The sequence below is a fragment of the Delphinapterus leucas genome, chromosome 16 (assembly GCF_059928025.1).
Source record: "Delphinapterus leucas isolate spDelLeu-1000000601 "Yukka" chromosome 16, BTC_Dleu_Yukka2, whole genome shotgun sequence".
NCBI lineage: Eukaryota > Metazoa > Chordata > Mammalia > Artiodactyla > Monodontidae > Delphinapterus > Delphinapterus leucas.
Genome location: NC_143144.1, coordinates 66,927,896 through 66,999,984, shown reverse-complemented (window position 1 = coordinate 66,999,984; position 72,089 = coordinate 66,927,896).

Here is a 72,089-nt window from a genome sequence, read left to right as displayed (position 1 = left end):
CTTTCCAGACAAGGGAAAGTAAGTTCAGAAAGATTGGGACTCACTAGGGACATTAGTATACAGGTCCGCTTGTTCTCAGCTTTGTGCTCCTTCAACTTTTACTATTTTGTCTGACATCAATGATATTTGTCATAATACAATAGTAATGATATTGATTGACATACTAAAGATGTCTTCAAAGTGTGTTATGTGCAATATTTTAAAAAATTTGTGCAAATATGCCTTCTCTTTATGGTTATACATAAATGAGAGGTCATGCGTTTCATATCATGACAGATATTTTTCTTCCCTTTTCCCCCAGGCATCCTCTCCCATCCCATGAAATACATTTCAGTGCCATGTGTTCTTACTTTAAATAAGATACAGGAGGGAGTATTTAATCAAAACAATTCTAAGTGGCTACAAACATAACCTCAACCTCATTTCACCCATATTGTTAGAAGAGTTAATTGGACCTGCAGAGCCACCAGCTAAATACATTGGTTTATGCAAACAATGAATCTAATTTCCTCCAAAATCATCCTTCTGCAGGAGCAGTTGAAGGAGAGAAGATTCTGGTTGGAAATTCAAAAGACCAATTTGGTGTCAATTATCTGCTCTTGCTAGATAAACTTGAAAAAAAGTCATTGCTCTACTTAAGTGAACAAATATAATAAATATGTACACACACATAATTCTTTTCAAATTGGAAGAACAAAAACAACAAAAGAAATAATAAATTTTACATTGCATTTGAGCTCAACCAATATTAACATGGATGGACTCCCTCCCCCTCTGCCTTTTCCCCCTGTTCCTTCATAAATATAGTCTTTAAGAGTTTAGAGAATTAATCCAGAAGTGAAAAGATTTATTTTCTTTTTTCCTTTCTTTTTCTCCTTTGTAATTTTTGCCATATGGGAATACATGTCTCTCAGGAATAAAACAAAAACAAAGTCAAATCATACTTATTTAGACTTCACTGATTTAGAATTTGTACAGTTCAGACTAGTTACCTGATCTACCTTTGGCAAGTCGGCAAACATTTTAAGACTCGTTTTTGTTTTTTTTTTTTTAACCCCATGAAGGGGTAAAAAGTCATGTAAATGTTGAGTGAGAATGTGCTGCTAAACTGCTAAGTATTGCACAAATGTGAGAAAAAATGTGGGAAATTAAATTTCAGAAACAATAATTTAGACAAGTATGAAAGGGGAAATTTGCCTTACTCCTTAATAAAAGGCTGTTTTCAGCCAGTCTGGGAGCATTGTTTACAACCTAACAGTAAATATGCTAATATAAAATTTTCATAATGAGTTCACTAAATAAGGTGCTCTCTGTGGAGTATTTTCCTTTAATATTTAGTTCATCAGATTCCAGTTATTGTGCCTTTCAAATATGCCTCATAATTTTTACTTCCCATAATGTCTAAATGATGGCATTTAGTTATGCAAATTCGTGAGCCCTGCTTGTCACTTTCGTCGCCTTAGTTAACAAGTTTCAGATTTTTGAATCTGGGAAGAATTATAAACTTCCATTGCCTTATAGACAGAATGTTCCTTTCTGTATATCTTCTGAACTTCCTTTTTATTTGGGGTTTAAGCAGAGAAAAACAAAGGTGGGGTAATTTTGTCCTCACCCCTAGCTCATTATTGGTATAGCGTTTTATAGGGTATCGAGTACTACCACATATTTTACAAATACTTGAGATCTTTCCTTTGCATATCATTTGGTGGCTTGAGAGTTTTTCTTGGTGTATTATCTAGTACATGTCTCAGGAAAGAAACTCACCCTGCCTCTCGTCTGATATGCCTGCAGTGGCGCTATCGGTGTGCTTTGTGTAAGTAATGCTAAATCCCATCTTCCCAAGGTCTGTACCCAATACTGAGTGCAGGGAAAAAATTGTTAATTTTTTTTGCTTAAGTACTTGTAGGATGACATTTTTTTGACTCTACATTTTCAGGAGGCACATTCAACTCAATATAAATGATATAGGGCCTTCCCTTTCTTATGTAATTTTAATAGGTGTTACTGTTGTATATGACTATCAGTTTGCTTTCCTTTGGGAAAAGGCATTTCTTTCCTTCTGAAAGGCTTTCTTTCCCCATACCCACAGCTGGCCACTTCATATATATGCCTTCAAAATAGTTATCTGTTTTTCATATGATCCTGCCCTCTGACCACATTTGATTTGTCCAGGAGTAGCAACATGGCTTTCTGACCCAGGCTGGACCAATAAGTCTCCTGCCCAGGAATTTGGACACGGAAACAGGAAGAATGTCAGACTTTGTAATTATTCAGGGTATCTTGGGATGCTTACCAAGATAACATACCTTTGAATCAAGTGTTTTGATTCTCAGGAAATGGTTTTTGATCACTTCTATTCATGATAGCTTCTGTAATAACCCACATACGTGCGAACTCTTGTGAGGCATGGGGGTAAATGGGAAGGGGTAAAAATTGTTTACAGGGATAAAATAATACTGGGCAAGAAGGGAAAGTGGCTGGTTTACACTTTTCCTTGTGATTTGAACAGGAATTTCTAAAAGAGCATTTAATAAGTAGAGTACAAAAAGAGAAAACTAAACCAATGTTATTTATGAATATTGATGCAAAAGTACTAAATAAAATATTAGCAAACAGAATCTTATAGCACAGTAAGAAAATAACAAACCATGATCAGCAGAGATTTATTCAATGAATGCATGATTTGCTCAATATTAGAATTAGTATTAATAAAATACCCCTTATAAGTAGATCTAAGGAAAAAAAACCATGTGATTGTCTCCCTGAAAAAAACCTCCAATAGTACACAATACCCTTTTCTGATTAAAAAACTTTAATGGATACTTTCTTAATGTGATAAAAAGTATATATATTTAGTACAAAAGCCAGCATCTTACTTAAGATCTAATAGATACTAGAGGAATTTCCACTAAGATAGGAACATGGCAAAGGTGTCTGTTATCTCTATTCATTGTTTTAGAAGTATTAACTAATTTAATTAAACATGAAAATTCAATTAGAAGCTTAAGAAATGGCCAAGAAAGAGGAAGAAAAATTAAAGAAGAGCTAAATAAATGGAGGAGCATACCATTTTCGTGAACTAAAAGATGATATTGTTGATGTCAATTCTTCCCAAATTAACCTAATGAGTCAATGCAATCCCAATTAAAATCCCAGCAGTTGTTTGCTATAAGTCAGAACTATTTCTAAAGTTATATGGAAACAAACAGGACTTTGAATAGCTAAATAATTTTTACAAATAAGAAAACTAGAAAACCTAAACCACTTAATTTCTAGTCTTATTTTAAAGCTATAGTAATCAAGAGAGTGTGTTATTGGCTTAGGTATAAACATATATAGATCCATGGAATTGAATTGGAAGTCTGGAAGTAGACCCTCCCATGTATGGCAATTTTGTTTTTTACAAAGTTGTCCAGGTAATTTATTTTGTCTTTATTTTATTGTGGTAAGATCGCTTAACATGAAATCTACCCTCTTAAATGTTAAGTGTATAATATATTACTGTTGACTATATGTACAGTGTTGTACAGCAGATCTCTAAAGCTTATTCATCTTACTCAACTGAAACTTTATGTTTAATGGTTAATAACTCTCATGCCCACCTCCCCCTAGGCCCTGGTAAACACCTTTTCATTCTCCTGGTAACTGTGATTCCAGTTTCCTGGTAACCACCATTCCAGTCTTCAGGTGATTATTTTCGGCAAATTGTGCTGAAAATGTCAGTGTACAAGTGACCTCTTAGCCCCCTCATCCGTTGTGGGGATAACTCTCAAAAAATAATTTTTACTTTGCCTCCAGTGCTTTTCCATGGAGTTAACCACCAGTTACACATGGTGGGAACTTGCTTGAAGAGTCACCCTTTATCAGCCTCCTTCCTTTCCCTACCTCATTTTCCTGCCTCTCTCTTCGTGTTTTCTGCGGTCACCCCCAAACAACTATGTTCACTAGTTCATTCTCTTTTCAGGGTCTGTTTCTGGGGGAGCCTGTAGCTTCTAAGATGGAAGAGCATGTACAGGGCCTGGAAGAAGCGAGGAGCTGCCTCTCACTGGGAAGGTAAGTTCTCCAAGTGGTGAGGGTTAAAACTGCTTTTGGATTATTTTCCATTATAGGTTATTACAAGATATCGAATATTGTTCCTTGTATTATACAGTAAATCCTTGTTGCTTATCTATTTTATATATAGTAGTGTATATCTATTAATCCCATACTCCTAATTTATCCCTCCTGCCCTTCTCCCTTTCCCCTTTGGTAACCATTAAAGTTTGATTGCAAATCAGCTATACTTCAATTTAAAAAAAACCTTCTTTTGGAAATGCCTTAGGAAGACACCCCGGTGGAGGCCAACGTGCCTTCTCTAATTCATCACAGCCAGATTTTCTTCTTGGGTTGGAATTGATGGCTTTATTTGTTTATTTGTTTTAGAATCCACTAACATGGCTTAATTTTAGGAACTGTGTTGTCTGAAAAAATTAAATCTTTGAACACTGATCCAGAGTTACATCTTCGGTGCTCCTACTGCGAGGACGGGAATAGCACTGCCAGGTGCCTTCTCTTGCTCCCTCCAGGACACATGACCACTGAGCAGAATAGCAGGGAACAGTCCTTTCACTGTTTGAATAGTTATCTGGTCTCTTCTCTTTCTCTCTCTCCCCTGCCTCTGCCCCTTTCTCACCATACCCAAATTTCTCAAAAGAGTGCGGTTTGAGAATGAGGATCAGATTAATTCATACTCTGTGTATAAGGGTTAACAATCACACTGATTGCACTTGTATTTAGACATTATGACTTATTTGCCACCTAATCAAGCTACTTAAACTCTAAACTTCAGTTTACTCATATGTCAAAAGGGAATCATGTTAAGTGAACATCTCATATGTTTATTATAAGAATTAAGTAACAAATGTCAACTAATTAGCAAGTGCCCTAGCATTTATTTAACACCTGATAAAGGCTAACCACTAATATTTTCTCATGATTGGTGCCCTAGCACCCTTTCCCTGGACTTTTCTCCAGTATTTTCTCTTCTTTCTTACATCACCATAGATATTTAATTTGATTACTCACTTTGGCTACCAACACCTGAAAGTTGGCAGTCTGTGTAATGAATAATTTTCTTCCATTTAGCTTGGATTGTTGGCAGAGTATTTCATTAACTTTTGCTCCAGTGTCTACAGTCTGGGATTTCAAGTAAATCATTTGTAGTCTGTGCTGGGATTTATTTTCTGGGTGGACATACTTCTTTCTAAACTGGAAACTTGTGGTAAAAATTAGGTGTGTGCTAGGAGAAAGGAAAGTCTTAAAGATGGCCTGGAGGACCTTTACCTTGCCAAGAGCCTCCCTCTCTCTCAATGCATTTTGACTCAATTAAGGAGATTTACTTTTCTCTTGTCCCTAAAAAGAAATACATCTCCAGAAAGAGTGAAGGTGACATAATACAGTAGATGGGGCTTCCCTGGTGGCACAGTGGTTAAGAATCTGCCTGCCAATGTGGGGGACACGGGTTCGAGCCCTGGTCTGTGAAGATCCCACATGCCATGTGGGATCTCCCAACTAAGCCCGTGAGCCACAACTACTGAGCCTGTGCTCTAGAACCCGTGAGCCACAACTACTGAGCCCACGTGCTGCAACTACTGAAGCCTGCGTGCCTGGAGCCCATGCTCCGCAACAAGAGAAGCCACCGCAATGAGAAGCCCGTGCACCACGACGAAGGGTAGCCCCCGCTCGCTGCAACTAAAAGAAAGCCCTGCACAGCAACGAGGCCCCAATGCAGCCAAAAATAAAATAAATAAATAAAAATTAAAAAAAAATACAAAACAATACAGTAGATGGTAAATGTACTGACTAAGCTTGAAAGGTGTTCCAGCCACCAATGTGACAGGATACTTTGAGAACAAAGAGAAGCCCCTGCTTTCTTTGGGTGTGTAGATTATCTGAAGCATGAAAATGCTACTTGACAAAGATACAGAATAGTCAAGCTTCCTCTCCAGATTTACTTTTAAAACATATTCTAGTTGCTGGACAATTTGACTTATTCAGCAAAGTTTGATTCAAGAGCAAATTATCCTGTTCAGTGTTAGTCTGGTGCTTGCAAAATGTTGCAGCTAAAGATGAAATTCTGTCTATAGGAAGGAATGGCATTCAGTAAATTAATGAGTTGAGGGAGATAAAAATGTATTAATGAATTAGAATCTGCTTTGACTTATGTTGTGAAAGGTAATTAATTCATCATTGTTTTGGATTACTTACAGAAACATAACCTAAGTGGACTCCTATTGTGAAGTGATAAAATGTATGGAGTTAAAGGACAAATGGGGAAAATCAACATTTTTAATTTAATATTCTACACTTAAGATTTAATTAATACAGACTATGCACTGATATCAATGGCTGGTGTTGACCGATTGTACTGTGACTAATGCATTTACTTGTAGTTTTCTCTGCTCCAGACTTGAGAGAGTCACGGGATTCTTGCTGTGACACATATTTGTGATGCATTTGTCACCATTCCTTGTGTTTGAGGATGAAGCTGTTGAGGATGTGTGTAGGTGTGTGACTATGCTGGTGGATGTCATGCATTTTTTCCATATCATTGTCATCCTTTTCTGTGGTCAAAGATTTTAGGGTCTCTGGTTAAAGCTGACATTGATGCTTAGATTCATGATTGGCATATAATTGTTTAGACTTGGTAGCTTCAAACATCTTGGCCAACTCATTGCTGTGCACTCCCACACCTGTCTTCCCTCATGCTTCTATATTGGCATGTTGCATCGAGGTATTTTTAAGGTATTCTTTCTTATTTGGCTCCTGTCCACAACACAGCTGTTTGGATTTAAATGAAATGAGAGAAAAAAGCGCGGCTCATACCATGGTGACTTATGTCATCCAAAAAGTGTTTCCCCTTCACTGCTTGGAAGAAGGCTAAAATCAAACTGTAGCCCACCTCTTGAGAGTGTGTGTTATAAGGATGACAATTCTTTATGGAATAAAGATGAGTATTAAGAATAAATAAATAGATAAGTTCCATGGTCCCATGAATTATATCTTCATGTCCTTTATGCCTTTTGGTCATTGCATAGCTCTTTTTTCTTTTTTTATTTTTTGGCCATGCTGTGCAGCATGCGGAGTCTTAGTTCTCTGACCAGGGATCGAACCTGTGTCCCCTGCAGTGGAAGCACAGAGTCTTAACCACTGGACTGGCAGGGAAGTCCCTGCATGGCTCATTGGCAACACACCATTTGCCACATTACCCCTGACACACCACAGGTCAATAAGACACATGTGGATCTTGCAAATGGGACTCGTCTACTTTGGAGAAATCCTCTATCTTAAGGTTGAAATTTTAATCACATACCATCACATACCTACCAAAGTGCTATGGATGCCCAGTAGGCTTTTTGGGAAATCTATAATGTGGTTAACAGCACACAGATGTGGCCAAGCACTGGGGAATCTGGCTCCCATTTTCTCTCCTTCCCCAAATTTGAATTATGATCCTTGTTACCTCATTCTTTTTGGCCTTAAGAGAAACTGGTCTCTCATGAGGATGTGCTTGTTTCCTAACAAAATCTCTCTGTTCTGGCATGTCTTCTGGCCTCCCTCCTAACACCTTAGCCCAGGAGGGCTCAGTGCAGACTCAAGACCAGGATACATTTGATTAAGGCAATTAAATGTTAATATTGGGTATGATGCTGATCATGGACATGTATCAGATTGGGACACAGATTCCCTGTGAGGCAAACTTGACATTTGTGACACCCATGTATCTTAGTCTGTTTAGGCTGCCGTAACAAAATACCAGAGACAGGGTGGCTTAAACAACAGAAATTTATTTCTTACAATTATGGAAGCTGGGAAGTCCAAGATAAAGGTGCCATCAGGGTAGGTTTCATCCTGGGGCCTGTTCTCTTGGCTTGTAGGTGTCCAAGAGAACATTTGTGCTTATATGACCTCTTCTTGTGAACAGTGAGGAGAGTGAACAAGCTCTTGAGTCTCTTCTTATAAGGCCACCAATCTCATCATGAGGGCCCCACCTTTATGACTTCATCTAAAGCTAATTACCTCCCAAAGGCTCCATCTCCAAGTATGATCACATTTTGGGTCAGGGCTTCAACATGTGAAATTTGGAAGGACATTAACATTCAGTTCACAGCACCATGGTTTGTTTGGGAAGACTTCATGGCCAACTTCAGGGACCTACAATCTAGATTCTGCCCTGGGACTCTGTGGCTTAGATAGGGCAGAGATAGATGGGGAGTGGGAGTGGGACTTGGGTTATTAAAGAAGTGACTCATGTAACATAAAAACAGTCATCCAAAACTTAGTACACTCTTCTGTGAAACCCTGTTAGTCTGAAATACGGAATTCTAGAGAAAATCAGATTCCAATTAGAGAAGGTTAATAACTCATTCTGCCTCCAAAGAACAGAGTTCTTACAAATAACTCTTTGAAAACTTCACGACCTGATAGTTGAGAGGGAGGCTAGTGAAAAGTTTAATTGCTTCATTTGCCACTCATTCCTCCCCTTCCCTTCCCTCCACTCTGTCCCCATACATCTCTTCCTCCTAATTTGTCTTTCAGTGACCCTTCCCCATCTCACTTTACCTGGAAGTCTCCTCATATTCCTCATTCTTGATTTGAATAACATGCCTTGCTTTCTAGGAAGCAATGGCTGGTTTGTGGTCTAAAAGGAAACTACTTGACGTTTCCAATTGCTGCTGCACCTTCAAGTGAAGCTTTGGCAGACTGAACATGTCCCACTAAACTCCTCTCTCAAAATTGCTTCTTCTTCCATATTTGTCATTTCAGTGGATGACATCACTTTCTCCATGGTCATTTATGCTAGAGATTTTCTTTCCAATCTCACTCTCTTTATCAGCTCCTGCATCTAAGTGCTCGTGAGGTAATATCAATTTTAGATTCTAATGACTCTCTCTTCCCTTGTCAGACAGCCCCCTCCTCCATTCACTGTTTAAGTCTCCCTCCCTCTATTTTTCTTGTCAGAAATAATACAATAGTGTGCTAGCTGGTCTCTCTGCTCTAGCTTTGCCAATTTCCAATCCATCTTCCACAATTTTAGTGATTTTCCTAAAATGCACATGTAATTGTGCCTCTCCTTTAAAAAGTCCCTTTAGTAGTTCTTTGACTTTCACAGGGTAAAACTCAAACTCCGTAAGTTGGCATTCAGTGGTCTCTTAATGATCCAGCCAGATCAAGACTTTCCAAGCAGAAAGTCTTCTTTCTGGCTTCAGATTGTATGCCTTCACTTGTATAATCTTTGCTTTCACTGGCTTGAGCCACTTAAATTTTCCCAAAGTATCATGTTTCACCAAGCTCTGTGCCTTTGCATGTGTTGTTCACTTGACTTGGAATACTTTTTTCTCTTTTCTTTATCCAGCAAACTCATATTCAGGCTTTAATATTTAAACTCATATTCAGGTCAAGCATCACCTCCTTTTGGAAATGTTTCTCCCTGACTACTCCCTTCCTTTTCTTCCTCCTCTTTCCATTCAAGGTGAATTAACTACACCTCCTTTATGTGTTACTTATTACTTTTATAATCTGGAATTTTTTAAACAGAATTTTAATTTAATTTTTAATTGAAGTATAGTACAATATTATATTAGTCTCAGATGTACAGCATAGTGATTCAGTGTTTTTACAGATTATACTCCATTAAGTTATTACAAGATAATTGGAATTTTCTTGATATTACCACAGAACTCTGAGATCATCCTTTTTTGACCTAGTTTTCCTTGGGTACTAGCTTAGTGCCTGGTACATAGTTGGTGGTAAAATATGTTTATTGAGTGGACGAATAAATGAATTAATGAAGAAAAATAAAGAAAAGTATCTTTTAATAAACTGTTACTGAATTGTCAAAGATTTTTTGTTTTCATTTCTTATATTTACATGTTTATTCAGCAAAGGATTTCTCCATGAACTTGATGAACTTTATCACTTAAAGATTTAGAAGAGTCTGGAATTACTTTTTACTCTGAGGCACATAGGACATTAAAAACTAAGCACTTGCTTATAGATAAAGAAGAACAGAATCGGAGGGTCTAACACTGGTTTTAGTATTTTTCCATTGGAAATCATAGTCTCACGTATCACTGTTCAATAAGAAAAATGTGTCCTGTTTCTAGACATAAGAGGATGGAAGGATGACTGTGCAGATAAGAATCATCCACGTCTGAAATTCACTCTCCTCCGCTGAGACTCTTTTCCCCCTCACTGTGAAAACAAGTTTATTATTGTTTCTATTTATATAATCAGCACATGCTCTTTGGAATAATTTCAATAATGCACAGAAGAGTAAGAAAGATCCTAAAAACTCACTTAAAATCCTTCCATCCTGAGATGATCCCAATAGTCATTTGTTGACATTTTTACACCCACTTTAGGTACATATCCATACACATACATTGTTTGACATATATGAGATTATTTCAGGCATGTTATTTTTCTTTGGGGATATATTTTTAAAATGCATTCTTTTATAATCTTAGTTCCCTGCTTCTCTTCTGCATGTCCTTTCATCTGCATCAACCCTTCTTTCCAATCCAGATAAGCCATGGTAACTGCCTTTTGATCTAGGTCCTGTTGTAGGACAGGTAGACTGGAATGAATGAATAAATAAAGTCATATTGTTTCAAAAAATCTCCTAGAAATTTATCCTAGTTTCTTGAGATAGATCTAATTCCTTCTTTTATTATTCTTTAGTGATTTGTTGTGTTTTTGTTTGTTTGTTTAGATTTTGGTGGTGATTTTGGTTGACCACTTGGACCAACTCTGCCATGAATATCGTTGAAGATCTGACCATTACATTCCCAATAACTGTTGCTTCAATTTCCATTAGATGGATTTCAAGCAGAGGTATCGATGGGTGAAACAGTACATGGTTTTTTTATTTTAAAAGATAGAACAAAGTTGATCTGTTTTACTTTTCACATTTCTATGTATAACGAAAGATAACATTTTGGGGGCACCTCACCTCAACATTCTCACAAGTAGTAGCTGTTTCCATTCTTTAACTTTTTGCCAGTTTGGTGGATCTAAAATGGTACCTCATAAATTTAAAATTTTGCATTTCTCTGATTATTAGGGGTGCTGGGCATATTTTCACATGTAATTGGCAAACTTGTTCTTTTATAAATTGCCTACTCATAGCTTTTGCCTTTTTCCCCTCTTTTCCTTTTCAAGAACTTGTTATTTTGAAATAATTTTAGACTTATGTAAGATATCTTGATGATTTCACTGGTTATGTTAACTTTTATCACTTGGTTAAGACAGTGTCTGCAGATTTCTTTACTGCAAAGTTACTATTTTTCCCTTTGAAATTAATAAATATTTTGGAGAGAAATACTTTGAGATTACCCAAATATCCTATTTCTTCTTAAACATTTGCTCACTAATTTTAGTATTAATTGGTGGATCTTGCCTATAGTAATTATTACTGTGGTGCTCTAGTGGTGAGTTTCTATTTCCCTCATTCCTTCTACATTTACTAATTAGAGTCCTTCTGTAAGGAGTTGTCACCTATTTATTTATTCCACAATTATTTATATCAGTATATACTCATGGAAATTTGTTTTCTTCTTTGGATTATAATCTTATAGTAACATTCTCTTTTTGCACAAATTATTACAGACTTGGCCATTGGGAGCTGTCGGATCTTACTCTGCCTGAAAAACTTCTTTAAATAATTATTAAAGAGTAGGTCTGCTGGCAGTAAATTCCCAAAGTCTTTGCTTGTCTGAGAAAATATTTTTATTTATTTTTTGAAACGCATTTTTAACATTCAGTTCTCTCATCCCCCTACTCTCTCTTTTTCCCATGGCAACTACTAATCTGTTCTTTATTTCTACAATATTGTTATTTCAAGGATATTCTATACCATGTAGACAGTAAGTAATCTTTTGAGATTGCTTTATCACCCAGTAAATTTCCCTGGAAATTCATCCAGGTTGTCGTGTATGCCAAGAGTTTGTTCCTTTTTATTGCCAAGTAGTATTCTATGGTATGAATGCATCACAGATTGTTTAACCATTCACCTCGTGAAGGACATCTGTGTTGTTTCAACATTTTGGCTCTTATGAATAAAGCTTCTGTGAGCATTTGTATATAGGTTCTCGTGTGAACATAAGTTTTTCATTTCTCTGAATAAATGACCAGGAATTACAATTGCTAAGCTGAGTGGTGTGAAAAACTGCCAAACTTTTCCAGAGTGGCTGTACCATTTTACATTTCCACCAGCAATGTTTGAGTGGAAATGTACTTCTTTACCAGAACTTGATGGAGTTACTATTTTTTACATGAGCTATTCTATTAGATGTGTAGTAATATATCATTGTGGTTTGAATTTTCATTTCCCTAATGGCTCATGATGTAAAACATCTTTCCATGTGCTTATTTTCCTCTGTGTATCTTCTGCAGTAAAATGTGTCTTCATGTTTTTTGCTTGTTTTTTTAATTGGAATTTTTGTTTTATTACTGTTGAACTTTGAGAGATTTTAATATATGCTACATACTAGTACTTGTTGAATATGTGATTTGAAAATATTTTCTCCCAATCTGTAGCTTGTCTTTCATTTTCTTAACGGGATCTTTTACCTTGCAAAAATTTTTAATTGTGATGAATTCCAATTTGTCAATCTTTCCTTTTGTGGACTGTGCTTTTGGTGTCAACTCTGTAATTTTATTTTTTTTCTTTGAAGTCCCCTCTATCCCTTTTGACTTCTTTTGGATTATCTGGATATTTTTAAGAATTCCATCCTAATTAGCTATTGGTTTTAACTCTGCTTTTTGTATTTTTAGTGGTTCTCTAAGGATAATACTACTGCCATGTCCTTTATTTTAACAGTCTATTTAGAATTAACATTTTAATACTGCCTATAAAATATAAAAATGTTACCACTTCCTCTTAACATATTCCTTGCCATACTTCAATTAATAGTTGTCAAAGGTATTATATCTACATAGAATATAAACCCATAAGAAAATATTATAATTTTGTTTTAAACAGTCATATGCATTTTAAAGAAATTAAGAGTAAAAATAATCCAATAGTAACATAGATGTTTATCACCTTAAATATTCTCCATTCCTTCCTGAAGATCTGAGTGTCACTCTATTATCATTTTCTTCAGCTTGAAGAAATTTCTTTAGCATTTCTTGTAGTATTGATCTACTGGTGACAGATTTTCTAAGTTTTATTTATGCAAAACAGTCTTTATTTTGCCTTCATTCTTTGAAGGCATATAGAGTTTTAAGTTAACATTTTATTTTTTTTCCTCATTCAGTACATTAAAGATGCACTTGCAGTGTCTTCTGGTTTCCATGATTTCTCATTTGCTCTTTTCCTTATATCGTGTCTTTTGTTTCTGACTGTCTTCAAGAATTTCTCAGTATTTTTGATTATGAACAGTTTGAATATAGTTTTCCTAGGTGTGGTTTTCATCATATTTATCCTATTTGAAATTTGCTGAGCTTGTTGAATCTGTAAATTTATGTATCTTATCAAATGTGGAGAGTTCTAAAGCATTATTTCTTTAACTATTCTTTATACCCATTTTTACTTCCTCTCCTTCAGCAATTTCAGTGACAAGTATGTTAAGAACTTTTTATATTGTCTAACACTTCTCTGAGTGTCTTAATTTTTAAAATATTTTTTTCCTTCAGGTTGTATATTTTCTATTAAAGTATTTTTAAGTTCACTGACATTTTCCTAAGCCCTTCAAGTTATTTTTTTCAGATATTGTACTTTTCAATTCTAATATTACATTTATTCTTTTTAAATATTTTCTATTTTTATGCTGAGACAGCTTGGGTTTTCATTCATATGAGAATATTTTGCTTTACCTCATTGATTGTGGTTATTATAGTTGTTTTAAAAGTTCTTGCTGTTTATTCCAACTACTGGAATATTTTGGGATTAGACTCAATTATCTTTTCCCATGAGAATGGGTGACATTTGCCTTTCTTTTTGTGTTGGGTAATTTCAGTTTGAATCTTGAATACTGTAAGTATTATGTTTTAGAGATTCTGAATTCTGTTAATTTTATGTGAAGACTGTTGATGTTTTTATTTATGCAGGCAATGAGCTTAATTAGACTCAAACTGAAAACTCTTTTGGGTAGCATGAGTAGTGAGTAACAGCCTAGATTCTAGTTCAGGCTGATTTTAGTGGACACTGCACATGAGTAATTTAATAGGCAGCCAAACATTTTGGCAGAGTTCATAAATGGTATTTGGCTTTTGCATTCTCTGGTGTTTTCCTTTCTGAGATTCACTCCATCTTTCTGGTGACCTTGGTTGCTTCAGGCAGCTTACTCTGTTTCCTCTGGCTAGAAAGATCGCAGACCTTCCTGAAGAGGTTTAGTCCCTCTACATCATGCCACAACTACAAATATTCTCATAGCAAAGTCCCATAATTGGGAAATTCATTCAATACCTGCCATTTCTTCTAAGTTTTGATGCCTCTGCAAAATCTGTCTAACTTTATTCAGTTTCCAGAGCACTCAGGTAATTGCCTGTTATATTTCCCCCAGAGTTTAGAGCTATTATCATAGGAGGGTCAGTTTGCTAGTCTTAACTTATCCATACCATTAGTGTGTTTAAATTAGGGTTACATTAATTTTGTTTAAGGAATGTGTTGATTTGCCACTTTGAGATGGTAGTAACCCAGGTTGATTTCATTGTTCCAAGTTTCTGGGCTCAAGGAAAGCGAGTTATTCCTTCATGTTTATATCTTTAAAAATTTCCAGGTTGTTCAAAGGTTACCTGGAATGAAGATATGACTAATAGCTCAGACTTTGGATTCAAGCACACTGGGTTTAAATCATTGCTCTACTAATTTCTTAACTATTGACCTTGGGGAAGTTGTTTCATTGCTGCCAACCTCAGTTTTTATCACCTATAAAATGGGGATAAATTCAGTGTCCACCTCATAGAGTTGTTGAGTGAATTATAAGGCATTAAAATTATATACGGCAGTTATATACTTAAGGAACACTTGCTTCAGTTTTAATCATTGTATCCTTTACCACCCCAAATCACCTCCTATTTCATAATTTGATGCAACATGCTGTTGACTGAGAGTCCAGAGGAATAAGATACATGATAATTGGTAGTGCATGGAAGAGAAAAGGTATAGCTTGTAGTTGTGGGGATGAGTGGGAGCAGGCCCAAGTCGTACCTCTAGCACTGGGTTCCAGGCAACATGAAGATATTGGATTCAGGAATCCCAGGAGGAACAAAGATGGTGATAGAAGGAGTCAGGGTTGACAGTGAAAGGAAAATATATCCCAGTTCAGTTCTGCTAAGGTCTGAAACTAGAAAGAAGGTGGCTGATGTGACTGCGTAAATGCAACAGCTGTTTTAACTGAGACAGTGGACTTCTTTCTTTGGCTATGGGGTAGCTGGGATGTGGTCCTAAGGGAAGAGGGAAAGAGAATACACAGAAATTTGAGTTTCAGTTCTCATCACCCTGAAGATGCACAAGCCTGACACAGAGATGCTGCCATTTCCCTAAGGTGATCTGTTCAGGAAATTCCAAAGCCAAAATGTTTTTGGAGATGCCAAGAGGATTATTGACATCTGTGACAAAGCACTCTTTCCAGCAGCACTGTCTCACGATACACCAGACAGGAAGTAGTGAAAGCCTCATCAAATTCACATTCCTTTTTACTGGACACTGTCATCTGGGCCACCATTTTTGATCCTTTAGCATTGCTGTAGATCCCATGAGATTGTACAAGATGCTCTTCTCTGTAAATTTGCTGTTGAAATTAAGATCTCTCCTAAAGAATTTGTGTCTCCTCCCTCCCTCCTTGCAGAGTTTACAGTGCTTCATATACAAGAGGAATGGACTTGCCCTTAATAACCTAGCATTTATTAAGCATTTTATGGGCACCATGTGTACTATGTGTAGTACTTCACATGCCTTATCACATTTAATTCTCATAATCCCTCTCTCAAATCAGTCTGAGAATGTATTACACAAAACCCAGCTTTTATAAATAATTTCCAAAATCCCAGGTCCCCAAATTCAGCTATTCTCTACACCCATTTTGTTCCATTTTCCCAAGACAGCCTCTTAGTTCTTCTCAAATTAAAAAGGAAATTTTTTTCCTGACAGCTTTAGCACATGAACGACACAGTGAAAATTGATTATGACCCAAGTACCCCAGTGAGTAAGGAAAAAGAGGAGGCAGGAGGTTTCAAGACACTCACCCCAATTTTCATATCATAATTTTTCTCTGTGTTATATTTATTAATATGCCTCTCAAAACTGAGGGGTATATGAGAGGGAAGGAAGGAAGACAGAATAATAAGGTAGCTTGTAGACTATGCCATTCAAGGTGAAAGAAAAGAGTGTGAAGTTAGCAAGAGCTGGAACTTGGTTGGCTACTTTCATAAAGCCTTGTTAGTTCCACTTCTGAGGGTTACTCACAAGAAAAGAATCATGCCAGGAATGTTTTTCCCTCAGTGTGTGTGTGTATATGTGTGTGTGTGTGTGTTTTATAAATGCTTAACAACTGTACGTATACAAAATCCATTTAGCACAATGCTACCTTGGGTTTTCAAATTTGTAACACTGAAAAGCAGCAATTAGACCTCCTGTGACTCATAAAATATACAATAAGGGGTTTTGAGTAAGATGGAAAAATAGGAAAATTTAGTGCTTTTTGCAGGGAAAATATTGCTGACATATTTAATAATAATGAAGTATAATACCTAGTTGGGGCAAAACTAAAATCCATTGTGCAGTGAAAGAATAGATCCATTAATTTGTTTAGGTTTCTTTGTTCATTTTGTATTTCTTATTGAATCAGTTCAAGGTTATGACCAGTGTTACTAATGTCTAAATGATTGAGGGGAGTCATGGTACAGAGAACTGACTTTCCCAACCAGATTTTGGAAGGTTAGGTGTTAATGCAAAAAGTGACTTTTCCCTCTTTGCTGTAAGAATTTAGTTTAATGTTCACAAGTTCAATAGCAAAATGACTTCCTTTTATAGAATCTATGTTCTTGTAGGTATGCATGAATGTAAAGGTATAGTTCTGTTTCTGGCCTTAATGTTTTAGGGTAATATATTTTGTCACATTTCGGGCCTATTCTCAGGAAAGATGTCACAACACAGATCCCCTAATATTGAACACTTAACGGTGTCCTCACACATTATTGGTAGGGTTGCTGGTAAAATACAGGATCCCAGTTAAATTTGAATTTCAGATTAGCTACATATAATTTTTTAGTGTAATTACGTTCCTTGCAATAGGTGAGTCATACTAACACTAAAAAATTATTTGCTGCTTATTTGAAATTCAAATTTAACTGGGCATCATATCTTCTCATTAGCTAAACCTGGCTATCCTAATTGTTGGTTATTCTTGTGCAGAGAGAGATGGTGAGACAGGGCTGGGGTTTCTATTGAAGTCACGCTCCACAGGGCAAGCTTTAGACTTGAACAGATACACCATTACTTGAACTTAAATTGACCTCACAATGATGCAATTTTAATGGTGTTTTAAAAAGCCCTTAAAGGAAAATTTTAAAATTGTGCTACATGTATGGACAGGTAGTGGAGCTGGGAGGGAATGATGATGACGGTGTATTCAGTGCTTGTGGGGTCTAGAAAAATTTCTTTTAATTATTATTACTTATGTTAGGCAGAGGGGAAGGAAGATAAAAGCACATTATTTTAAATTTCATTTCCTGGATTGAAAAAATGGTATTAGAAGATATTCCCTCAGCATCCACCCAGCATTGCATGTTTCCGTAGAAGAGCTGCTTTGGTTTAAGGTACAACCTATGGGGTATTTTAATCTGCTTAGAAGTTGCTGTTCACCATTTGTCCTTAGAGAATCTGCTTGTTCACTCTAAATCCCATCCACAAGTTGATGGGCTGAAGTGCAATATTTGTTGTTTACACTTATTCTCAATTTAAAAATTTTATTGGCTTTTGGGAGCACACAGAAAGAACAGTTTATAGAAAATTTTAATTATGCAATACTAAAATATCTACAGAGATGGGTACATGGAACATGTTAAAACAGGACCTCTAAAAGACAGAATAAACAGAGCACACCCCAAAGCACCCTCACACAACTCTCACAAGCTTCACAGAGGGGAATGGGGAGTAGAATAATAATAACAGCTCATGATAATACACCCTTATTTAATTTTCATGCTTTTGAAAGAATGCCAGGAGGGAATTATGTTATTCCAACTTGATATTTGGGAAACCTGATGTGTAGAGTGGTCAAGTTAATTTCCCCAAAATGTTAGTAACTTAGGCACTGAGCTGAAAGCTGTGGTTCTTCAGCTCTTTTGGGAGGTAGACTCTTTAAAAATAATTTCATAGCTATAGCTCTTCTTCCTGTAGCAGTGGGCATTGAGCAAGTTGGCAAATTTTTGCAGTTCATTTCAGTGGATTCTCAGATCCCTGAAGTCCTTGGAGTCTGTATTAAGGATATGTCCTCACCTGATAGTCATTTTCCAAACTCTTCACTCTGTCAAGCTTGTGGGGGTGGTGATTTCAGAACCTACGTATGTGCTATTAAAAGTAAAATGTTGAGAGGGAATTAAATTCATTTATTTTGTATAGGTGTTTGAAGGGCATTTGTAAAATGGCTTATGAACAACATCCCAACAATGACTGACATGGTTAAGCTCTTGATCTACAATGTCCAGAGTGTAAGTCTGGAATAAAACTGGAAACCACGTTGCTGATGTCTTGGTCCTCGTCTCCTTAATGCAGGGTGCTGGGTCCAGCAGTAGTTTTTGACAAAACCTTTACCAGTCTACAGTGAATTAAAAAAAATAAGATCAAGTGAATTCTTTATAAAGATAACTGTACACTGACATTATGTCCTTGTACTGGTTTTCTCTTCTTTTTGGAAATAAATGGATATTTCTTTTTTAATGATATGGTCATGTTGCATAGCATGGCAGTGTCAGGAATCCAAACTCTGGTGCCAGATTCACAGCCTGGTTCTATCACTTACTAAATGATTACAATGGACATTAGCCTCTTTTAACTTGAGGTTCCTTATCTGTAAAATAGGAATAATAATGGGACCCAGGTTAAAGGCTATTGTGCTTATAAAATAAGTTAATATATTTAAGACACTTAGAAAAGTTTCTAAACATATTAAATACTCAGGAAAAGCTAGCTAATAATTACAGTGCTTGATTATATATGTATATGTTTATAATCATAAAAAGATATGTAAGTATTCTTTAATGGCAAAATTGTTTGAAAACCTGGGTGGATCCCCCCAATTCTCTCTTTTTTTTTTTAACATCTTTATTACACTATAATTGCTTTACAATGGTATGTCAGTTTCTGCTTTATAACAAAGTGAATCAGTTATACGTATACATATGTCCCCATATCTCTTCCCTCTTGCATCTCCCTCCCTCCCACCGTCCCTATCCCACCCCTCTAGGTGGTCAAAAAGCACCTAGCTGATCTCCCTGTGCTATTCGGCTGCTTCCCACTAGCTATCTACCTTACATTTGGTAGTGTATATATGTCCATGCCTCTCTCTCTGTCACAGCTTACCCTTCCGCCTCCCATATCCTCAAGTCCATTCTCTAGTAGGTCTGCATCTTTATATCAGTCTTGCGCCTAGGTTCTTCATGACCTTTTTTTTAGATTGCATATATATGTGTTAGCATATGGTATTTGTTTTTCTCTTTCTGACTTACTTCAATCTGTATGACAGTCTTTAGGTCCATCCACCTCACTACAAACAACTCAGTTTCCTTCCTTTTTATGGCTGAGTAATATTCCATTGTATATATGTGCCACATCTTCTTTATCCATTCATTTGTTGATGGACACTTAGGTTGTTTCCATTTCCTGGCTATTGTAAATAGAGCTGCAATGAACATTTTGGTACATGACTCTTTTTGAATTATGGTTTTCTCAGGGTATATGCCCAGTAGTGGGATTGCTGGCTTGTATGGTGGTTCTACTTTTAGTTTTTTAAGGAACCTCCATACTGTTCTCCATAGTGGTTGTATCAATTTACATTCCCACCAACAGTGCAAGAGGGTTCCCTTTTCTCCACACCCTCTCCAGCATTTATTGTTTGTAGATTTTTTGATGATGGCCTTTCTGACTGGTGTGAGGTGATACCTCATTGTAGTTTTGATTTGCATTTCTCTAATGATTAATGATGTTGCGCATTCTTTCATGTGTTTGTTGGCAATCTGTATATCTTCTTTGGATAAATGTCTATTTAGGTCTTCTGTCCATTTTTGGATTGGGTTGTTTGTTTATTTCATATTGAGCTGCATGAATTGCTTGTATGTTTTGGAGATTAATCCTTCGTCAGTTGATTCATTTGCAAATATTTTCTCCCATTCTGAGGGTTATCTTTTCGTCTTCTTTATGGTTTCCTTTGCTATGCAAAAGATTTTAAGTTTCATTAGGTCCCATTTGTACATTTTTGTTTTTATTTCCATTACTCTAGGAGGTGGGTCAAAAAGGATCTTGCTGTGATTTATGTCATAGTATGTTCTGCCTATGTTTTCCTCTAAGAGTTTGATGGTGCCTGGCCTTACATTTGGGTCTTTAATCCATTTTGAGTTTATTTTTGTGCATGGTGTTAGGGAGAGTTCTAATTTCATTCTTTTATATGTAGCTGTACAGTTTTCCCAGCACCACTTATTGAAGAGGCTGTCTTTTCTCCCCTGTATATTCTTGCCTCCATTATCAAAGATAAGGTGACCATATGTGCGTGGGTTTATCTCTGGGCTTTCTATCCTGTTCCATTGATCTATCTTTCTGTTTTTGTGCCACTACCATACTGTCTTGATTACTGTAGCTTTCTAGTATAGTCTGAAGTCAGGGAGCCGAATTCCTCCAGCTCTGTTTTTCTTTCTCAATATGGCTTTGGCTATTCAAGGGTCTTTGGTGTTTTCATATAAATAGTGAAATTTTTTGTTCTAGTTCTGTGAAAAATGCCATTGGTAGTTTGATAGGGATTGCATTGAATCTGTAGATTGCTTTGGGTAGTAGAGTCATTTTCACAATGTTGATTCTTCCAATCTAAGAACACAGTATATCTCTCCATATATTTGTATCATCTTTAGTTTCTTTCTTCAGTGTCTTATAATTTTCTGCATACAGGTGTTTTTTTCTCCTTAGGTAGGTTTATTCCTAGATATTTTATTCTTTTTGTTGCAATGGTAAATGGGAGTGATTTCTTAATTTCACTTTCATATTTTTCATCATTAGTTTATAGGAATGCAAGAGATTTCTGTGCATTACTTTTGTATCCTGCTACTTTACCAAATTCATTGATTAGCTCTAGTAGTTTTCTGGTAGCACCTTTAGGATTCTCTATGTATAGTATCATGTTATCTGCAAACAGTGACAGTTTTACTTCTTCTCTTCCAATTTGGATTCCTTTTATTTCTTTTTCTTCTCTGATTGCTGTGGCTAAAACTTCCAAAACTATGTTGAATAATAGTGGTGAGAGTGGGCAATCTTGTCTTGTTCCTGATCTTAGTGGAAATGGTTTCATTTTTTCACCAACGAGGACGATGTTGGCTGTGGATTTGTCATATATGGCCTTTATTATGTTGAGGAAAGTTCCCTCTATGCCTACTTTCTGGAGGGTTTTTATCATAAATGGGTGTTGAATTTTGTTGAAAGCTTTCTCTGCATCTATTGAGATGATCATATGGTTTTTCTCCTTCAATTTGTTAATATGGTGTATCACGTTGATTGATCTGCATATATTGAAAAATCCTTGCATTCCTTGGATAAACCCCACTTAATCATAATGTATCCTCCTTATAATGTGCTGTTTGATTCTGTTTGCTAGTATTTTGTTGAAGATTTTTGTATCTATGTTCATCAGTAATGTTGGCCTGCAGTTTTCTTTCTTTGTGACATCTTTGTCTGGTTTTGGTACGAGTGATGGTGGCCTTGTAGAATGAGTTTGGGAGTGTTCCTCCCTCTGCTATATTTTGGAAGAGTTTGAGAAGGATAGGTTAGCTCTTCTGTAAATATTTGATAGAATTTACCTGTGAAGCCATCTGGTCCTGGGCTCTTGTTTGTTGGAAGATTTTTAATCACAGTTTCAATTTCAGTGCTTGTGATTGGTCTCTTCATATTTTCTATTTTTTCCTGGTTCAGTCTCGGAAGGTTGTGCATTTCTAAGAATTTGTCCATTTCTTCCAGGTTGTGCACTTTATTGGCATATAGTTGCTTGTAGTAATCTCTCATGATCCTTTGTATTTCTGCAGTGTCAGTTGTTACTTCTCCTTTTTCATTTCTAATTCTGTTGATTTGAGTCTTCTCCCTTTTTTTCTTGATAAGTCTGGCTAGTGATTTATCAATTTTGTTTAACTTCTCAAAGAACCAGCATTTAGTTTTATTGATCTTTGCTATCATTTCCTTCATTTCTTTTTCATTTATTTCTGATCTGATCTTTATGATTTCTTTCCTTCTGCTAACTCTGGGGTTTTGTTTTTCTTCATTCTCTAATTGCTTTAGGCGTAAGGTTAGGTTGTCTATTTGAGATGTTTCTTGTTTCTTGAGGTAGGATTGTATAGCTATAAACTTCCCTCTTAGAACTGCTTTTGCTGCATCCCATAGGTTTTGGGTCATTGTGTTTTCATTGTCATTTGTTTCTAGGTATTTTTGGATTTCCTCTTTGATTTCTTCAGTGATCTCTTGGTTATTAAGTAGTGTGTTGTTTAGCCTCCATGTGTTTGTATTTCTTAAAGATTTTTTCCTGTAATTGATATCTAGTCTCATAGCATTGTGGTTGGGAAAGATACTTGATACGATTTCAGTTTTCTTAAATTTACCAAGGCTTGATTTGTGACCCAAGATATGGTATATCCTGGAGAATGTTCCATGAGCACTTGAGAAGAATTTGTATTGTGTTGTTTTCGGATGGAATGTCCTATAAATATCAATTAAGTTCATCTTGTTTTATGTATCATTTAAAGCTTTTGTTTCCTTATTTTCATTTTGGGTGATCTGTCCCTTGGTGAAAGTGGGGTGTTAAAGTCCCCTACTATGATTGTGTTACTGTCTATTTCCCCTTTTATGGCTGTTAGTATTTGCCTTATGTATTGAGGTGCTCCTATGTTGGGCGCATACATATTTACAGTTGTTATATCTTCTTGGATTGATCCCTTGATCATTATGTAGTGTCCTTCTCTGTCTCTTGTAATAGTCTTTGTTTTAATGTCTATTTTGTCTGATGTGAGAATTGCTACTCCAGCTTCTTTTGGTTTCCATTTGCATGGAATATCTTTTTCCACCCTCTCGCTTTCAGTCTGTGTGTGTCCCTAGGTCTGTAGTGGGTCTCTTGTAGACAGCATATATACGGGTCTTGTTTTTGTATCCATACAGCAATCTATGTCTTTTTGTTGGAGCATTTAATCCATTTACATTTAAGGTAATTATTGATATGTATGTTCCTATTACCATTTTCTTAATTGTTTTTGGTTTATTATTGTCAGTCTTTTCCTTCTCTTGTGTTTCCTGCCTAGAGAAATTCCTTTAGCATTTGTTGTAAAGCTGGTTTGGTGGTGCTGAATTCTCTTAGCTTTTGCTTGTTTGTAAAGCTTTTAATTTGTCCCTCAAATCTGAATGAGATCCTTGCAGGGTAGAGTAATCTTGGTTGTAGGTTTTTCTCTTTCATCACTTTAAACATGTCTTGTCACTCCCTTCTGGCTTGCAGAGTTTCTGCCGAAAGTTTAGCTGTTAACCTTATGGGGTTTCCCTTATGTGTTACTTGTTTCTTTTCCCTTGCTGCTTTTAATATTTGTTCTTTGTATTTAATATTTGATAGTTTGATTAATATGTGTCAGCATGTTTCTCCTTGGATTTATCCTGTTGGGACTCTGCAGTTCCTGGACTTGATTGACTATTTCCTTTCCCATATTAGGGAGGTTTTCAACTATAATCTCTTCACATATTTTCTCAGTCCCTTTCTTTTTCTCTTCTTCTTCTGGGACCCCTATAATTTGAATGTTGGTGTGTTTAAGGTTGTCCCAGAGGTCTCTGAGACTGTCCTCAATTCTTTTCATTCCTTTTTCTTTATTCTGCTCTGCAGTAGTTATTTCCACTATTTTATCTTCCAGGTCATTTATCCGTTCTTCTGCCTCAGTTACTCTGCTATTAACTCCTTCTAGATTATTTTTAATTTCACTTATTGTGTTGTTCATCTTTGTTTGTTTGCTCTTTAGTTTTTCTAGGTCCTTGTTAAACGTTTTTTGTATTTTCTCCATTCTTTTTCCAAGATTTTGGATGATCTTTACTATCATTCTGAATTCTTTTTCAGGTAGACTGCCTATTTCCTCTGCATTTGTTAGGTCTGGTGGGTTTTTGCCTTGTTCCTTCATCTGCTGTGTGTTTCTCTGTCTTCTCATTTTGCTTAACTTACTGTGTTTGTGGTCTCCTTTTTGCAGGCTGCATGTTTGTAGTTTCCGTTGTTTTTGGTGTCTGTCCCCAGTGGCTAAGGTTGGTTCAGTGGGTTGTGCAGGCTTCCTGGTGGAGGGGACTAGTGCCTGTGTTCTGGTGGATGAGGCTGAATCTTGTCTTTCTGTCAGGCAGGTCCACATCTGGTGGTGTGTTTTGGGGTGTCTGTGGCCTTATTATGATTTTAGTCAGCCTCTGTACTAATGGATGGGGCTGTGTTCCTGTTTTGCTAGTTGTTTGGCATAAGGTGTTCTGCACTGTAGCTTGCTGGCCATTGAGTGGAGCTGGGTCTTGGCGTTGAGATGGAGATATCTGGGAGATTTTCGCCATTTGATATTATGTGGAGCTGGGAGGCCTCTTGTGGACCAGTGTCCTGAACTTGCCTGTCTCACCTCAGTGGCACAGCCCTGGCGCCTGGCTGGAGCACCAAGAGCCTGTCCTCCACATGGCTCAGAATAAAAGGGAGAAAAAAAAGAAAGAAAGAAGATAAAATAAAATAATTATTAAGAAAAACATTTTTTAAGTGATAAAGAAAAACATTTTTTAAGTGATAAAAAAACTGGACAAATGGTAAAAGCAAAGCTATATAGACAAAATCACATACAGAAGCATACACATATACACTCACAAAAAGAGGAAAAGGGGGAAAAATATATATCATTGCTCCCAAAGTCCACCTCCTCAATTTGGGATGATTCGTTGTCTATTCAGGTATTCCACAGATGCAGGGTACATCACGTTGATTGTGGAGATTTAATCCACTACTCCTGAGGCTGCTGGGAGAAATTTCCCTTTCTCTTCTTTGTTTGCACAGCTCCCGGGGTTCAGCTTTGGATTTGGACCCGCCTCTGCATGTAGGTAGCCTGAGAGCGTCTGTTCTTCGCTCAGACAGGACGGGGTTAAAGGAGCAGCTGATTCGGAGGCTCTGGCTCACTCAGGCCGGCGGGAGGGAGGGGCACGGAGTGCAGGGCAAGCGTGCGACGGCAGAGGCCGACTTGACGTTGCACCAGCCTGAGGCACGCAGTGCGTTCTCCCGGGGAAGTTGTCCCTGGATCCCGGGACCCTGGCAGTGGCGGGCTGCACAGGCTCCTGGGAAGGGAGATGTGGATAGTGACCTGTGCTTGCACACAGGCTTCTTGGTGGCGGCAGCAGCAGCCTTAGCATCCCATGCCCTTCTCTGGGGTCCGCGCTGATAGCCGCGGCTTGTGCCTGTCTCTGGAGCTCCTTTAAGTGGCGCTCTTAATCCCCTCTCCTCATGCACCAGGAAACAAAGAGGCAAGAAAAAGTCTCTTGCCTCTTCGGCAGCTCCAGGCTTTCTCCCGGACTCCCTCCCGGCTAGCCGTGGCGCACTAACCCCTTCAGGCCGTGTTCACGCCGCCAACCCCCAGTCCTCTCCCTGCAATCCAACCGAAGCCCGAGCCTCAGCTCGCAGCCCCGCCCGCCCCCGCGGGTGAGCAGACAAGCCTCTCGGCTGGTGAGTGCTGGTCTGCCCTGATCCTCTGTGCGGGAATCTTTCCGCTTTGCCCTCTGCACCCCTGTTGCTGCGCTCTCCTCTGTGGCTCTGAAGCTTCCCCTCTCCGCCACCCACAGTCTCCGCCCGCGAAGGGGCTTCCTAGTGTGTGGAAACCTTTCCTCCTGCACAGCTCCCTCCCACCGGTGCAGGTCCCGTCCCTATTCTTTGTCTCTGTTGTTTCTTTTTTCTTTTGCCCTACCCAGGTACGTGGAGGAGTTTCTTGCCTTTTGTGAGGTCTTCTTCCAGCGTTCAGTAGGTGTTATGTAGGAGTTGTTCCACGTGTAGATGTATTTCTGTTGTATTTGTGGGGAGGAAGGTGATCTCCGTGTGTTACTTTTCCGCCATCTTGAAGCTCCTCTGCCCCCAATTCTCTTAAATCTAAGTATCTAAGATTTATTGTTTTAGTATGCCAAGAAAAAAAAAAAAAGCGGTAGGGAAAAAAAGAAAGAAAAGGAGAGAAAAAAGCAGAGTGAGAAGATAAAAAGTTTTCTGGTTGACTTTACCCAAAATAACTTCTTTTCCTACGGCAGGGGTGGGGGTGGGGAGGGGAGGGAGACAGAAATGGTAATTTTAGTTGCTTTGGACCTCAGATTTAATTTCCTTGGTGTTAATTTCCTGTTTCCCTTACTGGAATGCCAGCTTTAGGAAAACAACAATCTAGTCTGTTTTGCTTGCTGCTTCATCTTCAACATTTGAGCAGTGCATGGGACAGAATAGGTATCTAAATTTGATGAGTGAATGAATGCAACGTTAATGAATCAAATTAACTGACAAATACCCTCAGCATGGATATTTCTTAATCATGTAGGCCCTCTGTCCTCCTTGGCACTAAGTGTCCCCGAAGGACCCACAAGATTAGCAGTCTCTGCCCATGCCAGTCCAAAAGCCATCACTGTGTGGGTGCAGTTAGAACCTTCCCTTTAGCCTGGCTATAACACAGCACAAGGGAGAGTTCCAGTCAGTATCTCTCCCTCCACTCCTCTTTCAGTAGAAATTCAACAGCCAGGATGACCTAATCCAATAATTCACCAGCCTCAGGTAACTGGTTACAATTGTTTTTAAATATCAGATAGCTGCCACCTAGATATTAAAAGATATTTGTCTTTATTCAAGTGGAGAGAAAAGCTTTACCTTGGATGAATATATAATAGTAAGGTGAGAGACACAGCTATTGGCCTTGGCTTAAAATAGCTGTGTTTATGAAAAAGAATACTGCCATGCCCACTTTAAGGACTAAACTGCTATTTAATGAGAAGTGTGCTGGGTATGTGGAGATTATATTTCTTTTATCATCATGAAGGAAAATACATCTGTGTCTTAAGATATTCTCTGGGGCAATGGGCAACATCCGAACACTATAAACCAAACAAATGTGATGAGTAACAGGTGTCTTCAGAGTTGAAGAGCATAGCATGTCAGCTGAGTGCATCCCACAGGATCTGCATCTAGGAGTTCTTAATACTGATGGAGTTTGTGCCTATTGCCTATTTCTTACCTGATGCAAACTGATTTTAAAGAGCTAAACCCAAGGTTCACGCAAACAAACAACTACCTAAAACAATAGGGAGAAAGGATATTACCTAGATCTTAACCCCAAACCAACAAAATGCTGAACTTCTTAACCATAAAAGCTGTTAACCAGAGCCCATAGCTAATTAGCTTGTATCACTACTACTTGTACATATAGGAATAGGAGGATAGAATATAGATAAAGAAGACAAAATAGAAGATATCTATTTTATCTATTTAGTATGCTGACAAAGGGCACCCACTTTGAGAGATGTATTTGGTAAACACTATTTTTTTTCCTAGAAAAATGACACATTTCAAAATATTGAAATCTGCAAAAACCATTACTAAGGGTTGTTAGCCCCTCCCTGTTAGCTTTCAGAACAAGATCTTTAGGTCAGTAGGCTAGAGAATAAGAATTTGAAAATTAAAACTCATTTGATATTTGCAGTAAAAGCGTGTACAAAAAGGTAGAGAGAGAGATTTTAACTCTTTTTCAGGCTTCCATTCAACATCCATTTTATAGGTGACAGAGCTCATTCACAATGGAGAGGGAAGATGGAAGTTCATATGCTCAGGAAGGGAGATAAAAAAGCCAAGCAGCTTTCTTCGTTCCTTCAACAGGTGGTTTCCCCCCTTTAAATCAAGTCATTTACCAAGTGCAGAGGTGTTTCATTCAGTCTGAAGCTCTTAATGTGTATTATTCATATGGATTGATATTTCTAAAATATTTTCTAATATATATTAATATAAATTATTTACATATTAATGAATGTTACTCCAAAATAGTTTCAGCTTTAAATAAGCTTGTTGAACCTATATATATTTTCCTACTTTCAAGTAGATATGGTTCATAGCAGGAGTTTTTGGAATTTTTATTAACTGAAGTGCATTGTGACTTTCTAAACTGTGGAGGGTTGGTGTATTGATTTATATTTTGGTATTTGTGAGGCAAGAAGTTTTCAGAGTTCTTTATCCCAGAGGGGGAAGCCTCAGCCATTGGCAAGACCAGATGCCAGACCATTAGCAATGGCTCAAGAGTTTGGTAAAAAAAGGTAAAGATGGTGTTAATTGCTGGCCTGTGTGTCCACTGCTGAGATGGCTATGTAAAGTTTGGCCAGTGGTTCTAACCCTTCGGTCCCATCTTTTATCAGGGATGTCATGCTTAGGGAATGAAGATCAGCAACATTTCACTGAGCTCCATCATGTTGATAGTGATGATATTGTCCATAAAGTGAGTGATCTTCAATTGCTGTTCACTCAGTTTATGCTAGGGGGCTTCCCAGGTGTCAAGGGGTCTGAAACGGGGGGAGATCTCATCAAGCACCATGTCATCTGACAAGGGACCTAAGACAGAGGAGGTCACAGGTGGGACAGAGGGTCCAGGTTTGGCTCCATCTTGTAGCAAAGAAGCCTTGGTAGATGTACAAGTTTTCAGGATACTGCTTCCATGATCCAAGGCATAATAGGCAACTGGGTACAGAAGATTACAGGCTTAGGGTCTCCATTTCCAAGACAGCCTAGTATGTGCCTAGCAGTTGCCACTCTAATGACATATAGCATGAGGCTAAGGTGGTCATTTGTTTGCATCAGAAACCCATGGCCAATTTATGGCCATCCTGGGAGGTCTGGAGACTCTAGGAGGCATAAGAAGAGACTGTAAAAACTCTACAGTGAAGGAGTCTTTGGAGGACACTAAAGGGATGCCTGTTTTATTGCACTTTGGACAGATTTCAGAGTCTTTTGTTTTGGTAAGGGTTCCATTCAAGGTGGGTCAGTTTGTAAATAACAGCATATATTGGCTTAAGTTAAAGGAGTAAAGAAGGAATATGTTGATTCCAGAACCCCAAGAGGTCTGAGAGACTTTGGTATTATTTTGTTAGTGTGAGTACTGAAAGGATCAATAGCTGTTTCCTGACAATGTCCAGAATGGAGCAGACTTTGTCTACCAAGTAATTTTTCAGGAATTTTACTAAAGTGGCAGGGCCTGGTATTAATACTCTATGTAGGGCAATGGCCCATCACCTTTTTGTGATCTTTTTGGGAATATTTTTCCTGAATGAATATGTTAAACTAATTGTGTCCGAGGAGGATGCTATTCACATAATGTCATACCTGTGCTCCTGGAGAAAGGTGGATGTGGTTGAGACCTTGCCTGCAAACATTGTGAGTGATAGCAAGGCTGCTAAGATACCCTATGGATAGACAGGAAAAGATGTATCATTTTTCTTTAGAGGTAAATGTAAACTATGCCTGGGAGGCTGTTGAAATAGGCACTGACAGACATACTAGTGAAATCTATAATAGCAAAAGATTGCTGATTGGATCGAGTGAGTAATTCAATAATATCAAATATGGAGGCATTAATGGATGGGACTGTAGCATTAAAGTTGTGGTAATCCACTATGCTGTGTCATTTATTCTTTCCAGGTATAACAACAGACCAAATTGGGCTGTTAGATGGAGGAGCAGTGGGCATAACCATCCCTTCTCTAAATACGGCTTGCATGATAGAGTCCAACCCTTTAAGACCCTGTTTTCATTTAGACTAGGCCATGCTAATTATTTAACTGGGAGGAATGGTCCATAGGATCTCATTTTGTCAAGCCAGTTCATAGGTGCCCAAGACTTAATTTTAATTTATTACTCATTGAGTCAGAGTATTCATGCTCACTATGTGGTGTAATAGAGTAATGGGTGATATGTCCATGGGAAATTTAGTCCAGGCAATAGTTCTAATAGTTCTAATGGTTAAGGTGAGGCATCTCACCTTATCTATTTCCTTATCTATTTTATGTTTAGGAAGTCCCCTAAGATTGCAGGAAGCACCTTGATTAAATTTAATGGGATGCCAAAGTGTAAGTGTAATTTGAACCCCCTTATTGATTAAGGCCATGAATGTTTGCCAATTGGTGCATTTCATCAGATGTTAAAGATAATTCAGAACCTATATTGTAGAGGCACAAAGCCAGTGGTACCCTTTGGTCTTGTGTTGTATTAATTCTTTTAGGAAATTTTGGATTTTAAATTGGGTCAAATTGTGGACCTTTGCTTCAGTTTTTTCTTGTTGTTATTGTTTCCTGTCCTTATACCCAGGGCTTTTTCCTTTTTCGGTCAATGGGCATACTTTTGTGGGGTTGGGCTACCCAACTCATATTCATAAATTTCTTCCTCCAAAGAACCTCAAATCAGTATCATCTGGGTTAGAGACATCCTTCATGACAATGGTTGATTTACAGGGTTTAAGGCCCCCCAGCTTATATTTGAACTAACCCCCTTGTTGTGCCTCAGGAGTGCCATGGGTAATTTTGTCCTGTAACCCTGAGGATCAGAATCTTTGTTGTAATGAAGGCATAGGCAGCAGTAGCAGCAGAAGTAGTTAAGAGTCCTGGTGAACAACCTGCTCTTACGAGTGTGGACCTCAATACACTACCTCATGACTGACTCTTTCTCTCTCTCTCCCCTACTTAATGACTGCTCTTTCATAGGTGACCACGTTATGGGCCAATATTTCTCACAGGATGTAGTCTTTCCCCTGTGGAACATCAGATACAGCTTCATTCTGAGACTCACACATAAGTCTGGGTTGAGGCACATGACCCAGTGTCACATTAAGGAAGGTCCCAATTCCATCCTCCAGTCCTTAAAAGCCAAAAATTGAAACTTCTGACTTATGTTGGTTAAATCTGTAACAGTGACTTGGTAGAACATCCTTTCATGTGTTTGTTGGCAATCAGTATATCTCCTTTGGAGAAATGTCTATTTAGTTCTGCTGCCCATTTTTGGATTGGGTTGTTTCTTTTTTTGATATTGAGCTGGATGACCTGCTTGTAAATTTTGGAGATTAATCCTTTGTCAGTTGCTTCATTTGCAAACTTTTTCTCCCATTCTGAGGGTTGTCTTTTCGTCTTCTTTATGGTTCCTTTACTGTGCAAAAGCTTTGAAGTTTCATTAGGTCCCATTTGTTTATTTTTGTTTTTATTTCCATTACCCTAAGAGGTGGGTCAAAAAGGATCTTGCTGTGATTTATGTCATAGAGTGTTCTGCTTAGGTTTTCTTCTAAGAGTGTTATAGTGTCTGGCCTTACATTTAGGTCTTTAATCCATTTTGAGATTATTTTTGTGTATGGTGTTAGGAAGGGTTCTAATTTCATTCTTTTACATGTGGCTGTTCAGTTTTCCCAGCACCACTTATAGAAGAGGCTGTCTTTTCTCCATTGTATATTCTTGCCTCCTTTATCAAAAATAAGGTGACCATATGTGCGTGGGTTTATCTCTGGGCTTTCTATCCTGTTTCATTGAGCTATCTTTCTGTTTTTGTGCCACTACCATACTGTCTTGATTACTGTAGCTTTGTAGTATAGTCTGAAGTCAGGGAGCCTAATTCCTCCAGCTCCGTTTTTCTTTCTCAAGATTGCTTTGGCTATTCGGGGTCTTCTGTGTTTCCATACAAATTGTGAAATTTTTTGTTCTACTTCTGTGAAAAATGCCAGTGGTAGTTTGATAGGGATTGCATTGAATCTGTAGATTGCTTTGGGTAGTAGAGTCATTTTCACAATGTTGATTCTTCTAATCCAAGAACATGGTATATCTCTCCATCTGTTTGTATCGTCTTTAATTTCTTTAATCAGTGTCTTATAGTTTTCTGCATACAGGTGTTTTGTCTGCTTAGGTAGGTTTATTCCTAGGTATTTGATTCTTTTTGTTGCAATGGTAAATGGGAGTGATTTCTTAATTTCACTTTCATATTTTTCATCATTAGTTTATAGGAATGCAAGAGATTTCTGTGCATTAATTTTGTACCCTGCTACTTTACTGAATTCATTTATTAGCTCTAGTAGTTTTCTGGTAGCATTTTGAGGATTCTCTATGTATAGTATCATGTTCTCTGCAAAAAGTGACAGTTTCATTTTTTCTTTTCCAATATGGATTCCTTCTATTTCTTTTTCTTCTCTCATTGCTGTGGCTAAAACTTCCAAAACTATGTTGAATAATAGTGGTGAGAGTGGGCAATCTTGTCTTGTTCCTGATCTTAGTGGAAATGGTTTCAGCTTTTCAACATTGAGAATGATGTTGGCTGTGGATTTGTCATATATGGCCTTTATTATGTTGAGGAAAGTTCCCTCTATGCCTACTTTCTGGAGGGTTTTTATCATAAATGGGTGTTGAATTTTGTCAAAAGCTTTTTCTGCATCTATTGAGATGATCATATGGTTTTTCTCCTTCAATTTGTTAATATGGTGTATCACATTGATTGATTTGCTTATATTGAAGAATCCTTGATTTCCTAGGATAAACGCCACTTGTTCATGGTGTATGATCCTTTTAATGTGCTGTTGGATTCTGTTTGCTAGTACTTTGTTGAGAATTTTTGCATCTATGTTCATCAGTGATATTGGCCTGCAGTTTTCTTTCTTTGTGACATCTTTGTCTGGTTTTGGTATCAGGGTGATGGTGCCCTCATAGAATGAGTTTGGGAGTGTTCCTCCCTCTGCTATATTTTGGAAGTGTTTGAGAAGGATAGGTGTTAGCTCTTCTCTAAATGTTTGAAAGAATTCCCCTGTGAAGCCATCTGGTCCTGGGCTTTTGTTTGCTTGAAGATTTTTAAATCACAGTTTCAATTTCAGTGCTTGTGATTGGTCTGTTTATATTTTCTATTTTTTCCTGGTTCAGTCTTGGAAGGTTGTGCTTTTCTAAATATTTGTCCATTTCTTCCCGGTTGTCCATTTTATTGGCATATAGTTGCTTGTAGTAATCTCTCACGATCCTTTGTTTTTCTGCAGTGTCGGTTATTACTACTCCTTTTTCATTTCTAATTCTATTGATTGGAGTTTTCTCCCTTTTTTTCTTGATGAGTCTGGCTAATGGTTTATCAATTTTGTTTACCTTCTCAAAAACCAGCTTTTAGTTTTATTGATCTTTGCTATCATTTCCTTCATTTCTTTTTCATTTATTTCTGATCTGATCTTTATGATTTCTTTCCTTCTGCTAACTTTGGGGTTTTGTTGTTCTTCATTCTCTAATTGCTTTAGGCGTAAGGTTAGGTTGTCTATTTGAGATGTTTCTTGTTTCTTGAGGTAGGATTGTATAGCTATAAACTTCCCTCTTAGAACTGCTTTTACTGCATCCCATAGGTTTTGGGTCATTGTGTTTTCATTGTCATTTGTTTCTAGGTATTTTTGGATTTCCTCTTTGATTTCTTCAGTGATCTCTTGGTTATTAAGTAGTGTATTGTTTAGCCTTTATGTGTTTGTATTTTTTACAGATTTTTTCCTGTAATTGATATCTAGTCTCATAGCATTGTGGTTGGGAAAGATACTTGATACGATTTCAGTTTTCTTAAATTTACCAAGGCTTGATTTGTGACCCAAGATATGGTATATCCTGGAGAATGTTCCATGAGCACTTGAGAAGAAAGTATATTCTGTTGTTTTTGGATGGAGTGTCCTATAAATGTCAATTAAGTCCATCTCGTCTAATGTGTCATTTAAAGCTTGTGTTTCCTTATTTATTTTCATTTTGGATGATCTGTCCATTGGTGAAAATGGGGTGGTAAAGTCTCCTACTATGACTGTGTTACTGTCAGTTTCCCCTTTTATGGTTGTTAGCATATGCCTTATGTATTGAGGTGCTCCTATGTTGGGTGCATAAATATTTACAATTGTTACATCTTCTTCTTGGATTGATCCCTTGATCATTATGTAGTGTCCTTCTTTGTCTCTTGTAATAGTCTTTGTTTTAATGTCTATTTTGTCTGATGTGAGAATTGCTACTCCAGCTTCTTTTGGTTTCCATTTGCATGGAATATCTTTTTCCATCCCCTCACTTTCAGTCTGTATGTGTCCCTAGGTCTGAAGTGGATCTCTTGTAGACAGCATATATACGGGTCTTGTTTTCATATCCATTCAGCCAGTCTATGTCTTTTGGTTGGAGCACTTAATCCATTTACATTTAAGGTAGTTATTGATATGTATATTCCTATTACCATTTTCTTAATCGTTTTTGGTTTGTTATTGTAGGTCTTTTCCTTCTCTTGTGTTTCCTGCCTAGAGAAGTTCCTTTAGCATTTGTTGTAAAGCTGGTTTGGTGGTGCTGAATTCTCTTAGCTTTTGCTTGTCTGTAAAGGTTTTAGTTTCTCCATTTAATCTGAATGAGATGGTTGCTGGGTAGAGTAATCTTGGTTGTAGGTTTTTCCCTTTCATCACTTTAAATATGTCCTGCCACTCCATTCTGGCTTGCAGAGTTTCTGCTGAAAGATTAGCTGTTAACCTTATGGGGATTCCCTTGTATATTATTTGTTGTTTTTCTCTTGATGCTTTTAATATTTTTTCTTTGTATTTAATTTTTGATAGTTTGATTAATATGTGTCTTGGTGTGTTTCTCCTTGGATTTATCCTGTATGGTACAGTCTGCAGTTCCTGGATTTGACTGACTATTTCCTTTCCCATATTAGGGAAGTTTTCAACTATAATCTCTTCACATATTTTCTCAGTCCCTTTCTTTTTCTCTTCCTCTTCTGGGACCCCTATAATTCGAATGTTGGTGTGTTTAATGTTATCCCAGAGGTCTCTGAGACTGTCCTCAATTTTTCATTCTTTTTTCTTTATTCTGCTCTGCAGTAGTTATTTCCACTATTTTATCATCCAGGTCACTTATCTGTTCTTCTGCCTCAGTTAGTCTGCTATTGATTCCTTCTAGAGAATTTTTAGTTTCATTTATTGTGTTGGTCATCATTGTTTTTTTGCTCTTTAGTTCATCTAGGTCCTTGTTAAATGTTTCTTGTGTTTTCTCCATTCTATTTCCAAGATTTTGGATAATCTTTACTATCATTACTCTGAATTCTTTTTCAGGTAGACTGCCTATTTCCTCTTCATTTGTTTGGTCTGGTGGGTTTTTACCTTGCTCCTTCCGCTGTGTGTTTCTCTGTCTTCTCATTTTGCTTAACTTTCTGTGCTTGGCGTCTCCATTTCACAGCCTGCAGGTTCATAATTCCCACTGTTTTTGGTGTCTGTCCCCTGTGGCTAAGGTTGGTTCAGTGGGTTGTGTAGGCTTCCTGGTGGAGGGGACTAGTGCCTGTGTTCTGTTGGTTGAGACTGGATCTTGTCTTTCTGGTGGGCAGGTCCATGTCTGGTGGTGTGTTTTGGGGTGTCTGTGACCTTGTTATGATCTTAGGCAGCATCTCTGCTAATGGGTGGGGTTGTGTTCCTCTCTTCCTAGTTGTTTGGCATAGGGTGTCCACACTGTATCTTGCTCATTGTTGAGTGGAGCTGGGTCTTAGCATTGAGATGGAGATCTCTGGGAGAGCTTTTACCGTTTGATATTACATGGAGCCGGGAGGTCTCTGGTGGACCAATGTCCTGAACTTGGCTCTCCCACCTCCGAGGCAGAGGCCTGACACCTGGCCGGAGCACCAATACCCTGTCAGCCACACAGCTCAGAAGAAAAGGGAGAAAAAACGAAGGAAAGAGAGAAAAAAAGAAAATAAATTTATTTTAAAAAATTAAAAATAATTATTGAAATAAAAAAATTAAAAAGCAATAAAAAAAGAAAAAAAAAGAAAGAAGAGAGCAACCGAACCAAAGAACAAATCCATCAATGATATTAAGCTCTAAAAACTATACTAAAAAAAAAGAAAAATGCACCAACAGAACCCTAGGACAAGTGGAAAAAGCAAAGCTATACAGACAAAATCACACAAAGAAGCATACACCTACAGACTCAAAAAAAGAGACAAAGGAAAAAAATATATATATCGTTGCTCCGAAAGGCCACCGCCTCAATTTGGGATGATTCGTTGTCTATTTAGGTATTCCACAGATGCAGGGTACATCAAGTTGATTGTGAAGATTTAATCCGCTGCTCCTGAGGCTGCAGGGAGAGATTTCCCTTTCTCTTCTTTGTTTGCACAGCTCCTGGGGTTCAGCTTTGGATTTGGCCCTGACTCTGCGTGTAGGTCGCCCGAGGGCATGTTTTTCCCGCCCAGACAGGAAGGGGTTAAAGGAGCAGCTGATTCGGGGGCTCTGGGTCACTCAGGCCAGGGGGAGGGAGGGCTACGGATGCGGATGCGGGGCGAGCCTGTGGCAGCAGAGGCCAGCATGATGTTGCAACAGCCTGAGGCATGCTGTGTGTTTTCCCTGGGAAGTTGTTCCTGGATCACGAGACCCTGGCAGTGGTGCACTGCACAGGCTCCCGGCAGGGCAGGTGTGGATAGTGACCTGTGCTTGCACACAGGGTTCTTGGTGGCGGCAACAGCAGCTTTAGCATTTCATGCCCTTCTCTGGGGTCTGTGCTGATAGCTGTAGCTCGCACCCATCTCTGGAGCTTGTTTAGGCGGTGCTCTGAATCCCCTCTTCTCGCGCACCCTGAAACAATGGTCTCTTGCCTCTTCGGCAGTTCCAGACTTTTTCCCAGACTCCCTCCTGGCTAGCTGTGGCTCACTAGCCCCCTTCAGGCTGTGTTCATGCAGCCAACCCCAGTCCTCTCTCTGGGGTCTGACCTCCGGAGCCCGAGCCTCAGCTCCCAGCCCCTCCCGCCCTGGTGGGTGAGCAGACAAGCTTCTCGGGCCGGTGAGTGCTGGTCAGCACCGATCCTCTGTGCGGGAAGCTCTCCGCTTTGCCCTCTGCACCCCTGTTGCTGTGCTCTCCTCCACGGCTCTGAAGCTTCCCCTCTCCGCCACCCGCAGTCGCCGCCCGTGAAGGGGCTTCCTAGTGTGTGGCAACCTTTCCTCCTGCACAGCTCCCTCCCACTGGTGCAGGTCCCGTTCCTATTCTTTTGTCTCTGTTTTTTCTTTTGCGCTACCCAGGTACGTGGGGAGTTTCTTGCCTTTGGGGAGGTCTGAGGTCTTCTGCCAGCGTTGAGTAGGTGTTCTGTAGGAGTTGTTCCACATGTAGATGTATTTCTGATGTGTTTGTGGGGAGGAAGGTGATCTCCACGTCTTACTCCTCCACCATCTTGAAGGTCTCCCCCCTTCCCAAATATTTTTAAACATTTTTTGACCTGATACATGGATGGGCCAGGAGGTGTTTTTTTTTTTTTTAAAAAGAAAGGCAAAGTTTCAGAGTAGGGAAGGGGTAAAACTAAAATATTTGAAAAACACAAATGAAATTATTGTGACTTTTCCCTGTAGTGACATATGCTTTATCATTTTAGGATTATTATAGCATGTGTTGGGGAAAAACAAATTGGAACAATTATGTTCAAATGGTTCCAGCGTCTGTTGGTTATTTCAGCCTTTACCTCTGAAAACTGTTAGCAAGAAAAATTAGTCTTGTGGTATAATTTACATGAAATAGTCCATCACACACACCTGGGAATCACCACTTAGAACATAGATTAGATTATTTCCCTTAATATATGATGTATCTCTCTCATCATTGCCTCTAGGACCCTAATAGAGAGAAATCTAAATGGTATCAACATGGTAAAGGAAAACCTGTTAATAGGTAGATACAGTTCTGTTTAGTGATTAGATTTGAGTTCATTGGAAGAGCCACAATATGTTGTGTTGTCAAAATTGTATTACAAGGCTGATCAACATCCATATGGAGTTTTGTGATTCTGTAATTATGTAAGTAATGCCGACTGCTCTTGAGTAGCATAAGTACACAAGAAGATTGAGGAAAAGATGATGGGAGAAGATGCATTGTTCAATTTATTTCTCAATTAAAGCTGACACTTTGGGTAGAGAAATCTGTAGCTCATTGGCTTTTTTTATGGTTCATTTTGCAGCTGTGTTTATTGTTTTAATAAGTAAATATATTACCTCATTAAGGCAGCATTTTCATAACTATAACAACACAAGTTTCTCATATCCACTCACAACACGTATGTCCCAAATGGAACCCCAAGAAAAAGATTTATTAAATCCAATAGAGTTGAAAGATAAGCCTTGTGGGGTGGAGTCTGTAGGTGTCATTGAGGTCCCAGCAAAAAGCAAAGTGTCTTTTATGCAGGAGCTAAAATTGTTGCAAAGATTTTTTTGTTTTGTTTTGTTTTCCTGAGTCCTTCTAATAATAAAGCTATTTAGAAATGTGTGGTGGTTTCCCAGCAACAAATGTGTATGACAAACTACCTTTCAGACTGTAGATGAATAATATGTTTATTACATCCCATTTTGACACTCGGTACAACTCATAGTGCCATAGCAGCTGAGGAGGAGAGATCTGAGCCAACCTCTTGTACTGTAATCAAAGTCTTAAAAGCTCCAGCCTCTGGATTAGAGAAACGTGGCCCTGATTTCTCAAGCAAACAGCTGCCCTGGTTAAGTTCTAACAACAGCTCCATCAGTATGGGTGCTGGTGAACACAGATTGGGTCAGTCAATCAATTAGCATGTATTTATTGAACACCTACTATTTCCCCTAGCTTGTTAGCTGTATGACGTTGGTGAAGAGTCCAAAATGAAGAGGATATTGATTCTAAGCAAAATAGGAAGGAAAGAAGTGTCACTGTACACATATAACAGGCTGCCAATAGAAAATTGGAATCTGTTCTGTTTAAAAGTATTTCAACGAAAGCAAGAAAGACTTGGTTTAGTTAAATGGTAGGATTTTGGGTGCTAGATTTTAAAGCTGCTTTGCTTGCAAGTGAGGAGCTGTGTGTGAGGTAAGAATGCACAAAAGGTTTCAGTGTACGTACTGGCTCATTTTCCATGTGACTTCTCTTTGTGACAACTGCCATTTATTGAACTCTTACTAAATTCATCGTCTTACTTTGAACCTGTGTGATGAGACACGTTAGCCTCATTGTTTAAAGAAGGAGGAAGAATTAAGCCATTTACTTGAGGATACTTAGCAAGTAAACAAATAATTGGAAATTGCACCCAGATCTGACTCCAAAACTTATGTCAGATTTAGATATTTGGATAATCTAATTGCTGGATTTCAATGGTTTGAACACGGCTTTCCGCTCATTTGCGTCTGTTCCAGGAACGTCTGTTCTGCTCCGTCTGTGCACGGCCTGTTTTCACACATCCCTATTGTCTCTCCGTGTGTGAAGAAGAGCAGCCAGTTACTGCAGTGTGGCCATTTACCGCTAATGACGCCGGTGGCTCTTTGAATGGAAGGTAGGCGCTGCCATTGATTCATGAGACTCTATAAAGTTGCGGTTCCTCGTGGATCAGGTCCCAGCTGCTGTGTGACGAGGCAATAGCACAACTCGGGACTTGCTTGCCTCTGCTGCGGCAAGTCCTTCCTTCAGTCAGGGGTGAGGCAAGGTGGCAGATCCCATTTGGAATCATCACAGGGGCTGTGAGGTGGCTCCTCACCCCCTCTCTGCAGCAATGCTGGAGTGAAACATGGGGGAGCATGTTTTATTCTACCAGGAACCAGGATTCCATTTAGGGAGGGAAAGACATACATGGAAAATCCAGTGTTTGTTGCCAAGTGTGGGACCCAGGGTCTTCAGGAATAAGGTCCAAGTGCCTCTGCTTTGACGTAGAGAGGACTTGGAGGCTCTAGGCAGGAACAAAAGAAGAAATAGGACAGATTAGAGGGGACAATGGATTTTGGATGGGGTCCTGTGTGATGAGATTGCCAAAAAGTTCTTTTTTTTAATCCAAGAATGGGTGAAGCTAGAAAAGAAGAAAGATTGAAAAATGGAAAGTGTATTCAAATTAGAGATGGAAGGTCCATATTTACAAAGCAGCCATTCTTTCCCACCTCCCCAGCCTCAAGCTTTCTTACTGGTAGAAGCTAAGTTTTGTTTGGGTGTTTACCATCTCTTGGACTCTAGTGACATGAACTCCAAAAAGTTCTTTAGAGAGGAAAAATAGACCATTTTGTTCACTCTGTGATGTGGGATGTGATATTCACTCTTATGAAGTCATGCATATTTCATGAGAGTTGGGAATATGGGTGGAAGGTGGATGAGAAATCAAGGAAGGGACTGAATTTTAAGTCTGGGTCAGTGTGATGAGCAACACGAACCCTGAATGAGGAATCTGGAGCCCAAGAGGCAGAGGAGGCCACAGGAGCAGAAGTACCTAAGGTATTCTCAGAAATATCAAGGAGGGCTTTAGACTCCTGAAAGTCTCAATTTTTGGACTCCTGCAAGTGCCAGTTGATGTGCAGAGAGAATATCCTCTTACTCCAAGATCCTCAGAAGTACGGCCTGTATGAGCCCTGGGCTCAGAGCTCAGCTTGTTGGTGAGTTTGCCTAGTCCATCACTGCCTGGATCTCTGCTCAGTGAGCGACTGGGTTAGTGATAGTGGCGGAAGGCAGGACTGGTTGGAGGACAGTGAAGGGCTGCATAGGTTCCTTTGAAGATACCCTGGTGGTATGGGTAGGGCAATACCACCCTTTGTAGGCAGTGTCTTGGTCAATTCAGGCTGCTCTGACAAGGTATCATTGACTGGGGTGGCTTATAAATAGCAGAATTTTATTTCTCACAGTCTTGGAGGCTGAAAGTCCAAGATCAGAGTGCCAGCATTGTCGAGCTCTGGTGAGAGCCCTTTTCCACGTGGCAGACTGCCGATGTCTTGTTCTATCCTCACATATCAGAGATCAGAGGAAGCAAGCTATCTTGTGACTATTATAAGGGCACTAATTCCATTCATGAGGGCTGTACCCTCATGACTTAATCTAATCCTAATTACCTCCCCAAGACCCAAACTCCTAATACCATCACATTGGGGAGTAGGGTTTCAATACATGAATTTTGGGGGACACAAATATTCAGTCCATAACACGCACTAATTGGCAAGATAAATGGGGAAACAGTCTCAGGAATTTGCATTCCTAGCTTAGGTCACAGGCTTAAGTCACATAGATTGCAACAGAGAATGGATTTCACGCTGTTGTTATTTCTCTGCAATGGTTGCATTTCTTAAAAATGTTTGTGTCTGAGACATCTGCTGGCATAAAACGACCCACCTCAACTAAGAACAGGAGGTCCAGACCCAGTTTCCCTGCTATATCCCACCTCTACTTATCCATCATAGCACTTGTCAGAATCTAGAAAGCTGTGGTGTTTCTATAGTTATTTGGTAATGTCTATTTTTCCTGTTAGATTTCCATATTCCATAAAGGCAATGCTGGGTCTGCATTTATCTCTATTATATTCCAAATGCTGTTCTTGTCACTTAATGACTGTGTGCTGGATGACTGAAATGAAGGGAACCCCATAATCTGAATGAGTGGCTGATGGAAATGACATGAATTATTTCTAAGGATAGCAGGGTCATGCTTTACAGTTTACAGTGTGCTTGACTACACTTCATCATCTCATGCTCCCTCTTGACTTTGGCAGGAAAGATTGGAATGATGACTTGTTGGTTCAGAAAGGGAATATCATTACAGGTTTAACCTGCAAATCAAATGATATGTAAACCTGCCTGAACTAATTAATTGAGATGTGAGGAGTGTCATTAGTTAAGGAGTGGGATTAAGATCTGAGGGCTGGAGATAATGAAGAAACAGTGTTTTACTAAGCGTAAGGTACGATGCCAAGACCCACAAACATGAAGATTTGCAAGAATAATAAAATTAGCTCATTTTGGAAATCTGTCCACTTGAATCAGGTAACAGCCAGTCTACTGAGCCCTAGACCTGTGAATCAGTGAACCAGTGCCAGTGAAGAGACCAAAACAAAAGGAACTTAAAAGCTACATACAGGGCCATAAGCTGCAGTAGTCCCACCCTCCTTTTTTTACTGTTCAAAGGACTGTCGGGACCTCCTACAAATTTTCCCACTTATTGTCTTAGATCAGTGAAAGGGACATACTGTCTGCTTCCTGTGGTTGCTGGGAGAATCTCTTCTCATTTAATCAATTCTCTCTGCATAATTGTATCAATACCCATTGTGTCTTCTACCATCGCTATGCAGATACTCCAAGATACCAGTATCTTTCTGGAAAGTACAATGAGATCATTATGTTGCACATTTTCATTTACTCTGAAGTTTTGTGACCAGCAGGTATGAGTATTAAAAACAAAGAAATAAGGTGGCCTCCAGGCATGCTGTAATACTTCTCACTTTTTCCAAGCCTTGGGTTGTCAAGTGCTGGGAGTCTGTGAATTCAACCTAGTTTTTATTTCTGCAAGTCACACAATTGAATTTTGAGTGTGATTTTTAGTGAAATAGGATTCTTTTAGGGATGTATAGAGATTAAAGATCTTTTCTTTTTCCATCAATCGAGCTAAGGGTTTAAAGCCTTGAGCTGGTCACTTGTTTCTACATGCTCTCCTATCTCCTATCCCATATGCATCAAGAGCACCCTATCCCATATGCATCCCATATGCATCAAGAGCAGACACTTGGTTCCAAAAGTGTGTTTAGATACTTTATCACAATAAACCACAGATGACAATTTAATTAATCATGATGCACAGCATGCCAAGAAGTACTGTGTTCTCTTTTCCTGTTGACAAGGAGCTCAGCATATTTTTCAAGGCCAAGGATACAATGAAACCAATCCATGAATCTCATTTGGTGGTTTTATGGCCTGGGACTATGTTTGATACCAATATAGTATCAGACTCAGGGTCCAGTTAGGAACAGAGAAATCATATTAAATATGGCAACAGAAAGAATTTACTATATTGAACTGGATAAAAAGGTGTTAGAGCATGGAAAAATTAAAATAGAACACTAAGGTACAACAGAGTTATACATCTAAGGCTTGAAGCATGAAGAAAAGGGGTTGGAATTTCCAGAATCTGGAAACTTAGAGAAGATGCCCTGGAGAAATGAGACTCAAAGCTCTGAAAAGGGGGTACCATGCAGCTGCAGCTAATAGCACAGGAGCTTAGAGAAGGGGTATTGGAGAGCTAGACTCCAAACTCTGAAGAGGAGGCGATGCTTGGCTACTCTTGGTACCCCAGGAGATCAGAGGTTGAACACCACAGAGTTTGGGTCCAGATCCCTGGGAATGGCCAACTCCCAGTAAGTGTTAGTCCCTCTGAAGGAATACAGTGATGCTGGTTCCTAGAGGATCAAAATTATTGGAGACTGGGGCTAACTGCAACCCATTGCTGGAGAGAAATTGGAGTGATGCTGGCAGGAAGAGCAGGAAAACAGGAAGGGACCAGCCTTTTCCTTTTCTTCCTGCCTTCCAGTTTCAATCTAGCACCCCATATTGGTGGAACTTAACAGGAAGCCATCTGAAAAGATGAGAAATAGAGTTTTCATGATTCCAACCACATCATTGCAAAGAAGAGTGTAGATGGGTGGATTTAGATATGAGTGATATAGCTTAAAATAAACTTAATGTAGCTGTTAAGTAGTATTTGCATATAAAATTAAAAAGTATTCAGTTCAAGCTCAGGAGAAGGCATAAAGAATGAGTAAGGTTGGGGTGTAGGAAAGAGAAAGAATGACCATAAAATATTAATATACTATATTTATCTGTAAGATACAGGCAAATGTTATATGTCAGAAAATGGTTAATACTCTATGAATCTAATTAAGGAAAATCTGTGTGTGTGTATGTCTGTGTGTCTAGGCTTTTACGTCTTTCAATAATTAGGACTTGAGTTTAAATAGAGAATTCATACTGTGGTTACCTTAAATGACTTATATCCCTGATTTTTTGAAAAATCACTTTTATTGAGTTAAGTGAACTCTACTGTAATACAGCAAATCATCATAAAAAGAAGATATCAAATCCAACAGACATAAAGCATAAAACATAAACTATGAGTTAATGAGAGCTTATTGAGAAATCCTTATGACAGCTTTTCCTTTTTTAGAAGGATTCATTATTTATAATAAAATGGTGTATTAGAACCCAAATGTAATAAGCCTTTCAATTTGTCTTTGCAAGAATAAGAGAGGAGAGGTATTTGAAATTTCTAACATGAAGTGTTTTTCCGTTTAGAGTGTAGGAGCATCAAAAAAATCCTGATAAAGGTAAAAGTTTGCATAGTCAGTGGTTCCATTCTCTCTGTACAGAAAATGGAAGGAAACAGAGAAGCCTTGCTTGAGTTAAGTGTTGTATATCATCAGTGTCTCTGAAATCAAGTGAAAGGTGGTAGAGGGTCATTTTGGACATTATTTAAGGAAGATGAATGGAAGCAAGGAATGAGGAAAGCTAGGCTTGAGATTTAACTGAAAACTGACAGAACCAATTCTGAGTATTGCTCAAGTTGTGGAGTCTGGTGATAAATAGTTGCTCCTATTATTGCCAAGTAATCCTGAGTAGTCAGGAGAAAGAGCCATTGAAGTTGGATGTAAAAGCGAAGCATTTTGCAAATGATCTTTTGTAGACTGAAAGTTTTCTGCTAGAACATTTGGAGGCTATGCATATCTTTTAAAATTTAGCCCTTCAAGAGAATTCTCTGAATGATGATAAAGGTCAGGGCATCCTGACAAGACATAACAGAGAAAGCAAAACAACCTTCTCTTTAAGACAACTGAACTTTAAAACTGCAGTAGTTTTTTGAGGTTAAATAGCATATTCTTGATCCTGGAGATAGTGATCTTTCTAGAAAGAGCAAAGTGGCCAAAATAGTGAGAATCTCTTCTGAAATTCTAGATGGAAAGACGGGAAATGAGCCCCACTTTGTGTTTGTCATTCTTGGAAATTTGGAAAAATTGGCAGATTCAAAAACAAACAAACAAACAAGCAAAAAGGAGTCCTTCATATTTTTGTCTTGACTTTAGTGTAAGTACTTCTCAGATTGGCCCTAAATGCCAGTTTCTTCGTGGCAAGATTTTTTTTAAATTAATTTTAATTGGACTATAGTTGATTTACAATGTTGTGTTAGTTTCTGCTGTACAGCAAAGTAAAATCAGTTACATATACATATGTCCCCTCTTTTTAAAATCCTTTTCCCATATAGGCCATTACAGAGTATTGAGTAGAGTTCCCTGTGCTATACAGTAGGTTCTTATTAGTTGTCTATTTTATTATAGTAGTGTGTATATGTCATACACACTACTATATATAAGATTTTCTTTAAACAAACAAATCAGCAGTTGGCACTTTTCTGCCCACTTACGATTCATTGAGAAAGAATGGATGTGAAACCACACAAAGGAGCTAAAATCAAGGTCACCTGCTGATGGTATGATTTGGGGCTTGGATGCATCACACACATCACACTTATTTGGATCCAGAGTCCTCAGTGGGTGCCTGGTTTATGAGCTGTCATGTTGATCAGAGCTCAGCTGCCAAAATATAACTTCCAACTACCGATTTGGAAGTCAGTTGAGCGAGCAACCTCCATCAGGTCGAAAAACGCCAATGCCCCGGCAACCTCCCCGTCTGTGAATGCACATCTTCTGGGTGCTGACATTCTGTAGCCTCCCATGAGCAGCTCACAGGCACTGAAAGCTGGCAGTGGACAAGACTCTGGCTCTGTGGATTCTGAATCAGTGAGGCACAACCCCTGCCCTCAAGATGTTCATGGTCTTCTGAGAGGAGGCAGAAGACTATATAATGAAGGAAGAGCTAATATGAAGGTGTCCTCAGGTGATGGGGGAGCACAGTGGAAGACTGAGGAAGGAGTGGGATGGTGGAAGGCAAGTCAGAGAGTATTCTTGAAGAGGTGTGGTCTGAGTCTTGAAATATGAATAGGGGCTTATGAGGCAGACAAATGGGGAAGGAATAAGATTAATATGAAGAGCCGTCACGTGTGAGTGCTTATTATATTCCAGGCACCTGCAAAGTGATTTGAGAACAGTACCGTATTTAAAATCTTAACTTCATTATGAGATAGACCTTATTATCCCCATTTTATGGATAAAAAAATGGAAATTCAGGGTGTAAGTGGCAAGCAGATCATTTAAACTTTTTCTGTGAAAAGCCAGGTGATAAATATTTTTAGCTTTGGGGGTCATATGGCTTCTGACAATTACTTAGTTCTGCCATTGTGGCATGAAAGCAGTCCTGGAACAATATGTAAATGAGTGAATGGGGTTGTGCGCAAATAAAATTTTATTTACAAAAACAGGCAGGAGACCAGATTTGGCAGGGCTACCAGTAGAAGTGCCCAACAGAATATGTGGGTCTGGGATTCCAATGAGAGATAAAATGGAGTTTGCGAGAGATAGTGCCGTCTTTGACTTTAGCCATGTTTCTTTATTGGAGATATTGGGGAGGGGATCTAATCACTAGTTGGATTTCCAGCTTAGATAGCATAAATATTTCCTGTGTGTTTTCTAAAGGCTCAGTAGTGCGTTAGGATAATAGAGCTTATTATTATTTTATATTGTGATAGTGATGATACATGAGAAAGTGAACAATGGATACTTCTTCAGTATTCAAGCTGTGTTGAGAGTGCCACAAGAATTCAGAGAAAAAAAATCACAAGAAAATAAGATGTGAGACATTTTTAGGATCTTAAATTATATATGAATTTATAAGCCCATGAAGTTTTATGTATTATTATGCATATAAATATTTTTGAAGTACATATGCATTATTCTGGGTTTGAGTTAGTCCATGAAGAGAAAGAATGGCATTTGTAGTTTGTCTAATTAGGGATAATTATGAAGCTGTTTGCTGGAATTTAAAACTATTGTCACTTAGCAAGAGCAATAATAACCATTCAGAGTCCTGTTGGCACCGCTTGTTTCCAGAATTTGCTTTCACACCTCTGGGCCTGGTTGATGAGAGTCATAAAGGTAAATGAAACGTACATAGTCCCTGCAGTCCTGGGGCTTATAGACTAGTGATGGAGGTAGAATTAGCAAATTACCATGGCATTAAATGTACACTCATAAATTGTTATTTATATTACAAAGGGAAATGGTTTTATGAGAGCTTGGAAAGTGGGGATTTCACCCAGTGAAAGGTTAGGGAGTCAGGAAGGCTCACATCAATGGGAGAAGCAGGGACATTCAATGGAGCCAGCTCAGTAATCACCTGTGCCTCAAAGAAGGACTCTTCAAGGTGTCATCCTTCCCTTGCACCTGATGATGCAAACCATGAATGTGGGAGAGGAACGTACATTACCAGGGGTTCATCTGCAACCAACTCCAATGCCAACTGCCTGATCTTCTCTTCTTGTGTTAGCATTGGTAGGAATTTATTGTATCTTTGGGATACAATGATAATATATCAGACCATATAATCAGACCATATAATATAATCAGATAATATATCAGACCATATATTAGTTTTTAGAAACAGGCAGTATTTTCTGCTTTGCTCAACCTACACTGACTAACAGAAACCTTAATAGCTTCAGAACGTTTCCTCAAAGTGAAAACCCAGGAAAATTCATATTACATGAGTTGACTATGAGAACTCTCCTCCTATTAAAGTTACTAGACATTTTTCATAATGGGCCCTTCATTTCCCTCAGTGTAAGCTGCAGAAATCAGGCCCATTTTAGCATAAATCCTATCAGTATGGCAACAATGTTGTAAAACAAAAGTTATAGAAAGAAAAAAATTTTTTCTTTGTTTTGAAATTTCCTCTATAAGTATGTTTGAGTTTTAGACATGTGCAATAAATCGGAAGAGACAGTTTTTCTAAATGTACTTTTCTTATGTTTACTATTCTTTCATGTTATGGGTTGAGTTACATCCCCCCCAAATTCACATGTTGAAATCCTAACCCCTAGTACCTCAGATTTGGAGACAGGATCTTTAATGAGGTAATTAATTTAAAATGAGGTCATAAGGGTGGGTCCTAATCCAGTATGACTGGTGCCCTTATAAGAAGAGGAAATCTGGACACGGAGAGTTACAGAGAGAAGACCACATGAAGACGTAGGGAGAGACAGCCATCTACAAGCTAAGAGAGAGATGCCTCAGAAGAAACCAACCCTGCCGATGCCTTGATCTCAGACTTCTAGCCTCCAGAACTGTGAGAAAAGTAATTTCTGTTGTCACCCAGACTGTGGTACTTTGCTACGACATCTCTAGCAAACTAATGTATTCCATAAGAAACAAACAATTTAAGACTAACCCCAAATTAGAAGGAAAATGAATTTCGAAGCTCACTTTGCCTAGTTTGTAGTTTTGCACTAGTGTCTTTCCTGGGTGCAAACCCTTTCTTCTGCATATAGTGAACAGAAACATTTCTCATAAAATGATTGTTTTTGCTTTGCTCTCAGTATGTAACACTTTGTAATTGGATTTATTTATCCCTCCATTTACTTTGGACATAATCTAGAATAGGACATTTATCACATCCTATATTTATAATATTGGAGAAGTCAACCTAAAGGGCTGCATTTCAGGAAAGAAATATGGTGACCACAAAACAGACTAATACTTTCCATATAAAATAAAGAATCACATGTGTAAGAATGAGCAGAACTGCTCTGAGGAGAAACCATAGGCATCTCCAATTCAGTATGCAAATCTAGACTTATGCTGGTTATTCAACATTTTTCTGAAAGCTGAGGCTATTTCAGAATAGGGGAGTCTGGGTTCCCAGAGTATTACCTCAGGCATCCCTCAAATACTGAATTGCCCCATGTTAAAAGTAGAATTCAGGGCTTCCCTGGTGGCGCAGTGGTTGAGAGTCCGCCTGCCGATGCAAGGGACGCGCGTTCGTGCCCCGGTCCGGGAAGATCCCACATGCCGCGGAGCGGCTGGGCCCGTGAGCCGTGGCAGCTGAGCCTGCGCGTCCGGAGCCTGTGTTCCGTGGCGGGAGAGGCCATAACGGTGAGAGGCCTGCGTACCGCAAAAAAAAAAAAAGTAGAATTCAGTTTATGAACACCAAACGGTCTCTGACTTTGCAGGAATGTGACTGATAACTCTTGTGTAAAGTGAAGCCCCACACTGTGAGGATTGGGTGGTTGTAGTGGCCGAATAGGGTCTCATCTCCAAGAAAATTCCCATAAATTTGTAAGCACAATTTTACCTGCAGCCCTTTCTGGTGTGAGGATGCTAAGATGTAGCCTGGGAGGGTTTCTTCCAATCACCCCCCTGGGGTCATCCTTTTAAAGCTGCTGCTCCACCTGTAATGGCTCTGGACAGCAGTAGAATCAGTGCGCCTGGCTAATACAATCAAAGGTAGCCCTGGGGTCCAGAAAGACCCTGACACCAACAAGAATGTGTTTGAGACTTTTAGTGCTTAAATTTTCCTTGTCCGTCATTCCCTGAAAATGAGGAAGGAAGCTGCTCATCAGGCGTTGGGCCATCTTCAGATGGGGTCATTGTCCCTCTGCAGAGGTCAGGGGTAAGGGAGGTACCCTCACAGTCTGGCCTGCCATTGCTTAAGAGGGTTAAATTTGAGGTTAAATCCTGTGCATCTGACACTTCATCTTATTTCTAATAATATGAAAGAAGTACCCAAAAGCGTTCCTTTTGAGTCTCCAGGGGAAGTCTGACTTCATTTAGTACTGTGATTTAAAAAACACATCTTGCCTTTTCTGCTTTATTGGCAGTCTCTCCAGTTTGATTCAATACCATATTTATTTAAGGCTGCCACATGCTGTTCTTATGGGTCATGCAGAATGTAAGGACTCTGGGTGGTCCAGGAGCCTCTGACTTTGCCCTAGTTTCATTAATACGTGTGACCCAGGGCAGGGCTGGCTTCTGGACTGTGTACGGGGCTCCACACTCAGAGGAGCCCTCAGTCTTGGAGTTTAATGCTCTTCAATTGCTGTATGAAATTTTTAATAATTTTATCTTTAACTCTATGTTTTGTAAGTGAAATCTGATGGGTCAATGGAGTATACACTGGGGTCTGGGAGCCTTGTTCATAGGCTGTGCTGTCTGTGTCTCCTGGACACGTGGTCAGCCCTCTCCCTTGTCTCTCTGCAGTGACAGCTGGCACCCTCCATCCCCAGCAGAGGCCTGGGCATGGGCACAGGTCTGCATTCAACCTGCAAATATCCACATGTCCAACATTAAAATAAATAAAATAATACCACAACAGGTGGAGAAAAAGACCATGGAAGGAAGGAGAAATATTTTCCCCTGCTTTTTGAACAAGGGACCCACATTTTTATTTTGCACAGGGCCCTGCAAATTATATAGCTGGTCCTGACCCAAGGCCATTCCATCCAGCAATAAATAAATTACATGTGTCCTTTTGATGTTTTCTGCAAACTAAAGCCTCAGTAGTTGTCTCTACTCTGACATACTGGGCTTTGTGTCTGCAGCCTTCTCTGTTCCTTCTACATTCCTTGACCCAGTTCAGCAAAACTGCTTTGTGTCTGACTTGAGAATCACAGTCCACTGTTGTTGTCCCCAAGGAATTTGTAGTGCATGTGGGAAGAAGAAACACAAATTTAGGAATTAGAGAAAAATAGGTAAGCTGGGATGAAGTGAGAGAGTGGCATGGACATATATACACTACCAAATGTAAAATAGATAGCTAGTGGGAAGCAGCTGCATAGCACAGGGAGATCAGCTCGGTGCTTTGTGATGACCTAGAGGGGTGGGATCGGGAGGGTGGGAGGGAGACGCAAGAGGGAGGAGATATGGGGATATATGTATATGTATAGCTGATTCACTTTGTTATACAGCAGAAACTAACGCACCATTGTAAAGCAATTATACTCCAATAAAAAAAAAGTTTAAATTAAGGTAATGAGAAAAAAAATGAGAAGTCTTAGAATAAAAGCAGCTGAGTTGAAACCAGGCTCACCACAGGGATAATACACTCTGGGCCATTTGGTGTCTCTAGTCCTCAATTTCCTAACCTGAAAAAAAAAATAGAACAAAGACAAGATTGCCTTATAGGGTTTAATGAAGGTAAAATGCTTCTATGGATGTGAAACTGTTGTGTATTCTTAGCATCCCACAATTATAGAAAAATATGTGAACTGTTTCTAAAGTGCATGGTGTAAGAGTAACATATTCAATAGAGGAAAGCAATAGAGTTGCCAGTGAAGTTGGAATTTGGGCAGATACTAACCAGAGGTTCATTTTTTTCTCTGTCATTGCTGGGGGTCAACAATTTTCCCATATTTTCCTCCATTAATGCTGTTCCCTCAAGTTTTCCAAACCATAGAGCAACTGGGGTAAGCACTGAGCACCCTCAAATGAGAATCAGCTGTGCACTTTCTACACTCGGAATCCCCAGAAAGATGCAGTTATAAGGCTCAGTTATAGGAAACTGTACCTTGGGCACTTGCAGAACTAATCAAGTTCGTTTGGGAATTTGGGAGTTAGACGAAATAGAAAGTAGTATTGATTTCCTCTATCCAAGCTTCTTGAGTGTGAAAACATGCTTAAATGATTAATCAGCAAATGGATTGGGTCCTTCCAGTGGGCAGGATTTGTACAGGGTGTTAATATCCTTCAATGACAAGGATAGACATCTCTTCGATTTAGCCAGCAGTCTTTTATGCTGGAAGTCATTAAGCTCAGGGAGCTAGGACAGGGACCCAGGCCTCTTGGTTTACAATTATTCAATAAATCCAACAAATTTTACTGATCAATGGTGTTAATTCTGAGGATGCACTGGAGAGCTTGGCAGGATTTGGCCCTGCCATCATGGATCTCTCACTGGGGAGGAGGCTTACATTGATCAAGAAATTATACATATAAATTAAATTATACCACTCAGAGGTATATTGCCTCATGAGATCACAAAGCAGAAGGTAATAACTTTGGGAGGTTGGGTGACTCTGAGGGGTGACATGGGAGCCGGGAGCCGGGGGAGGAATACCAGTTAACTAGGAGGTGATGGAGGGAGGAGAGAGAGAAGTGGATCAGGTAGAAGTTGCCATAGCAGGAGGGCGTGGGGCAAATGTGAGAGGCATGAAGCAGTGTGGCATGGTTAGAGTTCTTGCAGCAAAGAGAGAGGGAGGTGTGGGGTGAGATGGGGCTGGAGACAAAAATAGTGGCTAGATTATTCAGCTGCTGAATAATCATGAATCATGTTAGTTTTTACTTTAAGCTGGGAAAATGAGAATAACATCAGTTTTTCTTTTTTAAAAAATTCTTTCATTTTAATATTGACCTGGACATGATAAGTATGGAATTCCTTTGAGACATCATGTGGGGATGTCAGTGGGACACCTGGATAAGGGAGCCCACAGCTTAGAGGGGAGGCAGGTGAGTCACCTGCATATAGACGGCAGTTGAAGGCATGGGAGTGGTGACTTCCTTCAGGGAGAGTGCAAAGCATGAGGAAAGAAGAACACTTAGGATGATCATCACCAGCATTTAGTTATTGAATTTAGATGCAGAAAGATCTAAAATGGAATCTGATAAAGAGTGCCAAGAGAAAAAAAAATAATAAAAGAAAGAATGTGCAGCGTGGGTCTTGGAAACCACGGAACAGAATGTTGTGAGAAGTAGAGTTGGTCATAGTGGAATATTCTTTTTTTTTTTTTAGAAGATGTTGGGGGTAGGAGTTTAGTAATTTATTTATTTATTTTTGCTGTGTTGGGTCTTTGTTTCTGTGTGAGGGCTTTCTCTAGTTGTGGCAAGCAGGGGCCACTCTTCATCGTGGTGCGCGGGCCTCTCACTATCGCGGCCTCTCTTGCTGCGGAGCACAGGCTCCAGACGCGCAGGCTCAGTAGTTGTGGCTCACGGGCCCAGTTGCTCCGTGGCATGTGGGATCTTCCCAGACCAGGGCTCGAACCCATGTCCCCTGCATTAGCAGGCAGATTCTCAACCACTGCGCCACCAGGGAAGCCCCAGTGGAATATTCTTTTGATGGGTCAGGTTAGAGGATGATGAAAATATATCCCCTTTTTTATATTTAAAAATATTTTATTGCTAAAAAATGCTAAAACAATGATGGTAATGACATCAAAGATCACTGATCACAGATCACCATAACAAATATAAAATAATGGAAAATTTTGAAATATTGTGAGAATTACCTAAGTGTGACACAGAGACACAAAGTGAGCAAATTATGTTGGAAAAATGGTGCCTATAGTCTTGCTCAACACAGGGTTGCCACAAACCTTCTAATTTGTAAAAAACATAGTATCTGCTAAGCACAATGAAGGGAAGCACAATAAAATGAAGTATGCCTGTGTCTTCTAATTGTTATATATCCCTTGGTTTAGTGACATGGAGATTGTTGATGAATTTGGGGAGGGAGTTAGGGTGCAGTGATAGACTGCTATCATGAGTGATCTGAGAAGTGATGAAGAGATGTAGAAGGGAAAAAACTCTCTTGAAAAGTTTTGACCGTGAAGAGATGGGGTGAGAGAGGGGGTAGCCAGATGAATTTCCCACTATGGTAAACATCCTCACTTCTGACTCTGAGATTCTAGATTTCTACTCCTGTATTCGCTGCTTCACAAAAACACACAGGGTTAGACTTCAGGTTGTTAGAGACATCTTGGGGTTCAGCTCAGAGCATCATCTCTGGTTCTAAAAAGTCAGTGAAATCCCATATATACCATCTCATGAAATAAGCCCCTCATATCCTTATGTGTCACAGATTGCTATTGGAAGGGTTTCAAAGAGGAAAAGATAAAATTCCACAACCCACATAGGGCTTGATTTCTATAAACAAAAGTAGAGCTCTGGGAAATACCTTAATATAAACAATTGATGTTTTTGTTAATACAGCTGCATTCAAAAGTAATAGATTCACTCCCTTCTATGGAAAGTGGTGAGAACAATTCTGTTCTGCTAATAGCCTGTTTAGTAACTAAAGATGTTTATTTCTTAGCATTAACTCACTGCTCCTGAGATTAGGAAAAACAAAGCCTGTCTAAAATATATACTTATTTATGATTCTTCCAAACCCTTATTCTCTAAGGCTTCTTTTATTTTTATTGAGTGAGCTCTATGTCAGTGAAATGTAGTCGTCTGTCCCTTTCTGTGAATGAAGTTCACAGGCTGCTGGTAAGTGTAGATCAGCAGCTAATTCTAGGGATACAAATGGGGCCCCCTGATCAGGCTGAGAAAGCACTCTTCAGTATGTCCTGGGTAAGGAAATAAAAGTAGAGACTTTTCAAGGAAAAGTGTTTATGGATGTTGACTACACTGCAGAGGGACACTTGTTGTGGTAGTAGAGTTAATTTAATGGATAATCTTAAATTGATTAAAGCCTTTATTTATCAGCCACTGCACAATTATGATGTCATATGCTGCGCTGTCGGTTTTGCAAACTTGTCTCACTATCACTTATCACTGCAACAACTCTGTGAATCGGGCAAATTGTTCAGCTTCCCTGACCTTCAGCAACGTGGAAATAGTGATGATGACTAAGTTCATAAAGCCAATTTAAAGTGGGAAAAACAAATTTAGAAATTAGGTCCAGACTTCTACTTTCAGTTAAGATAGTGTAGCCAGAACCTACTTATTCTCTGACCTGAGATGACCATACATACCAGGCAACATGGAAGGATTGGATATCCACATGCAAAAACATCAATGTATACAATTCCAATGTCTTTATAGAATGTGACTTTCTAGAAATTTCTAAAGGGCAAACTTAAATGGATGAAGAGAAGGCTGGTGAAAGTGCGGCCAGACTTAATTCAGAGAGAGTTTAAGACTAAAATAAAGGTGGGGGCTATAGTTACACAATAGAATATAAATAATCTGTAACACTTGAAAAAGCGGAAATGATAGAGTAAAATTTGGAAGAAAAGGAGAAGAAAATATCAAAGGTAGTATAGAAACCAGTATAGTTGGAAACTAAAAGCTTTTTTTTTTTAGGTTGGCAGATCAAGTAAAAGAGCTATAATATAAACATACTTAAATGTTTAAGTGTAATTACCCTGTTGTCAAGCCCCACAGATTGCCCCTGTGATTCCTGTAAGACCTGAGTGGACCCCCTGGGAAATGTCCAGCAACGTTTGGACAGCTGGATGTCTACCTTGGGGTCTCTTTTTCCCATCAGAGAAACTGTAGGCCCAGGGGACCCTCTTGATGTGTTGCTGTGTCAGCCTGGGGGAAGGGCAAAGTGGCCAGTGTGTAGCTGCTCCTCTTACCCTTCTAATGCCATCCTTCTCAGTACTCGTGGTCCGGGGGTCCTTCAGTTTCACCTTCAGCATCTGGGATTTCCACAGTAGTGTCTTGTCTATGGATAGTTGCTAGTTGGGCTTCTTGTGAAGGGGACTGAAGCTGGGAATGGCCTATGTCACCATCTTGCTGATGTCACTTCTTTGGATAACACTTTTCAACTCAGTACACTTTAGGAAAATGTGGGGCTTAATTCAAAAAATATGAATCAGCGTATGTCTGTTGCCAATAAACTTATATATGTGTTTGTGCCTGTATGAATATAAATCTTGTTTTGTTCAAAAACGAACACTCCAGAAATCGCCTAACCCACTAGAATCAGATGGTGGACAGGGAGGCAAGGCAATGGAGAAGAAATGAAAAAAAAAAAAAAACCCAAAACCTTACTGTTCATAGTAGGGAGTTTTAGTCAGGTACTAGCAAAAAACCAGAAGAGTAAATAGAAATATATAGTTAGACCAGAGATGTACTTGTGCAGGTGAAACTATGATAGAAGGATTTTTGTTGTGATATCCTTGTAAAAACAAAAGATTAGAAGTAATCTAAATATCCAGCAACTGGAACTGCAAAACCATACAACAGAGCCTTTGGAAAAACTCTGTGTACTTGTATGGAATGATCTCTCAGATCAATTTTATTTATTTATATAAATTTGTTTATTTATTTTTGGCTGTGTTGGGTCTTCGTTGCTGCGCATGAGCTTTCTCTAGTTGTGGCGAGCAGGGGCTACTCTTACGTGCAGTGCGCGGGCTTCTCATTGCGGTGGCTTCTCTTGTTGTGGAGCACAGGCTCTAGGCGTGCAGCCTTCAGTAGTTGTAGCACATGGGCTCAGTAGTTATGGCTCACGAGCTCTAGAGCACAGGCTCAGTAGTTGTGGCACACGGGATTCGTTGCTCCGCGGCATGTGGGATCTTCCTGGACCAGGGATGGAAACCATGTCCCCTGCATTGGCAGGCGGATTCTTAACCACTGTGCCACCAGAGAAGTCCCTCTAAGACCAATTTTAAATGTCAGGAGCAAAGCACAAATCCTTGTGTATGAAATGCTACCAATTGGATAAGCAAATCAACAGCGTACATACACATATCATACAAAATATATCTAGAAGGGTAACCAAAAAAATGTGCGTACAACTGAGGTGTCCATGGAGAAGGAAGTGTAACAAGGGGTCAGGAGTAGGAGGAAAACTATTTATTGAATAATTTTAATACTTTTTGAATTCTGTACCATCTGTGCATGTATTAATTTTAAAATAATAATTAGTTTAAAATTTTATCTTGTGGTTAGGTGAAATTCACATAACATAAAATCAACAATTTTAAAGTGTATAATTCAGTTCACAGTGTTGTGCAACAATCTAGTTCTTAAACATTTTCATCACCCCCAAAGGACATCCTGTACCCATTAAGTAATCACTCACCATCAGTAGTTTTCAAAGGAAAAAAAAAAAAAAACCCTGACCATGCTTGCAAAGCCATCCACAGTCTGCAGCCCCAATTCCAGCTATACTTCTACTTCCTATGTTGATTCATAAGTCTCCTTTCTGTGCTCTTGAATTTGCTACATGCTTTTTCTCTCCTCACTATCTTTTCAGACACTGCTCTCTCTGCCTGTAACATATAGCTCCCCAGTTTTCATCTATCAAAATACTCATCCATTTTGAAGTTTCCCTGAATGACCAGGCCAGGTTTTCTATCCAGGTTTGCTGTCCAAACTAGGATGCTCTCTCACAGCTACAGAGATCATACAGCTAGTTAGTGGTCTAGTTGGGATTCAGACATAGAAAAGCTGATGCTAAAGCTGTGCTTTCAGTAACCCAGCTCTGCTGGCCATTCACTGGCATATCTAATTATATTTAATTCACTCCTGATAGTACAGAGTTAATTTTTCACAAATACAAGCCTTAGTTCTCAAATACATGCGCTCTGAGTACTGGGACATGTGATGTGCTTCCTGCACAAGGCTTCAGGGCTTGGCATAAAACAAGATACCCTGCAGCCTACATGATTTTGAGCTTAAATGAACATTTGGAGAGTTAGAGTAAATGGAAACCAACCAACTAGTCCTATGGTGATGCTAGTGGCAGAAGGAGAAAAGCCAATTCTGACTACAGTTCCTGTTCCTGAGCTCCAGACCATTATCCGCCTCTAATGAATTATGTGTGAAATTGGAGAGGTTTCAAGGGGAAGTCACACACAGATCTTGAAACAGACATGAGGGTCTTTAAATGCATACTCCATATTTCAGTGCACAAGAAAGAAAACCACAGAAAATTGCACAAAGAAGGTCAAACTTGCATTCTCTGATGGGCAATTCCTTTGGGATTGAGGTCATAAGCAAACTGTTTCGGATTTTCCCCTGAATAAGTCACTGGTTGTTATACATTTTCAGACATCTGAATTGCACCCCTAAGTTTCTTCTATAAGCCTTTAATTGGGTTTCATTGGCACATAAGCCATTCTCTTCATCGTGCATGTAACTGCCTGTATGTGATGCTATGGATTTTGCACCCTTTTGAAAAGTGGATACCATAGCTATATGTCCTATGACACTGGCTGCCATGGTGCAATTAGAGGTGAAATAAATCTCACCATCTTGATGACAGCCTGTATAAGTGAAACCAGGGCATATAGAAGGCTCTGAGAAAATGAAGTCTTTAAATGTAGCCTTTAACACTGTGATTATTACCCTCTGTCAACTTGTATGTTTTCTTCACACAAAAAATCAATTATTACAGTTCATGCAGATATTAATTTTGACATCAAATATCACTAGGAAAGCATTAACAATTTCAGATCTTTTATATTAAAATTAGCTAAAATGGCTATTTCAACAAATGCAAGAGATGCTGTAACCATATAGCCGTCTCATTCTGAGAGATTTATATGATTGCTTCAGTCTCAATGTAGGGCATCGAAGAAAACATGGGGATTCAACTAATAAGGCAGCGTCTGGGATTTGGAAGCCAGGGAGGTAAACAGCAGCATTGGAAATGGTTTATGAGGGCACTGTGACTTTTCTCTTAAAGAGAGAATTTTTCTCTCAGCAATAGTTTTAACTTTTACTTTCTTTTAAAAACTTAAATCAAAAATCTTATTTTGCAAAGACTTAGAGAGTATTTGGCTGATGTGCCCTGATAAGGGAAAAATGTATATTTGATGCAATGATGAGGATGGTGACAGTAACTGACACTGACTGAGTGCTCACAATGCGCCAGGCACTGTCCTAGGTATTCTACATATACTCCTAGTTTAATTCTCTTAACTACCAAATGAGATAAGTAGTATTATTCCCATTCTGCAAATGTGAAAACTAAGGCGCAGATTAGTCAAGATAAGTAACTTGATTAAAGTCACACAGCTAATAAGACATATAACCACTGTGAGCACTGCGTTTTACCACTTCCCATTTAGAGCTACCAGTTAATGAGTACTTGCCCTTGGGTCTCATGTAGGTTTGTTTGTTTGTTTGTTTATTTGACTTCCACAACAAATCAGCTAGATCTTTTCATTTTATAGATAACATAACTGAGGCTTATAGAAATTAAACAAATTGCCTGTAGTCATCCTGTTAGTGTTACCGAATTTTCAATCTACTAGTGAAATCTGTCTCCGTGTAATAAAGTGTTTCGTTTTGGTCATTTCTCTGGTCATCAAATTTTTCTTAATATCTCCAGTGACATTGCATTTTCAAACCATCTTAGCATGCACAATACCTTGTGCAGGTAGAAGGATTTGTTGGACTCTGGTGGAGAATTTTCCAATCTTTAGGATTAAAGACATATATTTGGTACAAGAAAGACCTTGTCTCTATCTTGGTTTATCTCTATAATGAAAAAAAATCTCCTGCCTTGAATCTAATGGCATAGAATTGACGTGTGAAGTGCAATTGTTTTTAATGTGTTTCATCTTCAAGCTGCTCTTCAAGAGTTTAAATCTTTGTTCCAATAGGAAGATAAAAATAAATTTAGGTGCTAGATTGCTTATGTTAATGCCTTATCTTTTTATTTTTTTAATTTTTGGCTGCATTGGGTCTTCGTTTCTGCACGCGGGCTTTCTCTACTTGTGGCGAGTGGGGGCTACTCTTTGTTGCAGTTCGCGGGCTTCTCATTGCGGTGGCTTCTCTTGTGGAGCACAGGCTCTAGGTGTGCAGCCTTCAGTAGTTGTAGCACGTGGGCTCAGTAGTTGTGGCTCGTGGGCTCTAGAGCGCAGGCTCAGTAGTTGTGGCCCACGGGCTTAGTTGCTCTGCGGCATGTTGGATCTTCCTGGACCAGGGCTCGAACCCTTGTCCCCTGCATTGGCAGGTGGATTCTTAACCACTGCGCCACCAGGAAAGCCCTAATGCCTTATCTTGATCGCTGTAGAATTAGCAACTTTTCTTCCAGCAGAGATGTCTATAGGAAAGATTTGTTGTATTTTTCAAGTGTATTTATAGTAATAATGTGCTTGGCTCTTATTCTTTAGCACTTTATGTAAGTATTTTAATTAACTCTCACCGTACTCAGGACATAGATATTGAATCCAGTTTATTAAGGTACAGAAGGTGAGAAACAACCAGGAGGTCATATGGTCAGAAATATAATTGCCAAATGTCAAGTAGTTAATAAGGGACAGAACCATTGACACCATAGGCACTGCTTACTGGGCACAGCAATGAAATCATTAAAATTAAAATGACATGGGAGGGGCAACTCAAAGGACATGCTGGAAGTGGAAGCAGTAGGTAGAAGATTGAGGGGGTTTCTAGTTCTATGAGGACATGATAAAAAGAAGGTAGTGGTGTGTGTGTGTGTGTGTGTGTGTGGAGAGAGGATGGGGAGATCTCTGGCTTAGAAAGACAAATGCTGAGAGAGAACAGAAACCATGGCAAAGGAGAGCTTTTAGAGGTACAAAATGTCATTTGCCATATAGATTGCTCATGCGACTTAAACCAACATGTTGTTGGCCATAATGGAAAACCATGTGTAGCTCAGTTCCATCACTTACCGGTGTAAATTTGGACTGGAATAGTTGTCTAAAAGGGATGACAATACTGTCCTCCCAGTGTTACTGTGCTATGTTAATGAGAAAATGTGGAAAAGGCCTTTGATAAATCTCTTACAATTTTATGTTGTTCCAAGTAAAATTAAAAAAAAAAACAAGTCAGGAAAGCAGAGTAGTCGTTGTCAAATACGTAAATGCACTAATGTGGGAGAAGAATTTAATATTCTTTTGAGGTACTGGTGGATAGAAACAAATTTTGACTTAATGACAAGCCTGGTGTCAATGGAGACTGACCAGAAAGGAACAGTTTTCCTTGAGAATTTGTTAGTTTTCTGTCACTGGAAGATATGAAAACATTGTGGTCACTTAGTGTGAAGGTGATTCAAACATTAGATCAGCGTAGGTAAATTATAAGATTACTTCTAATCTTTAAGGTCTATGATAATAACAAAAGTCAATATTAGGAGAATTTCTAATATTTCCATTGATTTTCCTATTTCTAGACTAAGGACTTGCTTCTTTAAGACAAAGTTGTAACAAGTAAAAGAAAATCTCATTTCGTATAACAAGTGCTTTGTCCAGGGAATTATGTCTTATGATACACATTTTTGGAAAGCCTCTGGGGTCACTTACTATAAAATTTGTCACTTTAAGAGATGGTACAAGTAAAAATGTGGATCATTTCAAAGCAGGTGTTAATGAAAGCTTGAAAGATATTATACTGCATTTGCGTTTTATTTTCATGTCTCCCTTTCTAGGGCAGGGATCTGTATACTCTTTCTGTAAAGAGCCAGAGAGTAAATGTTTGAGGTTTTATAAGTTGTTTCTGTGTCAGCTAGTCAACTCTGCTACTGTAGCTCCAAGGCAACCATAGACCATATGGAAATGAATGGGCCTGGCTGTGTTCCAATAAAGCTTTTAGACAGGAGGCCCATGGGCAGTAGTCTGTCTATCCTTGTTCTAGAATGTGAGTTCCATGAGGGCAGTGTGTCTGTCAAGTGTCTCAGTTGCAAGGGATGGTAATCACCTCCGTGTAATTTGAGCAGGAAAAGAATTTATTCAAGAATATTGCAGTTTGCAGAATCTCTAGGAGACTAGAGAACTAGGATTGAATGCCACATACAAGAAAAATCACTCCAGTCATCTTTCAGAACAGATCCCATGAAAATGCCTCTTCTCCCAGGCACCTAAAGGTGCTTGCAGAACTGCTCTGGATACTGCCTCTGGATCACTGCTACTGGATACTGGGCGTGGCTATCTCTGTTACTATTTCTGTCAGCCTCACCAGAACAAAATCTGCAACAGCCCCTGTTTCATTACCTCACCAGCTGTGGAATCCAGGTCCAGCGTGGGTGCCTCTGATTGGCAGAGCTAGGTCAAAGCCCTGTATCCTAGCTGTAATGAAGGCTGGGGATGTGAGTATCCAACATTTTCACCTTACGTGGTTGATACATGAAATGGAGAATTCCCCAAACATAAGAAGGAGGTTCATTTGCTGGGCAGTAAAATATCTACTGTAAGAAGGACTGAGTTTTCTTCGCATTTGTCTATGTAGTGCCTTATGTGTTGCCTAGTGTATAAGAGACTGTCAGGAGAAATATATGTAATAAACAAAAAATAGAAAAATAGTTACTGAAAGAGGCTTAACTTTTAAAGGTGATACCAGGGATGATTATTCTTTCCCCACACTGTATGCCTGAGCTCTTATAGACGGGGATGTATAGTAAGAAGGCAGTGCCCTAATCTTCCTGAGAAGACAGTGGAGTTCTCATTCATTCATTAACTCACTTATTAATTGACTATTTGCGAATATTCCTCTGTGGCAGGCAACACATAGGTGAAGGAAACAGAATGGCGAGCATAAACCAAAGTGGGTACTGCCCTGGATGGAATTCCTCATGTAGGTGAGGAGAAAGACATTATAAAAGAGGAGATACTGTAAAATTGCCAGCTACTTAGTTGCTACAAATAGTATCTAGAATCTATAAAGAACTCTTACAACTCAACAACAAAAAGACAAACTAGTCAATTAAAAAATGGGCAGAGGACTTGAACAGACATTTTTGGAAGGAAGATATACCAATGGCCAATATGCGTATGAAAAGATGCTCAACATCTTTAGCCATTAGGTAAATGCAAATCAAAGCCACAATGAGATACCACTTCACACCCACTAGGATGGCAATAACAACAACAGCAACAACAAAAACAACAACAGAAAATGACCTGTTGGTGAGGATGAGAAGAAATTGGAGCACTTGTTCATTGCTGGTGGGAATATAAAATGGTGCAGTGGCTGTTCAAAACAGTTTGGTAGTTCCTCAAGATGTTAAATATAGAATTACCATATGACTTAGCAATTCTATTCCCAGGTATGTGTGCAAAAGAATTGAAAACACATACTCAAACAAATACATGTATGTGGATGTTCATAGAAACACTATTCATAATAGTCAAAAGGTGGGATCCTTGCAACCTATATGTCCACCAACAGATGAATGGATAAACCAGTTTTGGTATATACATAGTATAGAATATTCTTCACACATAAAAAGAAATGGAGTACTTATATGTGCTATGACATAGATAAACCTCGAAAATGTTATATTAAGTAGAGAAGCCAGACACAAAAAGTCACATATTGTATGATCCCATTTATGTGTAATATCCAGAATAGGTAAATCCATAGAGACAGAGAGCAGATGGGTAGTTGCCAGGCAATGGGACTGACTGCTTAATGGGTATGGAGTCTTCTTTTGGAGAGATAAAAATGTTTTGGAACTTGATGTAGGTGGTGGTTTTGCTGTATTGTAAGTGGCCTAATTCTACTGAATTGTGCCCTTTAAAATGGTTAATTTTGTGTTATGTGAATTTTACCTCAATAAAAGCAAATAAAACAAACATACAAAAAGACTTAATGGGGAACTGTCTAGGAGGCTGTTGGAGTTCATGCAAGAGATTAGAGTGTCTTTGACTAGTGTGGAGATGAAGATGGGGAGAAGCAAATCATCAATGACCAACTAGGGTTGATGTCAGAGGAAGTGGGGGAGGAGGACACTCAACACCCAGAACAGACTTTAATGTCTGTCATGGCCAACTTAATGCTGCAAAGGGATATTAATGAGTATTCAGCCAGATCAGATTTTCCCCCAAACTCATTATCTGACCCTTTTTAAAATGGACTTAAAGACTCATAAAACCAATTCTGGTTAGGGCCATTTATTCCTTTCCAATAAAACTTGAAGCTTTCATTTGATCCAGTAAAAAATTCGTAATACCACCTTTTCATCTCTCTCTTTAAAAAGCAATTTTTACATGTTCTAAGCATAATAATTATCTACTTGACAAATGTATTCCTAATTACACAATTAGTTTATTATATAGTATATATAGTATCAACTTATAAATGCCTGAAGTCTGAGATCTGTCTGGGAAAGAAATTATTTTATTTAATATATAATGTAATTTCCTCTCAAATAATTACTTAAGGGTTGGGGAAAAAATGAATTGGGCTGAAAAGCTCTAGTGTGTAAAATTAGAGCCGATATGCCCGACAGAAAGCAAGTAGAATAATGAAACGATGCGGGATTGATTAGAGTCCCTGGCTGGGTTCTTACTTGCTGTGAAGTGTGAATGTACATCTACATGTGTGCATGTGTTCACATGTATGCATAACTGTGCATCTGTGTGTGTATGAGCATGAGTGTACGTGTGCTTAATGCAGCAAGAGAAAGTGTTATTGCCACTAAGTGACCTTGTTTTGCATCTAAGTGGTGAGAACTTGAAAGTGTCTGTCTATGATGTATGAATCCCATCCCATCCCAACCCCTGAAATATTCCTCTCAACATCTTTATACCAGGGGCTATAATCCCTGTATGTTAAAGGCACATATACAGAGGGGAGGAAGGACACTTTCATCAGCTATTAAAAACCCAATAGAATAATTATCAGACCTTTTGCATTCTCCAGTAGCTGAAAGTAAATTATTGGGGCCGTAAGAGTTTTGATAGAAAGTATGTTGAAACCATAAATTGAAGGCCTAAGGCACTTCGGGGAACTTTGATGAACAAATGAGTCTGATGGTTGGGGAAGAAGTAATCAAAGACCACCTTTCTAGTTTGACAGTTTTGCAGAGGTCATTATCAACTTTTAATGAGTTTTGCTTATATGGAATGTAATGGTATGTTAATATATTCAGGACACAGGGAGACCAGGAGTTTATGAATAGCATCACAGTCATTCCTGCTAACACAGATCACATTTAGATAAATGCATCTCTTCCTTTGCCATTAAAGGTAACTTTTAATTATTGTCGGAATCTGTGTTTAAAATAAAAGGGCTCAAGCAGTTGAGGGTTAGAAGGAAAAAAACCTCATATACCTTGAACACTGAGCAACCATTGTGGCTTGTGGTCAAGAAGTTGTGATGGAGGAATGGGAACCATTTACACCCCAGTAGGCTGGTATCCCTGCCTTTGAACAGGTACATGTATATCTCAGAAGCTTTGAGACACAGTCCTTGGCAAGCTCGGTAGCAAAGAGCATCCTCTAGAAGTCAGTGCCCAAATAGCCAGAAGCTGGTGTTGCAAAACGGAAATCTTACAAAATGAAAATTTGTGAGAGAATAAATTGGTATAGCCCTTTGGGAAAGTTATCCAGTGATCCCTAGTATAATTGAGAATGTGCATTTTATATAACCCCCAAACTCCACCCCTAGGGATATACCCTATAAAAATCCACTCACATGTGCACACAGAGACATGGATAAGAATGTTCATAACAGCTTTGTGTGTAATAGTGAAAAACTGGAAACAGAACAACTTCCATTCATGGAAGGATAAATTATGGATATTCAGGCAATGAAATACAATCCAGCACTGAAAATAACTGAACTAGAATAATTTATATCAACATGAATTTACCTCATTATATTCTTGATTATAAATGCAATTTGCAGACAAATACAGAAGAATACAATATAATAATATTTTATAAAACAAACATGCAGGATTTCCCTGGTGGCGCAGTGGTTGAGAGTCCGCCTGCCGATGCCGGGGACACGGGTTCGTGCCCCGGTCCGGGAAGATCCCACATGCCGCGGAGTGGCTGGACCCGTGAGCCATGGCGGCTAGGCCTGCGCATCCAGAGCCTGTGCTCTGCAACGGGAGAGGACACAACAGTGAGAGGCCCATGTACTGCAAAAAAAAAAACAACATGCAGAAATAAGATTGAAAAATACTTAGGTACCTATACATAATTAGTAAAGGTGTAAAGAGATGCGTGGGAATGATAAACGCCAAGTTCACCTCTGAGGAGTGAGGGGGATGTGAACAGGGAGGGGGTCACTGGCATTTAACATTGGGTGTTTGCAGCGGTTTCACAGTTATTCCTTATATTAGCAATTAAACTTTTCGAATGGCTGAAATAACTTATAAGACAACTTTTGAAAGTTAATCTGAAAATAAAATTAGAATTCATCTCCGTATCAATCTATTTTTCCCCCAGTAAATATTAACTGAACTGTTTTATGTAGGTGCTCTTCTAGGAGCTATGAGAGAAAGAAGGGAAGTGAAAGGCATAGCCTATGCCCCACAAAGAGCTGATAGTCTAGTACGGAGGTTAGGATACAAGGAAATTTAGGCAATACTATGATAAAGGAGGAATCTAAAAGGAAGACAGAGCTTGAAGCATTGGTACACACAGATCCTGTTCCCAGGAATGTGGTGAACGATAAGGGATACCATGAGTATGAGACAAAATCAATTAATGGTATATAAATCCACTTATTGGACTCCTGGCTCTTTCCAGGACGCAGTAGAATCCATTAACTTGGCAAGCGCTTCCACTCAGGCCTAAGTTGTTTCAAACACTTCTTACAATTGCTGAAGCTCTGTGCAAAGGATGATTTTACTTCTGTGTTTTGTGTGCTTTGTCAATGTAAGTGTCACAGCTGTCCTCCTGGAAGTGTAACAATGGCAGGGCTATATCCATTAGTCATTCTGGTGTCTGGTGTCCACAGAGTTCTTTGTGACTGTGTTTTACCCTAAGAACATATTGTGTTGGACTGGAGCAGCTTCACACCCATCACAAGAGACCCAAGGGATGTAGTATAGGAGGGCTCAGTTGTCCTTGTTGACAACATTTGTGTGGGAATGAGTGAGGGTTGTTATGGGAAAGACTAGATCTTCTGGAAGGACCTTATCAGTTGTGATATTTCCTGTTTCAGTTTCCCAAGCAGGGGATCTTTGAGTACATGGATGCCTCTAAACCTCCTTTTAACTTGCATTTCTTTAGTTACTGCACTATCTTGAAAATAACAAGCTGCGTAAAATTATTTTCCTTGCTGGCTTATTTTTATCTCTCCTGAAACTATCTCTTTTGAGATTTGAAGGGAACCTTAAGTATTTCATAAATAGTGAACCAAATTAAGTTCACCTCATCTAGATTTTCCATGCTTTTTATAGCCTTTAAATTTGGTACTTCACCTTCATTTTTCTAGAATGAGAAATTATTTTCTTCCATATTTTTCATATATTATTTAAAAAATTTATAATATCCTCAAAACTAAATAGGACTGATTTTATTGATTCGTGTGTGTGTGTGTGTGTGTGTGTGTGTGGCTTTATATGGGAATACTAGGGGAATTAGATTGTATGCTATGCCACTTAAATTTTATCTTGTGATGGATTATGGCAGAGGGATTGGGGAAGAAAACCAGCATCAGGGCTTATTAATTCTGAGTCATAAATTAGAAAGTCTCTTATTGCATCTTCACCATATTCCTAATCCATGTAAATATATGTCTGCCAAGATTTCATAAAATATTTAAGGTAAAAAGAAACGTTGGAGAGTATCATTCTTGAGGTTTCCCAAAGTGAGTCCAGGGATTGTTACTGCTGAGGTGCCATTATAAACTGCTTTTATTCAGAAATAAAGGATTCCATGGTCAATTGTTTCAAGGAAAAACTGGGTGAAGTAGTCAGGCTTCTGTTCTGCAGGACTTTTCAGAGACTTCACAATGCTAATGTGATGGTAAATCTCTGAAAGGGGTTAGAGTTTCCAGGATTTTCTGAAATTCTTGTCCACAGAATTGTTTTTTGTCATTGTTCGTATGCTGCTGCTTATGAAAAGCATTTTGGGAAACACAGATCTAACCCAACTTTATCAGTTCACCCAACAAAAATTAAGGAATAGAGGAGTTGTAGTAATTTACTAAAGTCACACAATTGGTTAGTGCTGAAATTGAGCAGGAGAAGAGGGAGGGGAATAACATTTTTCCAAATAGACGTGAATAGTATGTGGTAGATGTTTACAGTATGTATAATGCTGATGACAGAGATGTACTTTCCTTTGAACTAAACAAGGAATGATGTACCATACATATTATTGAGTCATATTACCAAAGATGTCCCTCATCGTTAAACACATACAGACAACTGTTTACAGCAGCAACAATATTCTATTAAATACTTATTATGACATGCAGGATAACAAAAAGAATAGGCAGTTTCACATTACTAACATCATTATCCACCCACATGTAAATGCTTTAGTGCTGTGCTAATGTATATTTTTATAGCTTAATGGTTTAGTAAAAGAAGGATGAACCTTCAAGATTGTTAAATTTAACCCTTTCAAATTTTAGATGAGGAAAATGAAGCCCAAATGGATTAAATAATAAGGTTACACAATTTGTTTGTGAAAGACCTGGGATAAGAATCTGGTTCTTCCTATTCTCATAGCATGGTGTCTCCAGTCCTACTAAGTGTTTGTTGCAGTGCCAAATTATTGGAGGGAGATAGCTCATGTGCTACTACATTTAATTCTTATTTAGACTTTTATTTGTTTGTGTAGGTTAAAGTATAATTGTGAAATACAATGATTTATTATTCCTGGGAGGCTAGATCTCCTGTTCACTTAAGCCAGAGGATGAAGACCTGCAAGCAGCGTGATGAATGAGAAGTAACTATTTGTCTAATGCAGGATTCATTACTTATAAATCCCCTTGCTTAGAGATATTTCATGTCCACTCATCTTCAAGGGGAGGGATGGCTCTTCTTTCTCATATATAAATGCCATCTGTACTGCAAAACATAAATAAGAGCAAAGAGTGAACATAAAGGTTGTATAGCTCAGAACAAAAGAGCAATGGCCCTTTCTTTGTAAGACACAGTAGAGGCAAACACTAGGATGCATTTGTGATTCTTTTTTTGACTATAGAGGCAAGGGAGATCTAACATTGCTCTTCCCTAGGCCTGGAGCATGGGGAATTTCTGGCATCATCGCAAGTGCTTTGCCATCACCTCCTCACTCTCCCTGGAAGCAGGTTCTATGTCCTTTCATTGGTCCCTGTTAGGTCTTGAGCACTAGAGCTAATGTCTGAATTGCTCTGGTGTGTCTGACTTTCTGGAGTCCAAGCAAGCCCGACTCAGTCAGAAATGCTTGCTCCCTGCGTGTCAGATCCAAGTTCTTCTCTGTGTGAGGACTTCCTAGGGGCCCACCATTTCTGCCTTCTCCCAGGCTGCATAGGTTCCCTCACAGGTATTTGACTGCCTGTCTGGCTCTAAAAACAGGTAATTTTACTCAGTAGGCATTAATCACAAGGGTGGCTCCACAGCCTCTGATTGTGGCCCCAGTTAGCCTAGAGTGTTCTGTGTTGACTGAGCAGGGCTTGTTCTTATGAGACATTGATCCTCAGGCTTTAGGTCCTTCTGTTTAGATCATCAAAATTAGCTTTGTGCTTTCCTCCTTAGTTTATCTCGTTTCTTTAGGGCTAGTTCCTTTCCTATATGCTACTGTTGGCCTCTATTTTTCCTAGACACTTGTATTAACTACCAGCTACCTACTGGCTCCTTCAACTCTATGTTTTCTCATACTTGGCCAGCCCTGTCCTATTACAGTTAAAATCCTGAAGCAACATTCTGTCTGGAAGCCTGGAGGATTTCGATTAGGGGCATACTCTAGGACATAAGTACTTGGGTGTCAGTTGTGATGCTGTCCCTACAGGTGCTGGTTCTTGGTACTTCTAAATATTCTCAAGCAGAGATTTTGTCCATGTGCATCTTAGAGGTGGATGCTTCTTCTCTCCTGAAAAAAACCGGGAACAGCATTTTATGTGTTCTGTGGCAAGATTAGAGTCAGAAGCAGTAATAAGATCGGAAATACCTAGGGTACTTGACAGCTCAGGTCCAAATTGTTACAGCGGTCATGCTCTTACATCTTTTTCCATCTCCACACACGGGTGTGAGTAGACCCTTATAACAGAATCCAAATCCATCTGAATGTCCCCCTGCTTGTCTAGGAAGCTTTGTCTTTGGATGAGAAACACAATGTGGCTCCCTGTGCATTGAGGATCTGTATCTCCTGGGGATGCTCCTCATGTGTTTGTCCCAATGAGATGAGCATTATGGGATCTTGATGGAGAGGTTGGCTGGGAGCTTTGGGAAGAGTGCGGGCCAGATTTATTCAATCATTAATAGATAAACCAAGGCATTGGGTTACCATCAGAATATTGGGCTATTTTTCCTAAACAGCCTGGATGACTCCAGAGTTTGACCGCTCGTGGTTGATAGGCCCAGAGCACCCTCAAGAACTTGGAGATTATAGGTTATAATACCAATAGCTTGGGTTATGGCAGATGCCTCTATGTATTCCAAATCAACTCATGATGATGGTTGTACTCTATTTGCCTTTTGCCTTGAAGAAAGACAGAATGAATGGGAAATAGGCAGTAGGAGATATAGCCTAGAGGGAACTTTACTTTTATTTTAAAATAATGTTTATTGCTAGCATATAATCATTAATTAATTAATGTGGTAGATATTTAGTGCATAATATTCACAAAGTACAGAAAGAAAAGCACTCAGATATAAATAAATACCACCAAAATTCCACCAGAAAAGGATGAATACATTCTCTTGTAAATCTTTTTGGCTCTTCATATATGCACGTATACAAGAATTCATGGTATATAATGACATAAAATAACATATGAGTTTTCTAGCTAGCTAACTGACTGGATTTTTAACAACAAAAAATGAGTTTATTTTGGTTTCATAATTCTGTATAGACTTTTTCTTTGCTACAAGATCTGTTGGGCACTTTCTTCTGTATTAATATGTAGCAATTATTATTGTTTGGAGGCTACTATAACTATTTCCTCTCATGTCTTTCAAAACTTTTCCCAGTTTTTTGTTTACTTTCTGCTTTGCTTAAAGATGATGTATATTTTTGTTTATATAATTATTTTACTAGTGAGAAGAAAGAGAGAAACATTGTTTTCTAAAATAACTATTTACAGCTTGAAAATTCTAAGTTCATATACTGACAGAAAAGGTTGTTATTACAAAATGGGTTTCCACAGAATAATGTGTTTGGCATTTGATTCTTTATCTTTGCCATGTTTCTGGACAAGAGGCACACCTAATTCACAGCCTATGTTCTCTCTGCTCAGCAGTTAAAAAGATTAATGTTCTTGCATGCAAACAATAAATCTATAGGGAAACTGACCATAAAGTCTCTTTCAAGATTTTTAGTGCTGTAGACTTTGGCATAAAGAGAAATTTCAACTATATTGTTTCAAAATTCTTTGAGAAATCAGCAGCTGAGATTTGATTGATGGGCATTTTCCACATCATTTATACCCAATGTCTCTGCAGTTTGCTTCCGAAAACTCTTAACACATTTTCCCAGAAGAACTGCATAAAGTGCTTTTTCAGGTTATGAGATCTTTTTACTTCCTGTTTCTAATGCAGACAGCAGACAGGTTGGAAAAAAGACCAAAAGAAATGTCAGGCATAGATAAAAGAAAAAAGAAAAATAAACAACCATAAAATTAAAACAAACAAATAAAAAGACATTTTGACATTCAGCCCACAGCTATCTTTAAATGTCTTTTAAGTTCTTTTTCTTGTATCTCTACTGTACCAGATGACTTGATTCTTGCCTATTCAAAGTACAAGAACACCATCAGTTGGAGTTGACCAATCTGGGATACAAGTAGAAATGTTTTGTCCTATTGCAAACTTAAGATTGAATCCATTCCTTGGCCATCATTAGAAAGTCTACAAATAACAAAAGCTGGAGAGGGTGTGGAGAAAAGGGAACCCTCCTGCCCTGTTGGTCGGAATGTAGATTGGTGTAGCCTCTATGGAAAACAGTATGGAGGTTCCTTAAAAAACTAAAAACAGAGTTTTTATATGATCCAGCAATCCCACTCCTGGACATGTATCTGGAGAAAACTCTAAGTCGAAAAGATACATGCACCCCAATGTTCATTGCAGCACTATTTACAATAGCCAAGACATGGAAGCAACCTAATTGTCTATCAACAGAGGAATGGGTAAAGAAGATGCGGTACATATATACAATGGAATATTACTCAGCCATAAAAAAGAACAAAATAATGCCATTTTCAGCAACATGGATGAACCTAGAGATTGTCATACTGAGTGAAGTGAAGTAAATCAGAGAAAGACAAATATCATATGATATTGCTTATATGTGGAATCTAAAAGAAGGGTACAAATGAACTTATATTTACAAAAGAGAAGTAGAGTCACGGATGTAGAAAACAAGCTTATGATTATCAGGGTATGGGGAGGAGGGATAAATTGGGGGATTGGAATTGACATATACACACTAGTATATATAAAATATGTAACTAATAAGGACCTGCTGTATAGCACAGGGAAGTCTACTCAATATTCTGTAATAGCCTATATGGAAAAGAATAAAAAAAAAAGAGTGGATATATGTATATGTATAATTGATTCACTTTGCTGTATACCTGAAACTAACACAACATTTTAAATCAATTATACACCGATAAAAAT